The following is a 72089-nucleotide window of genomic DNA, read 5'->3' as shown; positions in this document are numbered from 1 at the left end:
TATCGTCAAAAAAATATCAAAGATAAATGTGATCATCTTGAACTTCAAAATGCAATAAATTGCGCATTTGTGGAAAAATGTATTAATCTTAGAGCAGCAAATGAGCAGAGCCGTTCGTGAACAAAACTCGGGATCGGCTCGTTTAAAAGAACTCGGCTCGACTCGTTTTCTTAAATGAGCCATTCGCGAACAAAAAACAAGCTCGGATAATTAAACGATTCGAGTTTTTGGTATGTTCGGCTCGGACTCGGCTCGTTTAGCTCGAACTCGGCTCGAACTCGGTAACTCGGCTCGGCTCGGATAAATTTTTTATATACAACATATAATAAATATTTAATAATCACTTGTATAAAGATTTTAAATTTTTTAATTAAAATTTATTACCAATTTTAAAGTAAAATGATTAAATTAATAAAATTTTAATACATATTTTAACAATAAATAATTTAATTAATTTCATACATAACACTAGAGTTTGATTACTTTTCTTTAACAAACAATTTCTAATTAAAATTAAGCCTAAATTTTAGGTCACACTTTTATTAGAGGAGTTTAAGATAAAATCGACCAAAATTACAAATTCGAATAAATAAAAATAGTGAGTTTTTAAAATAAATTATAACATTGTAATATTAAAAAAACATAAAATATTTTTTAATAAAATATTTTTCAACCACTTAAAGGGGCTTGTTTCCTTTATTTTATAGTTCTTTTCTAATCTAAACCAATTTAACTGAAATATCAAAAATTACTAAATTTTTGACAATCGACATCAACAATTTAAAAGTAATGTACAATTAATAAAGTTATCAATGTTTCAATAATTTAAAATAAAAATAATTTTGTTCTTAAAACTCGACTTGTGAAATAAATTGATAAAATTATATGAATTAAGAAACAAGTGTAGAATGTGAATGTGCGTACAGTAGAACCTCGATAAATGAATGTTCGATAAATGAATAACCTCGTCTAATAAATAAATTTCTTCGATCCCAACTTGGTCCAATGGGCTTAACGAATAATTTCGCTTAATGCATTAACGAATAAATACAAATGAAGTCTTTATATACCCTATGTAAATATAAATGAATAATCATTATATTTCAAATAATATATTTTTATTTATATAATATATCATGAATACATTTCATTCAATGACTAATTTTCAAACACATTAATAAGTCATATTTTTTCGAAAAATGCCTCCAAAGTTGATTGTTTCTTTCCTCCCCCAAAATGTATCTGATCCTTGATTTTGTGTAAAGCATGCACCACTTCTGGAATATTTTGATCATGTTGCAGCAGGTAGTTTTTTATAGTGACAATAGCTTGAAAAACTTCTCTTGAGGATACTTGTGGTATAGTGATGCTATCATCGGGTTCGGGATCATTTGCCTCATCATTTAGTACAACTTCAATGATTTCTTCGTCCGTAGGAGAATCCATAACCGCATTATTCTCTTTAGGATAGTTCAGAATATGTTCAACATTCATCACATTTCTATAGTTAAATTCAGAAAGGAGTTTAGTTAAATCTTGGATCTCTTGTTCTAGCTGACCATCTTCTACTTCAGGATAAAAGAATGTCTATAGAAGATGTCTGGTACCATCTTCTAGAATTCTAAAAATATGAATGTAATTAAAGTTTGCATAAAAGTTATAACTACCAGGTACATTTGAACTTAATATATACAAAATGATATAATTACAAAAAAAAAGTCTAAAAATATCATCTAAATGAATTATTATTCATTTATCGATAAATAAATATTATATTCATTAATCGATAAATAAATAATCTCGCCAAATGAATATTTTTTTTTCATCCCAAAGGTATTCATTTATCGACGTTCTACTGTATATAATTGTAAGATGAAATTAACATTTGATCTCCATATAATTTATAAAATTATAAATGATATCTTACACTTAGTCGATTAAAAAATATACGTGGACTATTAGTTGTCACAATATTGAATCAGATCACTGTATATTTATATTGTTAGTCCCTTAACAATGACACAAGAATTACAGAAGGGGGGGTTGAATGGAATTCTTGAACCTTTTTCTTGAATAAAAATGTTCTACTCGAATATATATATATATATATATATATATATATATATATATATATATATATATATATATATATATAAGTGTGTTTTGACTAGCACAATGCGGAATAAATACTTGAGTGAATCAAAAACACGAGTAATTAAAAACAAAAGCTTTTAAAAACTTTCTGGTGTATTGAATGTTTCCACCAGAGATATATATATATATATAATATATCGAAAGAACTCTGTGTGCTTAGAAGCTCACAGCTGCTTACAAATGTATGAACAACTAAGAAAACAGAGAAATGTTAGAATGCAGCTTACAAAGATTTCTCTCTCAGTTTCTTTTCTTAGTTTGCTTCTCTTTCTCTTAGTTGTTTCTATTTGGTACTTCTTGATTTATATAACATCAAGATTACACAGTAATGAGACAAAATGAAGTAAAACAAGACGAAGTAAGACAACATTCATTAAGTCTGTTACAGTGCTGCTTCATTGCTCTGTTCCAGTGTAAGTCAACGTCTTCACTTTAATACCGGAAATGGCAATGGGCTCCCACATCTCTGTTGCATACATTTGGCGCATATGACTGTAATGTCACTGTCGACTGATATTTGAATCCTTTATCCGTTGAGTACAGGATTACCCGTCGACAGCTTTTTGATTATCCATTGACAGCTACGTTGGTCATATGTTGATAGCTCTTCAGTCCTCCGTCGAAGCTCTGTTAATCATCCGTTGATAGCTTATTTGGCACTAAACTTTATTTAACTTATGCGGAATTATAAGACATCATTTATGTACAATTAATCAACCTATTCTGCATATCTAGTTAAAGTCAACATGACTTGTAAGCTACTATAGAATCTAAACAGAGTTGTATGCAGAAATGTGTTACAAGACTTATAATTACATAAGCTACTCACTCGATGGATAATTAAAAACATTATCTGTCGGGACTATATGAAGTTATCCGTCGGGACTAGTTTCCATATCCGTCGAGTGCTACATTATTTACTAAACAAAATTAATTAAGGTGTTTTGTTGAACAAATCATCAAGTCCACAACATATCCACAACATATATCATGTTCATCATACTACTATGGTTTTAGATGTTATTCCATTTAGTAGACCATAAATGCGTACAGTACAATTAACCATACACCAAGTGACCAACCAATGCAATTTTTCAAGATGTTGGTAACAGGTCATATCGAATAAATCAAGTATACGGTACATTAAAATCTGATTAAAAATTTTACTTTCTTTATTACATTGATAATTTTTTAAAAATTAGAACGAGAAAAAATATTTACAATACTTTACATTGATTATTTTTTATTTATTCAATCAGAAGTTGACATAATCTGGTCAAATTTGAATATCTCACATCTGACTACAACTCTTAAGTACAGATTTAAATTAAATATCTTTTTTTTCGAAACTATTGGAGTTAGGAGCAACTATAATTATAGTTAATAGCTAAATTGATCAAATGTCTTCCAAAAAAAAGTAAATTACCTACAATTATAAAATTATTACAATATATGATAAATGGCATGAACCATTATAGTTATACAGTATCTGCCATCAAGATTATGTGAGATTGAAGATGAAGGCAGGAATGTAGACCAGGGAATCTGCCATCAAGATTAAGATTATGTGAGATTGAAGATTGTTGACGGAGGAATTTGGGAACAACAAAACTTGAGGTTAGTGGTCGGAAACAAGATCTGTGATGACAGTTCTTCGTCGGAAACGTGAACAGTAACCGGTGGATCCGATGAACAGTATTCGTCGGAAAAGATGAACAGTATTTGGTGATGGTGATTATTGGGGGCTGAGATTGCTTAGGGTTAGTGGTGGCTTCTTTGCGCCCTCGTTTCTGACCCCTTACAATTTGCCTACGTACCCCTATTTATAGGGGATCAAGCCAACTTAGTTCTTGGGGAACAAGAAACCTAACGGGCTTAGATTTCTTGTCCTGAGGCCCAATTGGAAACCCACTGGAAACCGTATTCTACTAGCTTTAGGAATGTCTGCCGATGAGGCCCAACCACAAAGGCCCAAGGCTCGTCCGCGGCTTCGAGACTTCACGGATAAGGCATCTCCCTGGCCAAGGATAACCCTCCACTACCAGCTGTTTCTCTAGTCCACGGATGCAGGTATAACCGTGGTTCACCCCAAATGTTGGACGTATTCTTGTCCCCCGATAAGGAGCCCCTACCAGATTACAGAACAAGTGATCCCAAGCTTTTGGGTGTAAAGTGCAGGATACTCCGAAGTCTCCCAACGAGGACACCCGTTGACTACAGAGACAGAGCTCCCAAAGCACACACCAGATTTTACCCCACATCCCCAATGAGGACACCCATTGACTACAGGAGGAGGCCTTCAGTCCAGGCATACCCCTGGAGGTCTTTGACCACGGACACCACCTTCCCTGTAGATGTGCTACAGGGAGGAGTTCTTCAATAGAGTACCTGCATCAAATAGGTTAGTAATAACATTCTCCATCTTCCTTGAATCTTCCAAAGAGTTCGTCCAAGTAGCATATCAAAGATGCATTTCTGTGCCAAGTGGAAGTTAAGGCGCGCCCAAACATTCCCGCATGTTGGCGCCGCCCTATGTCATTAACCTTTAATCTCTTCCTTTGTCATTCTACATCATAGGGCGCGCCTTAAGTTATGCACCGTTAGGGCTTGCCCTAACTTTATCCAAGTAAAGCCAAGGTATGAGTCTGTCAAAGTAATCATGTCTGAGTAATCCGTCCAAAAGGTCTTTTTTACTTAGGGCGTGCCCTAAGGCTCACTATGGGACAGAACTCAATCAAGGAATTCCTCAACCCCTCTTCAGTAGTTGGGCGTGCCTCCTCACTATGTTTGAGGGTGCGCCTTTTAGGCACGGTAATCACAACTGTCAATCAATCATCTATTCAATCAATGGGGCGCGTTCTTAGGGCGCGCCTTCATTTTTTATGGAAAGTCAATCTCATCTTTTCCTAGATTTTAGGCGTTTCTCCTTCGATTTTGCCTATTTTATCAATCTTAATCTGAATATTGTTTATACCAATTTTTGGGCATAACAACTACCCCCCAAATTCCATATGTCATTGAAAATGGGATTGGAATTTCTATTTATCTCTAACAAAATCTGTATAAACAATTTTCTAGTACTACTTACTGGGGCGCGCCCTAAATAGGGCTTGATCTGTTTCTACTTTCGCGCATCCCAAATTTCAAAATGCTGTCAAACTTATGAGGCGCGCCTTCAAGAGGGCGTGTCCTAATATTTAAAATGATTCAAAACGGTTTTCCTTATTCTTCGGGAATCGTGATTGACATGACAGATTTGACAGCTGTCCTCTTTACCTATAAATACAAGTCACCGTCAGTCATTTTCATTTTTACTTTTACTCTTCCCTTTCTTTTTATTTTCTCTTTCCTCACCAAAAACTTCAACTCCAGCGGCGAACCTTTGCTCAGAGCCAGCCTTCTCTGTTACCACTCTCCCGATCTTTTCCAGTCAACTTCTTATCCATTCGAAAAGGTATGTAAAACTTCTTTCTTTTCTGAATTTCATCACATAAATCACATTGCATGCCACTTTGTCTCTTCAACTTCCTTAACTGCTCTTGATGATATACATAAAATGGTGTATGTATCTGTGTATATATATGTGTAATTTCGAATTTTTACTGTTTTAGATCCAAAATCGTTGGGTTTAACTTTTAAATTTGTGTTTTTGAGAATTTTAATCGCTAGTGCCCTTATGCCTTAAAAACCATTACTTACGATCTGCACATGACCATCTGTGCCTTTAAAATCCGCCAACAATTTAGGACGCACCTTATCTTTAGCCTCATAATCTGTACATGACCATAATAGGGCGCGCTTGTTTGTAGTAAAACACATCCTTATGAATAGACTAGGATTTTCCTTATGGCACGCCTTCTCATGAGAAGGCTTGTCTTAGAAGGAAGTTGACATAGATCATAAGAAATATTCTTCTCTTAAACCTCGCCCTATCTTTCCTATTTTCTCTATACTTTCGTATCTTGTTCTTTCATATCGGGCGCGCCCTCAAAATTTCTTTTGGTTTTCTTGACAGCTGGAAGACGAGGGCGCATCCTTTCCTTTTCACCCTTTCAAGATTTTCCTTACAAATTTGGGAATCTATTCGCCTCCAAACACTTACTTCGATCCTCAGCCCCCCAAACTCTCACCATACTCCTGAATTTCTGAACCGGGTGGCGCGCATTCTTCAAGATTCCAAAAAGGGTATCTTGATGGTAGACTCCTCAGACAGTTCTTCTTCGGACAACATTCCTTTATCTCATAGACATGGGAAGCAGAACTGGTCTAAAAGGATAGATCCCCAGCTCCAGTTAGGACAGAACTGGATGATGATGACTGGTTCGAAAGTTTGAATGCTGATAGGTATAGGGGTGTTGAGAGAGGTGTCAACGTGGCTGCTGGACCTTCTAAAGTATCCTACAGGGTTATTTCCCCAAGCCCATCTCCTCAACAAACACAGGGCGCGCCTACTTCTCCTATTTCTGAGGGCGCGCCTGAAGTAAATGTATCGCCTCGTGATGAAGCAAATTTCTTTGATGGGAATTCTTTCCAGTTCTCCACCTCTCCTGAGCCCTCTCCAATCCCCTTCCAACACTGGGAAGTTTCTGATAGCGAATTAGACTTTGATTGGGATGAATTCGAGCCATGCAATGAAGGGTGAAGAAACGTTTCAGAAAGGAGCATGGGAAGCTTTTCTGCGTGGGCCTGTCCTTATCTTGTTCAGATGAGCAACTGGGATGGCTCATGGAATTTTATGATATGGAGGGCATATGGGTGCGCCCCTTAAGCATGATGCGGCCCCATATATTCAACTATGGGAGGAACTTCAAAATCCCTAGAATGGTGACCAGCCCCAAGCTGGTATCTTTGGGTATAGGCGCGCCCTTACATCCCTACCTTAGGGAAGTGATAAAACTCTATGACGTGGCTCCACTCCAACTTTCTCCCAACAGTTACAAGTTTATTTTGGCTCTGTTCATTCTTTATACGGACTTGGGTTTCCCCCAGCCTTTAATGGCTGAAGTCACTCATTTTTTCAGCTTAAGAAAGTCTGACCATGGGTACTACTACTTGGTCGTAGACAAGCAGCACAACAAGAAGGGTTTTTCCTCTGGAAAGCTTAGCCATGAAAAAGGCTGGAAGGAAAACTTCTTTTACTTGTATGACGTTCCCAGATTAAGGATAAGATTCAACAAGTCCCCAAGTAAGGGCGCGCCCTTTTCTTTCTTTCCTTGCATTATTTCTATGTTGTTTCCTCCTTTTCACATCTTTATACTTTTTCAGACAGACCAGTGGCCAAACCACTTAAGGGCGAGCCCAAAAAACGATCCGAAGCCCTTCTTAGGGTGGCTGCTGACAGGTGGAATTTAAAAACCTTAGTCACCCGGACCAACTTGATGCGAGTAGGAATCCTTTCTGACCAAGTAGGAACGAAGTGTAAATATGTAAAATTTAGGAAAGGTGTTCCCGTTTCTCGCGTCGTTGACCCAAATAGCGAAGAAGAGCTTGAAGAAGAAGAAGAAGAAGAAGAAACAGAAGACATCTCCTTTCAACAAGATCCTCCAGGTTCAACAATTACAGACTCTAGAGGCGCGCCCTTCTATAATTGGTGCGTCCTAGTAGTTTTTTTTTGAGCTTTTGTACTTGCATACTAGATATGAATCCTCGTTAATGTAGTCAATCTTTCTGCCCCTTAGGGCGTGCCCTTTCACTCTAGGCGTAACACGTTATGCATGTTTATCAATGGTATCTTTATCAATTGACTTCATCTATTATTCTGTTCAGCATATTTAATTGTCACGTTCAATTAACATGTTCTATATTTTATGCAGAAATGGCTCCTCCAAGAATTCCCAAATCTTTTGGGGGGCGCCCTGGTGACAAATCCAAGCCTAAGCCGAAGAAAGATGCTCCTGCAGCACAGGCATCCGTTCCTACTCCAACTCCTATTCCTCAAACAACTCCTGTCTTAAGAATGCTCGTGACCGATCTTACGGATAAACAAGGCGCGCCTAAGAGGCATAGGACAGAGGGCGCGCCATCTAGTTCATCTGCTGCCTTGAACGCTCTTGGCCACATGGGTTTTCTTCACATTTCAGATGAAGAAGTCGAATAGTGGCAAGCCATGGACTTGGGAGATGTTGCTCGTGCCTCTATAAAGGCATCTTGCCAGTTGTTCATCCATTCCACCCGAGTGGTGGACAAGCTTCTCGAAGAGGGGGAGCACCTAGAGAGGTTGCAGGGTGATAACAACATTCTGAGGAACACCCTCAAGGACAAGGACTTTTTGCATGCTAAGGATATCAAGGCCAGGGACTCTGAAATCTCTTTTCTAAAGGATGATGTGGCCAATCTTACTTCTCAGCTAGAGATTGCCAACAAAAAGGCTACCTCTCTCCATACTGAGCTTGGTGCAACCAACTTGAGGATTGAGTATCTGGAGGAGCAGCAAAAAATGGGTTGGCCTGATGAGAAGAGGGAAATGACTGATGAAGCATTTGACAATGGTTTCCACTTCTACAGGGTTGGTTTTGTGGCCAATGACCCTGATTATACTTTTGAGAAGTTTGGGGAAGAGACCGTTGCTGAGATGGTGGAATTTAAGAAGGAGCATGCTGCTGAAATCAAGGCAAGGAGGATAGAGCTTGGGTTGGATGAGGAGGAAGGTGAGGGCGCGCCACAAGAGGAAATCCCCAAGGATGTGCCTGAAGTTGATCCCACTATTCCTCTTCAAACCATTCCTCCAATAGATCAGTCTTAAGACGCGCCTTGATTTATGTCTTTCCTTTATTTGTACTTCAGTTTCAAATACTTCTGAGGAGCCAGCCCTCTTTTGATGTTGTGCAAAGTTGTACGACTTAGTTTTCTGCTACTTTTTTACTTTGCATCATGACATTTCGTATGACTCAATATGATTTTATCTTTCTCAGCATACATAAAAATTCGTTAAGGCACTCTGACCTTCTCTTGGTTACTTATGAGACTCATACTTTTATGATGGCGCGCCCTCATATCACTATAAATTTTGTCAGTTCATTATGACTTATGTTGCTACAGGGCGCGCCCTTTGATATCGGAACTTATTTATTTTAGCACATTTGTGGGTGTTTTTATTTTTACGTGATCTCGAAGTTGTTACCGTATCATTAAGATCTAACGTCCCTTTTATCGTAGCGTTTAGATATGAGGGTGCGCCTTATTTCTCGAAGTTGCAAATAACACGTACTTTTTTCTTATCAGTAATGCCTTTGCGATATTTTACTTAAGTATCAGTCCAAGGGCGCGCCTTAATTTGGGGAGCTTTTGCCTTAGCTTTTTTTGTTGGCCATGTTATTCCTTTCATTCTTGTATACTATGTTTATCTTAATTATGAAGCAGAAGTTATTAGATAGGGCGCGCTTCAACATAGGGCGCGCCTCTGATGTTTTTCAAATGAAAAATTTCATGTCAAGCAAATAAAGCAATTTGAAGTAACTTTTCCCTTTTATTGATAATGCGCTCTAGTGTATAAATTACACCAGTCCCATGGCTACTATGCTCTATGGGGAAATTATTTGAAAATTTTTCTTCCTTCTGCTAGTTCCAAGGTTCGCAGTTACATGTACTACCCCCCTAGGCTAGGAGGAATTTATTTGCTACTAGCCTATTACATAAGAATCAAATAAGAAAATCAGGGGGACACAACCACACCCTACTGATAATACTTCCGTAAATGTTCCGCATTCCACGCTCGAGGAATAAGTTTACCATCCAGATCTTCTAAGCGATAGGTTCCCTTCCAGAGTATAGCTTTAACCTTGTACGGTCCTTCCCAATTAGCTCCAAGCACCCCGTGCTGAGCTATCTTAGTGTTAGGCATAACCTTTCGCAACACAAGATCTCCAACCTTGAATGGTACGGATTTTACCTTTTTATTGAAATACCTTGTGATTCTCTGCTGATATGCAACAAGCTTTAATTGAGAGTTTGTTCGGGCTTCGTCTAACAGATCCAAGTGAAGCCTCTGGTTAACTTTTGTATCTTCCTCAACAAATACGTCTCTCCGGAGGGATCCAACTCCTACCTCCACCGGAACCATGGCCTCATACCCATAAGTCAGCAGAAAGGGAGTTTCTCCTGTGGTCGATCTAGGGGTCTTATTGTAAGACCAAAGGACCATGGGCATCTCCTCTGGCCAATCTCCTTTTTTCTCTTCTAACTTTGCCTTCAAGGTATGTTTTATGATTTTGTTTATGGCTTCCGTCTGACCATTACTCTGCGGATGATAAACCGCGGCGAAGTCCTTTTTAATTTTTAAGTCCTCACAAAGCTTCCTTAACTCTTTACTATCAAACTGCTTCTCATTATCTGAGATGAGTTTGTAGGGGATACCGAACCTACATACTATGGAATTGAACATAAAATCTCTTATCTTCTTTATCGTGATCGTGGCTAATGGCATAGCCTCTGCCCATTTGGAAAAGTAGTCCACAGCCACCACAACATATTTCACACCCCCTTTTACTTTGGGCAGCTCTCCAATGAGATCAATTCCCCACATGGCAAAAGGCCAGGGGCTCGCCAATGAGGTAATGGTGGATGCCGGGGCGTTGGAATAGTTGGCGAATCGCTGGCAATGATCACAAACCCGGACAAAATTGAAAGCATCTTCTTTCATAATCGGCCAGTAGTATCCTTGTCTGAGTACTTTTAATGCCAACGAACCACCCCCGAGTGATTGCCACAAAATTCCTCCGTGTACCTCTCTGAGAATATAGTTTCCTTCTTCCATATCCACACAACGTAACAGTGGCTGATTAAATCCTCTCTTGTATAATATCCTGTCATATTCCACATACTTTGTAGCCTGGTACCGAAGGCATCGAGCCTGTAATTTGTCTTCTGGTATAGCTCTTGTCTGAATATAGTTATGAATGGGGGTCATCCAGCTTTCTCGTGGGACTTCTTGCATCTGAAACACCTCCACCTCCTGAATACTTGGGATTTCCTGGATTCCCAAAGGGATTTGCCCAAGTTGGACGCTGTCCATCTGTGATCCTATCTTAGCCAAAGCGTCCGCATTACTATTTTCTTCTCGCGGAACACATTCTAGCTTGGCACTTCCAAATTTTTTCAATAGGCGTTGCGCACATCTCATGTATAACTCTATCCTCGGTCCCCGGGCCTGAAAACCTCCATTGACCTGGTTCACCACTAACTCAGAATCACTCCGCACTATTAAATTCACAACCCCCACCTCCAGAGCTACTTTCAGACCGTTGATCAGAGCTTCATACTCAGTGTCATTGTTAGTGACATAAAATTTAAAATGGATGGCACTCATCAAACGGTGCCCCTCTGGAGTGACCAAGACAATCCCGGCACTTGATCCACTATTGTTTACGACCCCATCGACATGTAATATCCACCAAGGGTGTGGGAGTTCCTCTCTTTTATTACCAGGAGAATGTCCTTGCGAGGATGGTTCTGCGAACACTATGGCCTTGTCATCTACTTCAGAATCAAATTCAAGTATGAAATCAGCCAACGCATGTCCCTTAATTGCCATTCGAGGACAATATTCCAAATCGAATTATCCTGGCTCTATCGCCCATTTTAACATTCTTCCTGACGATTCAGGTTTGTGCAGAATATGCCGGAGTGGGTAAGCGGTGCGAACTTCTATTCGGTGAGCCTGAAAATATGGTCTTAGCTTTCATGCCGCAAGAATAAGAGCGTACACCAGTTTTTCCATGTTGGTATATCTGGTTTCTGCATCCAACAACCTTTTGCTCACATAGTACACGGGCCACTGGTGGCTTGCTTCCTCCTTCACCAGCACCACGCGACAGAGTATTCAGACAATGCCAAGTAAAGAACCAAAGTTTCTCCGTCTTCCGGTTTGGCCAATATTGGAGGATTTCCCAATTGCTCTTTGATTTTCAGAAAAGCCTCCTCACATTCTTGGGTCCACATAAAATTCTTCCCCATTCCTTTGATTGCCTTGAAAAATACTTTGCACCTATCCGATGATTTTGAGACAAATTGATTGAGGGCTGCAATCCTTCCTGTCAGGCTTTGCACTTGCTTGACGCTGGTGGGAGATTTCATGTCCAACAGAGCCCTGATTTTTGTCAGGTTGGCCTCAATTCCTCGGTGGTTAACCATAAATTCAAAAAATTTCCCCGACTCGACACCGAATACACACTTCTGAGGGTTCAACTTCATTCTATATTTTCTCAGAATATGGAACACCTCTGCTAAGTCTGCGATGTGATCTGCTGCCCTCTTAGATTTTACAAGCATGTCATCTACGTATATTTCCATTGTCTTTGCAATCTGCCTCTTGAACATTCTGTTTACCAATCTTTGATAAGTAGCTCCTGCGTTTATCAAGCCAAATGGCATTCCAATATAGCAATACAGTCCTCTATCGGTGATAAATGAGGTGTGCTCTTGGTCAGGCCCATACATGGGAATTTGATTATACCTGGAGTATGCGTCCATGAAGCTGAGCAGGGCATGTCCTGCCGTGGCATCGACCAACTGATCAATCCTTGGCAAGCGAAAGCTATCATTTGGGCATGCTTTATTCAGATCGGTGAAATCCACGCACGTTCTCCATTTACCGTTGGGCTTTTTTACCAGCACCGGGTTTGCTAGCCATTCTGGGTAGAGGGATTCCCGAATTAGTCCGACGTCCAGGAGCCTCTCTACTTCCTCCGCCAGGGCTATAGCCCTCTTTCCGCTTACGGCCCTTCGTTTTTGTCGAACCCCTTTATGCTTGGGGTCGATATTCAATCGGTGGCACATTATCTCTGGATCAATTCCTACCATATCAGAATGGCTCCATGCAAATACATCAAGGTTCTCCAAGAGAAATATTGAAAGACCATCCTTCAACTTTGGTGCCAACTGGGATCCGATTCTCAAAACCTTACTCAGATCTTTTTAATCGACAGGGATTTCAATCGTATCTTCAGCTGGCCCCATCTTTTCCATCGGCATCGGTATCCGGGGATCCAGGTCAGGCGAATCATGGATTTCATTATCTTGTAGAGAAGGCACATCCCCTTTAGGAGGAGCGTCGACTTCTTTAGGAGGCGCACCCTGCATAGCAGGGGCATCAACTTCCTTGATATGTTTTGCAGGTAAGGGCGCTCCTTCAGGGGGAAGGATATCTACCTCACACTCGTCATGTTCGAGGCTTTGCAAGACATCGAATCTTCCTTCTAACCCTTCCCCATTGAAATCTGTTTGGACTATGGTGTCCATTGCCTCCTCTTCTTCCAACGTCTCAATTCTGATTGTGTCTTCCAAGTACAACATTGTTGGGGGCAATCCGGAGGGATGCTCATCTTCTTGCTCAACATAATAGTGGGCCTGGATTTCCGCGATTGGTTGCTCAATGCTCTTTTCTTGATCTACATCTGAAGTATCTTCGGTGTGGGAGTCTTTTCAAAAACCTCTCATGGCTTCCCTGTAGCACTCCCGAGAGTCATACTGAGAACCCTTTATACTTCCCACCCCATTTGGCATTGGAAATTTGATGGTTAGGTAGTGGATTGAAGTGATAACTCTCATCTCCCGCAGAAAAGGTCATCCCAATAACACGTTGTGGGATGATTCCTGATTCAGGACCTTAAATTCAAGCATCTTTGTTACCGACAATGGGCTTTCCCCCAAAGTACATGGCAGCCGAATCGATCCCATGACTTTAACTCCTGCGCCTGAAAAGCCATAGACCCACGAGTCTTCCCCCGACATATCCTGATCAGGTAGTCCCATCTTCTTGAAGGTACTGTAGTAGAGGATATTTGCTGAGCTTACATTATCCACGAAGGCTCTATGGACATTTTTGGTTCCGATTTGGATGGAAATAACCAGCGCATCATTGTGGGGATGATGTACCCATCGGGCATCTGCTTCTCTGAAGGTGATATCCATGGACTCGCCCTTAAATACTTTGGGCGGTTGAGTTTCCACCCTATGAATATCTGTGAGAGGCCTGAACCGGGCCTCTCTAGCGTATCTTTCCAAGGCTCGGTTACTACACTCCATCCCGGGATTCCCCCCATAGATTGTTCGGATACTGCCATCCCTGACAAATTTATTTTCCTCCAGGGTATCATTGTTCGACCCGCGCGGGGCTCGCCTTTCTTCTTCTATTGCTCTGTCATCCTTGTGCTTCCTTACTTACTTGACTACCCATTCACCAAGGTATCCTTCCTTGATAAGCGCTTCGATTTCATCTTTTAAATGTCGGCACTCATGCGTGTTATGTCCAGATGATTCATGGTATTCGCAATACTTTTTCTTGTCTTTGTTTTTCCATGAAGATAAAGCTTCAGGTTTTCTAAATAGCCCTTTGTTTTTGTTTACTTCGAAGATATGCTCGATAGATGCGACCAAGGGTGTTTACCGGCTTGTTCAGTAGTCATAATTTGAGGGAGGACTCCATCCCCTCCTCGTGCTCGCGGTATTTACCCGATCTGGGCTTCGACTACTTCTTCTGTACCTTGGGCTTGGAGACCTATCCCTCTTCCTTCCTTTGCTTCTCTGGCTTGACTGTGAAGTCGGTTGCACTTCTGCCAGAGATTGTTCTATAGCTTTAAAGGACTCTTCCAAGGCAAAGACATATGCTAGAGTAGCCGGGTCTTTCCCTTACAAGTGCTTCCAAAAGTCCGAGCCAACCCTTAGTCCTGCTATCAAGAAGCTTTTCAGGGCTTCGTCTGATGCTCCCCTCATGCTTGTAAACTTAGCGTTGAACCTCTTGAAGTACGATGTCAAGCTTTCATTTTCTCTTTGCCTAACGTTGGCAAGAGTTGTGACAGAGGGCGCGTATCTCACCGCGGCTTGGAACTTGGTTAAGAACAGAGTTTTCATATGATCCCATGACGTGATCACTCCTGGCCCGAGCTTTTGAAACCACTGCTGGGTACTTTCTCTAAAGGTTGCTGCCAAGAGACGGCATCGAGCCCAGTCCGGGACTTGGTACACATCCATCTCTATATTAAAACGACCCAGGAATTCTACCGGATCTGAGTTTCCGTGGAAACGGAGATCGCTAGTGGTGTTGTGATACCCGGCCGGCAACTGTGCCTCTCTTACTACCACCGAGAATGGGGAAGGGATTTCAGCTGTGGTCATCACTCTGCCTTCCAGGTGGTTAAGTAGCCTTTTTAGGTCTCCCATATTGAAAGTTCCCATGCCTGGAATGGTCTGCATTTGAGGCTGCGGACCTTGGGGTTGTAATGGAGGTACCTCCACTTGATCCCCCCGGGAGGGGCTTGCTGCTGGTTCGTGTTCTGGGCGTCTTCGTGTATCACAATTACTTCCGGATTCCGTCCTTGATTTCTCCCTTGATTTTCTTCTTGACCCTGGTTACGGCCTCGAGACGTACCGCGATCATAGTTTTCTACGTTTCTATGATCATCATGTTCTGCATAGTCATAGCTATCTGCTCGGTTATTCCAACGGGAATCAAGGTGACCGCGGTAATTGTCGCGACGGTATCCTTCTAAGTATCTACCTCGGCCTCCGCCTCTTCCTCTCCATTGAGGCCTTCTCCAACGATCGTTTCCATACCCATGCCCATATCGATCTAGCGATCTGCGGGGATGAGCTCTCTTATGATCGCGGTGCCGCTCCTGATTTTCCTGGAAAATCAAGGGCACACGCGTTGGATCGCGGTGTCGCTCCCGATTTTCCTAGGGATTCAGGGGCACACACGTTGTATCATGGGGCGTCACATATCCACGATCAGCTTCTTTCTGCCATTCAAGTAACACCATTCTTAAATCATCATCGCCCAAGCGGATCCCCAAGCGATCTTTCAAAGCTGCGAAACCCCGTTGCTGGTTCTCCGGCATCGACTCCGCCTGTCGGTGTTCTTCGAGACTACGTCCAGATCGGTGCGGATGGGTGGCTCCCTGGTTATCCGCCCGTAGAATTTCCCGACCATCAGCATCTTCTTCCACTAGCTCGATGATTGGGGACGTGTCATTGGAATAGTGTAGGCGCCGCGGGGTTATCGACACACGCCCTCCTTCGGTGCGGCCATGGTCAGCTGAGGCATCCCCATCAGTCATGGGTGCTTTTCCCGGTGCGTGAGTTGCACGGCCACGGCGAAGACCCCTCCTGGCCTTGCGTCGCTCCACGGTGCTCAACCTTGAATCGAAACCATTCAACGCATCGCCCATGCGATATAGTTGTTCCAACAAGTCGGCGTTACTGATGAGCACAGGCGGCTGTCCCCCAACGTCCGGCGTAGGACGATCAGTCATTGGCGGAACGAAGGGTTCATATTCATAGCCGTGATCAGAATCTTCTTCAGAACTTCCATCATAAAAACTTCCATCACGATATTGAGACATATTTCCTCCTAGATGCAGATCTTAATTAGCCCCTCCTTCTAGCGCCAATTTATTGACGGAGGAATTTGGGAACAACAAAACTTGAGGTTAGTGGCCGGAAACATGATCTGTGATGGCAGTTCTTCGTCGGAAACGTGAACAGTAACCGGTGGATCTGATGAACAGTATTCGTCGGAAAAGATGAACAGTGTTTGGTGATGGTGATTATTGGGAGCTGAGATTGCTTAGGGTTAGTGGTGGCTCCTTTGCGCCCTCACTTCTGACCCCTTACAATTTGCCTACATACCCCTATTTATAGGGGATCAAGCCAACGTAGTTCTTGGGGAACAAGAAACCTAACGGGCTTAGATTTCTTGTCCTGAGGCCCATGAGAAACCCACTGGAAACCGTCTTCTACTAGATTTAGGAATGTCCGCCGATGAGGCCCAACCACAAAGGCCCAAGGCTCATCCGCGGCTTCGAGACTTCACGGATAAGGCATCTCCCTGCCCAAGGATAACCCTCCGCTACCAGCTGTTTCTCTAGTCCGCGGACGCAGGTATAGCCGTGGTTCACCCCAAATATTGGACGCATTCTTGTCCCATGATAAGGAGCCCCTACCAGATTACAAAACAAGTGATCCCAAGCTTTTGGGTGCAAAGTGCAGGATACTCCGAAGTCTCCCAACGAGGACACCCGTTGACTACAGAGACAGAGCTCCCAAAGCACACACCAGATTTTACCCCACATCCCCAATGAGGACACCCATTGACTACAGGAGGAGGCCTTCAGTCCAGGCATACCCCTGGAGGTCTCTGACCTCGGACACCGCCTTCCCTGTAGATGTGCTACAGGGAGGAGTTCTTCAATAGAGTACCTGCATCAAATAGGTTAGTAATAACATTCTCCATCTTCCTTGAATCTTCCAAAGAGTTCGTCCAAGTAGCATATCAAAGATGTATTTGTGTGCCAAGAGGAAGTTAGGGTGCGCCCAAACAATCCCGCATGTTGGCGCCGCCCTATGTCATCAACCTTTAATCTCTTCCTTTGTCATTCTACATCATAGGGCGCGCCGTAAGTTATGCACCGTTAGGGCTTGCCCTAACTTTATCCAAGTAAAGCCAAGGTATGAGTCTGTCAAAGTAATCATGTCTGAGTAATCCGTCCAAAAGGTCTTTCTTACTTAGGGTGCGCCCTAAGGCTCACTATGGGACAAAACTTAATCAAGGAATTCCTCAACCCCTCTTCATTAGTTGGGCGCGCCTCCTCACTATGTTTGAGGGCGCGCCTTTTAGGCACGGTAACCACAACTGTCAATCAATCAATCATCTATTCAATCAATGGGGCACGTTCTTATGGCGCGCCTTCGTTTTTTATGGAAAGTCAATCTCATCTTTTCCTATATTTTAGGCGTTTCTCCTTCGATTTTGCCTATTTTATCAATCTTAATCTGAATATTGTTTATACCAATTTTTGGGCATAACAAAGACGAAGGCAGGAACGTAGACCAGGGAATCTACCTATCAACTAATATTTATATACCTACAAGCATTGCTTAAAATTTTAACACATCAACATCAACTTCGTACCAGTGCAAACATCAAATGAAACGTCATAGAACACTGTCACTATCAAAGGATTACTCCGGTGTAGAGATGCACAAAAGGCCCACCGGGCCAAGTTTTGATCGGACCTTAAAAAGTCTGGACTTTGACCGGGCCAGACTTTTCGTGCTTTGACTTTGACCGGGCCGATCCGGGTCGGACTTTCCGGAAATGTCAGAGCCCGTTTGGGCCCTCAAGGCGGACCTAAACGGGCTTTTTTCGGGCCGGACTGGATCGGGCCGGAGATCGAGCCGGGCTTAAACTAATTTAAATCGGATCGAGTTTTATTAGAGATTCTGAAGACTACATATGTTAGCAACTTGATCATCATAAAAATGTATTAGTTTACATGGAATATTTTATAAAAACATTACTTCATTGAAAACAATTAAATTCGGTAACAAATAAACATGTTTATAGAATAATATGTTTTATCATTGTTATCCAAATATATATAGTGTATTTACTATATCTTCTTTCATTATTTATGCAATGAAGTATATAAATAATATCATTAATCACAAATATGTATATATATATAAAGTATTATTTATATTTATAGTAAATGTGAATTCATAAATATATAAGAAAATATGTTAAAATAATCAGATTTTAACCGGGTTTTTTCTGGTTTTTAATCGGGTCGGGCTGGGTTTTGCCTAAAAATATAGGGTCTGTCAAGGCCCTAAGCCCGGGTTTGACCGGGCCGGCTTTGACCGAATTTTGACCGGATCGGACCGGACCAGATTTTCGGTTTCGGGTTTTTTGTGCATCTCTACTCCGGTGTTTATAATACTACCTTCTTATTCATGGAAATATACGTAATTGTTGGGTTGTACGGTTCCTTTATTTTATTTATTTTTTCAATGATTATAATGAAATAATTAAAATTTTGGAATATTAATATTTCATAGAAATTGTAAGAATACAAATTACGTAGAATTGTAGGTAAAACTTTTTATGGGTTTCGTTGATTTATTTTGACTCTATGTTAAATTCAACTAATGAAATTTTAACAATTTTACAACTCACACGAAAATGACGAAAAATATTTTATTAAGAAGAAATTTAGATGAGTTGGTAATTGAATTTTGATGTCATCGATTTTTGGAAAATATTTCCCAATTTTTGTGTGTCGTTTATTCTCCTTAAAAACTCTATTCGAGCAATATTTTATATATAACCAATAACCATCATAAATTTTCTTTATATTGGAATGACTATAAACTATTGTTCACAAAATTTAATTTATTTTTTCGACAGAATTAATTTATTTGTCACTTCCAGTTTTCAATCCTCAATTAATTAAATCTTTTATAATTTTATTCCAATTTGTAGTGACACATTTTTAAAAATATACATCATTGTTAAGAATGAGGGATTTTTTTGTTAATTTTTATTAGTTTTTCATTAACTTTATATATAAAATATATGATTTCAAAGTTCAATCCAAGTAAAATGAAAATTTTCTAAATTGTCTAAACATTTGTTCTTCAATTTATAATTTTATTGCACGTGCTTTGATATTTGTTCCATAAGGAAGGCCTGGCCCTTTACATCATAACCCTTTATTTCTACTACCCAAACCTATCTTCATTTTTCATGAACAACTCCACAAACATGTCTTTCAACAAATTTACTCCTTTAACACAACTCAGTCCTGCAAGAGTGAAATATTACGGTTCGCACACAAGCCTGTCTGGAAAGGAATCACGCGGGAAACCAAAGAATTCTGAGGAATGAATATGATTTTAGTCGATGACCGTGTAAGTTCAATAAGATAAAAGTAAGGGTTTGCCTAGTGCGCTTTGGTAATGTTTTTAGCACTAAGTGTAGTCAAACCAATACACGCGGTTTATTTCGTTTAATTGCTATTAACCGCTGCCAAACCATTTAAAATAGTTTTCCGGTTTCGGTCAACCGTTTATCGGTTTCGATTTTTTTATACGATTTTTTGTTGATAATGTGTTGGATAAAAAAATAACATTAAGTTAAATGATAATATTACATTAATCACCAAAGACTTGTAACTTTAGAATTCGTTAAATAAAATTGATATATTTTATAAAGTTATTTTTCGAATATATAATTCATATTATTTTAAATAATAGATACGAAATATGATAAAAATAAATGTTCACAACAATGAAAAAAAAGTATATATCAAAACATATGATGAAATTGATTATATACATATTAAAAAATTATGATTTAAGAGTATTTACATATTAATCTTAATTAAGTTATGATAATATATACATGTATATATATAATATTATATATATATATAATATCAATGCGGTTAATTTCGGTCGGTTTTGATTGAAAACTAAAACCGAAACCGCACCGCTAATTCGGTTTTTGTCGGTTCGGTTTTCTTCGATTTTTTTAGCGGTTTGGTTTTTTCGATTTGGTTTATCAATTTTTTCGGTTATTTTTTCGATTTCAGTTTTTTCTGCTCACCCCTAAATAACAATATATATATGCTTCAAATTTTATACTTATAGCTAAAAGGCAGCCGATTTTTGATTGACGGCTTTTAGCCTTTTTTTCGTGAATGTGACGTTTTATTTAACAGAAATTTCGCATCCATGCTTTCATTACAAAGCTTGCAAAGTGTACCCTAGGGGTGAGCAAACAAAAACCGGAAAACCGAAACCGGACTGAAAAACTGAAAAATCGCACCGAAAAAAATCGAAACCGACAAAAACCGAAAAAAAACCGTAACCGAACCGAACCGACCGGACGGTTTTGTAACGGTTACGGTTTTATCCTTAAAACCGAACCAAAAAACCGAACCGCTAATATTATTTTAAAATATTTAATATATATTTATTTACTTATCTATTTTATACAAATATAAGTATATGATACTTGCCAAATTTATATAAGAATTTTAAAAACCTTTTGTTGTTGGGCCTGTACATGGATCATGATAGTCATTTACATGCACTTGCCCTTGATAGTCATTCATATAATAACTCTATTAATTCATCAATACGAATCCCTCATTTAATGATGCTATTTATTTGTTACATTATACTAAATAATTAATTTTCTTAGATTTATATTAAATAACGTCTATAAATATTCTTAGTATTATATTAAATAATTATTTTTTTAAAAAAATAAAAACCCAAAAAAACCGAAACCGATAAACGGTTAACCGAACCGAAAATAACCGTTCCGAACGGTTCGGTTACGGTTAATAGCTAGAAACCGAACCGACATACACGGTTCGATAACGGTTTTCGATAAAAACCGAACCGAACCGTAGTGTACCCAGCATATGAGCATGCAAATGCAACTGTATGTATTTGGATATGAATAAAGTATCGGAAATGTGATTTTGGCTTCCAGTAGCTACAAATTACAAATCATTTTAGAACAATTATAACTAATTCTTTGTGGTCAATCTAGTTAAGCAATTGGTTATTTGCAAACTCGGCCAATTACTCTTTTTAAAAACTTATTAAGGGAAAGCATGGATGCCATAATTTGTCATCATGCATCATTTCATTGAGATGCTTCCACTACCACTTGTATTGTATTCCCTTGTCGAGTTGATTTATATATATTTATTGTTTGCTTGTATTTCGAGATTTCTATAATATATAGTTTCATAATATATTTTTTTAATATATTTTTTGAATAAAATTTTAAACATAATTTTTTTTGTCCAGAAAAAGAAGTTTGAAAAAAATAATAAAATTATATTTTAGAAGAGTATTAAAAGACGTACTAAAAAATACTCTCTCTGTTTTTTTTAATTGTCGCTTTGACTTTTGCACGTATTTCAATGTGGTTTGACCAGTTAGTTAGAAATATGATTTTAAACATTTTCTTTTTATGAATTAAAATATAAGTTGTCTACTTTTATTTAAAAAAAAAATTTATAAATGATAATTTTAACTAGCCGATCAAAGAATATTGAAATATGTGCAAAAGTTAAAGCGACAAATAAAAAAGGGATAAATGTATAGAATTCTGGTTTCTCATTTCTCCCGCCTGCAGCATCTTCTCCTATCATGCGCCACCACTATCGTTTCAACTATTTTATTAAAATCGTTCTCCTTTTTTTTTTGTAACTGAAGCATTCCCTGCAAATAATTTTTAATCTTCAAAGTCTAGATCATATAAATTATGATATTCTACTAGTATATCATAATTTCATAAATGTTGACTATGCGCCATTATACTCGAATAATGGCTCTACTTTCTATAATCAATGCATCGATAAACTACTCAATACTCTCTCCATGAATAATTGACATTTGAATTTTTGATACAGAAACGTTTTTCATAAATAGTTACAACTATTTTTTTAAAAAAAATTCAGGAAAAAACAAAGTTCAAACTTGTATTGTATAATTTCAAATTTATTTTTCATAGCTTAAGAATTAGTCGAATTCAATATTTGAAATGAATTCGAAAAGCAATGAAAGACAACGAGGCAGAAGTGGAAATAATTGAGAGAGAATTTAAATGAATTCGAAGTTTGATTTGGTTGAGTTCGTTAGATTCTGCACGATAGGGGTGCAGGATAAAGACTTGCCAGGACAAACCCACGCACACATTCGTATATATTACAGAAGTACAAAGATAGGAGTCTACACCGTTTTTTATATCAATTTTTTAGTGCGTGTCCCAGAATATATGCAAAAAATTGTGCTTGATAAATCGTTAAAATTTTATTGATAAATTTTTTAATATATATAAAGGCTTCATTATTATTAATAATAATAAGTTTATCATTAATAAATTTTTAATAACTTATTAAATACGGATTCTTCCCATGTGTCCGAGAAAATTCATTTTTTTATATATAGAGGGTCTGTTTGAAAAATCAATTAAGTCAGCTTATTGACTTATAAGCCCGTAACAACTTATTAACGAGTGTTTGTCGACCCAACTTATAAGTTGAATGTTAGTAATGACGTATTTTTTCTCAACTTATTTTTGATTTTTCGTCTTTTATCAATTTTAATTCTTAAAATATACTTTTTTAATGTTAAACTAACTTAAAATATAAGAATTAAGATAATTATATTTAAAAATTATTTATTTTAATTTATTTAAATAAAAAAATTTCTGACTTATAAATATAACTTATAAGCATTTATTCGATTTAAGTAATAAGTTACTTATTTTAAAAAGATTTACCAGAAACCGTCACATAGTCTAGAGTATAGGACACACATGACAATTGACACACTAACTCTTCTTCCTCTTGTTCACATTTGATATTGACTTTTTTTACTAAATATTGTGATGCCATCAGCATCTCAATCTATCACTTATGACTTTTGTACATCCCCTGCCCTTTAAGTAGTAGTACTGTCTGTGTAAGAAGGAATGCTCGAACTTTAATGGAGAATTTGCCTTGTGGCTACCGTCCAAACGTCGGTGTTTGTCTTATCAACTCTGATAATCAGGTATCTTATCAATTTTTATTATCTGATAGTTTGTCTTGTTAAATCCATAGATTCATCTTGTACCTTGTTAATCCACTTTACTTTTTATTTACAGTCTAGGAACTTTTATGTGTTCAACTGTTGATGTGTTCTGCCTATACTGTAATCATTGTTTGCATGCACAGGCGGAACTAGGGGGTATCATGGTTTATTTTAAGTACTTTTATCACTACTAATTTATTTTAAGTCCCTCCAAAAATTATTGATTATTATTTCTAGCCTCGACTTTTTCGGTATCATGATTTCACCAGCATGTACACTCGATATATTGGAGGGACTAGTGTGTGTTTTGGAAGTGATGAATCAGATAATTAGTTAGTAGAATTCTATTGATATGAAAGGATTGTGAAAATGTATTAATTGCAGCCTGCTATTTGGGGATGGTTTGTCTCATGGTTAATGTGTCGGATTAGCGGGAATATGAACGTTAAACCCAAGTGATAGTGTTTGGATTAACAATTTAGTGGTGTGAAATGTGAACCTTATTCCCTCGAGGTGGATAAATCAATCTCATCATATCCCTCGGGTTTTTGTTTCATTCTCATTTCCTGTTCTCATTACCATGATGCATCAAAACACCTCATCACTATTTCTTTTATTAAGAATAACATGAATTACTAACAATATTCTGACAGTTATTGGGTTAATTTATGTGCATGTATTGAGTACATATAATATATCCTACTCAAGTGAAATGAAACTAAATTTTATCTTTTCAGAGTTTCAATTTTAATTAACATTATTGCAGGAATAATTTGGTTACAATATGTTAGTATATGTTATAATTATAAACTTATAATCATCCAGACCATTCACCAGAGGAATGATTAAGATGCATGAGTAGATTTGGATATTTGCACTTGTTTTGAACATGTAAAGCACCATTTGTCTTAGAACTTCCAAATTTAGCAGTAGTAATGAATTTACATGTGATGTTCTGCTGGTCACATAGGTGGTTGACTGTTGACGGAGTACATCAGACAAATATGTTTCTTCCCTCTGCATCTAAAAAGTAAAAAGTGTGATGGATCTGTTTTTTTTTCAGTTTATGTCCTGATTTAGGTCTAGCATCATGGCCTGCTGTATATATATTTCGATGGCAAATTGAAAAGATGTAGCTATTTCAGTTATATGCAATTGCAAAGAGTTGATATATCCTTAATCTTGTAGGTATTTGTTGCTTCTAGATTGAATGTTCCAGGAGCATGGCAAATGCCCCAGGTATGGTTGTATGAATATGTTACACATTATAACCAAATTTATGTAATTTTGCAGTGGATTTGGGAAATTTATTGATTGTTAGTAGATCTAGAGATTAAGTAAATAATAACAGAATTGCCGGTTTACGTAAGTTACATAACAAATTTTCGGACCAAATTGAAATACGATGGCTCGATAGATAAAATAATATTCTAATTGTCAAGGCAAATGGGACAGTCTCTTATGCAAATGAGACAGTCCCTTTACAAATGAGACAGAGTATGAGACAGTCTCAATTACACTGCAGAAAATAAATAACAGAAATAAAATGCAGAATGCTGAAAACTGAAAAGTAAAAACACCAGAAGTTTTCACTTGGTTCGGCCCCTACACCTAGTCTATGGCCTACATCCAAGTCCCCATGCCAACTAGCATAGAGAATGTATTATATCAACTTTAATAAAAGAACTTACAATCTTTTCCTTGATTACAAATATAGCACCTGAAAGAAACCCTTTCCCAAGCTACCTTGCTACCTAGCCCACTGCTATTTCTTAGCCTTCTAGCTACCTTGCTATACTTTGAAATCAAGCTTGCCACAACCCGGCACAAAGTTGATATGAATACAAGTACAAGAATAAACAAATTGATTACAACTCAAACTAGGTTTCTTGTTTTTCTGGATATGAATATCTCGGGTATGAAACAAGAAAATGATTTCAGATGATGAAAGATTCTCGTGAAAAGTGTTAGCAACAAATCTGAAATGAAGAGTTGTATTTATAAGCAAAGTTCTAACAGAATTATTTTCAAACACAAGATAAGGTTGGAAGATAAGTTTGTTTGAAATTATTTTGAATGAATCTTTGAAAACTAATCTGTTAGTACGTTTGAAAGAGATAAATCAAGTAAAGATAAGGCTTGAGAGATTTTAAACTTGATTTATAAGATAGGGTTTGTTTGAGATAAGGTTTATCCAGATAAACAAGATTTACACAAAACCCTAACAAACTTAAACCTGAGAAATAGTCTCCTGGAAAATCTGAGCAAACTGCAATGCTTGAATCTCGGTAACTTGCATTCTTTTTATCTGCATTCTGGATATCATCATAAACCTGAACATCTAACAGTCTCCCCCTTTTATGATGATGACAAAGAAAGCATAAATGCTCCCCCTATCAAAAATACTAAAGGCCTGTAAAACAAGGTTAGATATAACATAATATATTGCAATTTATAATATGTGCAACTATTATGAGAATGAGACAACTAAAGAATGAATGAGACACTAGATCAATATGAATAAAAGAGACAGTCTCAAACACTAAATACTTAACACATAACAACCCATCCATAAACCAGGATGTCCAGTTGCAATAGTTATATAATCACATAAAGCACAAACTTCAAACAATCCAATAATCCAGAATATGTCAAATAACCACAGACTAAAGCATCCATCAACACACCAACCAAAAACATAGTCTTAAACACCCAAAAGAACCCAAAAGAAACATCGTCTTAAAACACATAACATCATAAAAATTTCTCCCCCTTCATCATAAAAGGGTCCTCAATCGGAATCGTCATCGACGTGAACTGGAGCTTTGCCTTTGCCGGAACCAGAAGCCTTCTTCTGGGATGAAGGAAACACCGGAGCTGAGCCGTACTCTGAAAATAGCTTGTCAAAAGCTTCCTGAGCTGGTGCCTTTCCGTCCATTTCACGAATCCAGTCAAAAAATTTTGCCTTGTATTCTTCTCTGGTCATACCAAAAACTGAAGGTGGAGGAATGGCAGGAAGTGGCAGAGGAGCAGTAATTTCTTCTAGAGTACAATCTCCAATCCAGTCTCGTTTCTTGTGCCAATACATCTTGCTCTTGTCTTGCATGGCTGACAACTGCTGAGATAAAAACTTAGTCTCTGACCCAAGCTTAAAAAACAACTTAACAAATTCCTTTTCCCATGCCTTAGCAGAGGAAACCATCCCTTCTTGCAGAGTCCCAAACTCAAAATCTATGATCTTAGACAACTTGACATCAGAAGTATGCAATACAGAGAGTTTAGCATTGATATCATCCAAAGACGAACAAACATACTTCCTAAACAACTCAAAAGAAGCATTTAGAATACTAACTTCAGAAGTTAGTGATCCAAGAGTTTTGACAGAAGCAAAATGCTGATTAAGATTAGCCAAAGCAACAGAATTTTCATTTAATTTGATCAACAGAGAATTAAGAAGAGTATTGGTAGGCTGATCAAAGGGGTCTGAGGCATAATTAGGAGACTTAGGAATACCACCAACATTCCTAGAAGCATCATCAAAGAACAAATCATTTCAGAAACTACGAGACCATTCGCAGTTAACATAGACAAGTCAAAAACAACATTCAATTTTTCTGATTTAGCAGACTCAAAAGGAACTCGAAAATACTGAAAAATCTTTGTTAACAAAGCAGGGTATGGAAGATGCATGGATTCATGTTTAGCACAATGATTCATGTTGGAAATAATCAATGAAGCCAAATTACAAGGGGTGTTCTTAACAAACACAGACAGAAGAATAGAATCTTGAAATGTGACTCTATCACGACCAGATTTACGAGGCAAAACATTCGAGTGAAACAATTTAAACAATAATAAGCACATAGGAGTTAAATCAGTTACCAATGGTTTTACGGACACAGAAACAAAGTTGTCACCGAGAATAGCTTTGAGTTGTTCCTCATATTGCAATCCAGGAATCTCGTCAAACGCCTGATGAGTGGTAAACGGGCAGGGACCTTGATCGGATACGCCTGTGAGCCTGGCCAGCAAATCCGCCTTAAAGCAAACTGGACTTCCTTTCACCGAAGAGAACACAATATTATCGGCCAAAATCGAAAAATTCGCATAGAACTCCTTCACCAAATCTGGATAGATCACATCTGACGGCGATAACAACCCAACACACCCAACAGCTTCAAACAACGATGATACGCCAATCCTGGAGAGAAGATCAGTATCACACAACCTTTCTTTCGGAATGGACTTGTGCCACGCCTTAGTAGTGCTTTCCTTTGCATATCGTTCGGAAGAATTAGGAGATGCTTCACTAGATGCTTCGGAAACAACTGCGGCCATACGACGACGCTTCGAACCAGACGGACCAGGGGTCGGGGTTTGGTTAGCAGTGGATCTTGAACGGCGAGCCATGGAAGAAAGAAGATTTTAGGGTTAAGAGAGAAAAGATAGAATTTTGAGAGAGTGAGAGAGTAGAATGAGAAAAGAAAATGAAAAGATTAAGAAAGAGAGTTTAAAAAGAAGTAGAAACTGAAGAGTTAGAGATGGAAGAGGAGATGAAGAGGTGCAAAAACAGAAGTGATGTATTGAATGAATGATACATGCACGAGTTTCAAGGATATGAAAAGTCTAATCAAAAGATTTACAAAATCTAATGCTATATACACGCATAAACATACGGACAAATAAAATAAAAACCACAAATTTATAAACAGGAACCTAGTAACTCAAATAATAAATACACAACATATATTTAAGTATTATGACATAATTCATATTTAAACACATAAAATACATAAAATCACGTAATAAATTACAGAGAACACATACCTAATTCACGACGCATTTTACAAAATCTATCTTCAGCTAAAGGCTTAGTGAAGATATCTGCACGCTGTTTCTCAGTAGAAATATAAATAAGCTCAATATTACCTTTAGAAACATTATCTCGTAGAAAATGATGACGAACATCAATATGCTTAGTACGAGAATGCATAACAGGATTTTTAGAGATATTAATTGCAGAGGTATTATCACAATAAATAGGAATATTTGAGTAAGAAATACCAAAATCCTGCAATGTTTGTTGCATCCACAAAATTTGAGCACAGCAACTTCCAGCTGCAATGTACTCTCCTTCAGCGGTAGAAAGAGCTACTGAAGTTTGCTTTTTACTATGCCATGCAACTAAACAATCTCCTAAAAATTCACAAGCACCACTTGTGCTTTTTCTATCAACCTGTGACCCTGCATAGTCAGCATCTGAAAAACCGATTAAGTCAAAGGAAGAGGAGCTTGGATAAAATAATCCCAAGTCACTCGTACCTTTCAAATATTTAAAAATACGTTTAACGGCATTCAAATGAGATTCTTTAGGTTGAGATTGAAAACGAGCACACAAGCATACACTATACATAATGTCAGGTCGTGAGGCAGTTAAATATAACAATGAACCAATCATACCTCGAAATTTAGTGACATCTACAGGTGTACCTTGTTCATCCTTTGTAAGCTTAACTGAAGTGCTCATCGGAGTTGATTTAGGTGTGACATGATCAAGTGTAAATCTTTTGAGTAAATCCTTTATGTACTTGCCTTGATGAATAAATATTCCTGCAGTAGACTGATTAATTTGCAAGCCTAGAAAGTACTGCAATTCACCCATCAAACTCATATCGAATTCCTTATGCATGCAATCAGAAAACCACTTACACAATGATTCGTTAGAAGATCCAAATACTATATCATCAACATAAACTTGTACTAAAAGAAAGTTATCACGTTTATGAAAAATAAAGAGAGTTGGATCGAGTGTACCGCGAATGAAACCATTGTTCACAAGAAATTGACTGAGACGCTCGTACCAACAACGAGGGGACTGTCTCAATCCATAGACAGATTTCTTGAGCTTGTAAACATAGTTAGGGTACTTCTCGTGAATAAAACCTGGAGGCTGCTTCACGTAGACTTCTTCCTTAAGATAGCCATTTAAAAATGCGCTCTTGACGTCCATCTGATAGAGCTTGAACTTCTTGTGAGCTGCAAAGGCCATTAAGATTCGAATAGCTTCTAAACGAGCTACTGGAGCATATGTCTCGTCATAATCGATTCCTTCCTGCTGATTGTATCCCGGAGCAACCAAACGAGCTTTATTTCGAATGATATTTCCATCTTCATACTTCTTATTCTTGAAAACCCAACGAGTACCAATGATCTTGGCATCCTGAGGAGGTGGGACGAGTTCCCAAACTTCACAACGCTCGAACTGGTTCAATTCTTCCTGCATTGCAACAGACCAATGTTCGTCTGCAACTGCTTCTTGAGCATTCTTTGGTTCAAATTCAGCAACAAAAGCACAGAATGCACATAGATTATGAAGACTGCTTCGAGTAGAAATCCCTTGATCTAAATCAGTGAGAAGATTATCTGGTGGATGATTCTTCACAGTCCTAGAAGATTTAGGAAGTTGAATATTACTCATCTCTTCCTCATTAGAATTGTCTGCCTGGAAATGAATGGGAGTTGTCTTATTCAAAAGAGACTGCCTCATTTCCGCTTGTAAAGATTTATCCGGAGGAGTAACAGAATTCACATTTGAAACACTATCGGGAGTCTTTGGAGAGCCAGAAGATTCATCTGAAGCTTGAGTAGATCCTGAAGAATTATCAGAAGACTGAGATGGACCTGGAGAGTCTTGACTGTTTGATTTGTCAGAATGAGACTGACTCTTTTCAGAATGAGACTGTCTCATTTGGGAATGAGACGATAGATCCGCAGTGTCTTCATCAATTTGAGATATATTCCTTGAGGATTCATTGAATGTAATATTGATGGATTCTTCTACTTTGTTCTTGACAGAATTATAAACACGATAAGCTTTGCTTGTTGTAGAATATCCCAAGAAGATTCCTTCCGTAGATTTCGCATCGAACTTGCCTCGATTATTTTGAGTATCTAAAATAAAACACTTGGAACCAAATACTCGAAAATAACTAATGTTAGGAGTCCTTTTCTTAAGCAATTCATACGGAGTTTTAAGCAAAATAGGACGAATAAGTACTCTATTTAAAACATAACAGGAAGTGTGTACCGCTTCAGCCCAAAATTTTCTTGGAAGCTTACTCTCATGCAGTAGAGTTCTGGCAGTTTCCTGTAGAGTCCTGTTCTTGCGTTCTACTACTCCGTTCTGCTGAGGAGTTCGAGTAGCTGAGAATTCATGAGTGATTCCTCTTGATTTACAGAAGGTTATGAAATCCTTCTCGAATTCACCTCCATGATCACTACGAATAGTCTTGAGTTTAAATGAATACTTAGTCTCAAGGTTAGTAATAAGATCCTTAAACTCAACAAAAGCTTCATCCTTAGTTCGTAAAAATAATACCCAAGTGAAACGAGAATAATCATCAACTATAACAAAAGCATAATTCTTACCTCCTAAGCTTACATACCTTTCTGGACCAAAAAGATCTAGATGAAGGAGCTGCAAAGGAACAGAAGTTGATACTTTATTCTTAGCAGTAAAGGAAGTTTTCACCTGTTTTCCAAGCTGGCAAGCTGAACAAGGTTCTATTTTCTTGTACTTCAGCTTTGGTAGACCTCGAACCAGATCATGAGAAGATATCTTCCGAAGAAGATCCATGTGAACATGTCCTAGACGTCGATGCCAAAGATACTGTTGATCTTGAACAGTAGCAAGACAAATTTCCTCCTGCTGTTCATCAAAATCTAATACGAAAATATTTCCTTTTCTTTTGGCAACTAAAGCAAACTCGTTAGTATGAGTACCAATATAGCATACATCTTTATCGAACTTAACCTTATGACCAGCATCAGTAAGTTGACTTACACTAATAAGATTATATTTAAGACCATCAACTAAACGAACATTGTTAATAGCAAACCTGTCATTACCAATGGTGCCTTTTCCAATAATTCTGACGGTGTTTGAATCTCCAAGAGTAACTAAGCCACCTTCCATGGCAACTAGAGATAGAAACTTGGATTTATCACCTGTCATGTGACGTGAACAGCCACTGTCGATGATCCATTTATTTCGCGGAACATGGACCTTCAAACAAACCTGCAAGAATTGCTTTATCCCTTAGGTACCCACTTAACCTTGGGTCCTGGTTGGTTAGTATCACAAATCTCATATAAATGTCTATCTGATTTCTTAATCCACATCTGAACAATATTAACAGAAGTATTAGCAGATTTATATCTAGTAGACGATTTATAAGATGAGTTAGAGAAGTGGTCCTTGATACCACATAATCTAGATTCAGCTGTAGGGTGGCTAGCTTTGCCACAATCTCGACATTTCTCATAAGGCATCTTATATTTCATAGGAACTCGCTTATAACCGCCTTGAAATGCACGTTTCTTGATTGACTCACATCCTAAACCTCCTTTATCAAGAGAAGATTTTTGTTCACCAAGAAGAGCATTTAAAGTTCCTTCTCCATGAAAATATTTAGCTAGATCCTTTTCAAGCTGTTCGACTTTCTGCTTTAATTCAGGAACTAAGGGATCAGGAGCACTGTATTCTTTAACGGTTTCTGAATCAACAGATATTGACTCTTTCTTCAAGGCTTCAAGGCATACATCCTTCATCTCAATCTCATTTTTGAGATATTGATTTTCTTCAGTAAGTTTTGAAACCCTTTCAAGCAATGATTTGTTCTCAGCAACTAGGGCTTCTTCCTTCATGGGGTCATCCATTTCACTAAGAACTTCACTTAAAGCTTGCTTTAAATAAATATTCTTTTCTTTCAACTTCTTGACCTGGACCTGCAAATTTAAAATAGACGAAGATATATTTGAATTATACTTAATATTCTGTACCTCATCATTATCACTGGAGTCGTCCTCTAGTCCAGCAAAGCAAAGTTGAGCAACTTCATCGTCTGAATCGATCTCCACATCAGATTCATCATCACTCCAAGTAATTAATGCCTTCTTTTTGTTCTTCAGCTTGTAACAGTCCTTTTTGAAGTGCCCTTTCTTTCCACACTCAAAACAAGTATCCTTACTTTGATTCACTTTAACCTCCTTGCTCGGATTAGATTTGAAGTCCTTCTTCAGAAACTGTGACTTCATAGGTCGTTTGGAGGCATTCCGTTTGGCAAGAAATTTATGAAACTTCTTTGTTAGAAGAGCAATATCTTCATCAGAATCGTCAGGAGACTCATCTGCATCTGCATTAAGTGCAAGAGTTTTCTTACTAGGAGCTTCATTTTCTTCATCATATCTACGAAGCTGATTTTCGAATTCTTCCAATTCACTGAACAGTGTTAGAGTATCCATAGTTGAAAGCAGTGTTGAATCCTGCAGAATGGTAACCTTTGGAGCAAACTTCTTTGGCATTGCTCTGAGGATTTTCCTATTAATCTCAGATTGAGGAATGATCCTTTCCAGACGTGAAATGGAGTTCATCAATGTCAGAAACCTCCCTTGAGCATCTCGCACGCTTTCATCTCTTTCCAACCTGAAACCTTCATAGTCACTCATTAGCATACTTAATTTTACTTCACGTACCTTAGACGTGCCTTCGTGGCTGACTTTGATCGTATCCCAAATCTGCTTGGCAGTAGTACATGCTGAAACTTTTCTTAATTCTGTAGCTACCATGCCATTGAGAAGTGAGTTCATAGCTTTAGCATTGGAATTCATTGCGTTCACTTCTTCGGGAGAGAGATCCTTGAGAGATTTCGGCTTCCCTTCTTTCATAGGAATTGTGAAACCATTTTCTACAGCATCCCATTCAAATGCATCACGCTGGAGAAAGATTTTCATCCGAAACTTCCAGTCATTGTAGTTTTCAGCACCATGAAGCAGTGGTGGATAATTGTTTGAATACCTATCTGGTTGAGCCATGGATCGCTAGCAAAATAAACACTAAAAAGAGAATTAAATGCACCCGCTCTGATACCAAATGAAATACGATGGCTCGATAGATAAAATAATATTCTAACTGTCAAGGCAAATGGGACAGTCTCTTATGCAAATGGGACAGTCCCTTTACAAATGAGACAGGGTATGAGACAGTCTCAATTACACTGCAGAAAATAAATAACAGAAATAAAATGCAGAATGCTGAAAACTGAAAAGTAAAAACACCAGAAGTTTTCACTTGGTTCGGCCCCTACACCTAGTCTATGGCCTACATCCAAGTCCCCATGCCAACTAGCATAGAGAATGTATTATATCAACTTTAATAAAAGAACTTACAATCTTTTCCTTGATTACAAATATAGCACCTGAAAGAAACCCTTTCCCAAGCTACCTTGCTACCTAGCCCACTGCTATTTCTTAGCCTTCTAGCTACCTTGCTATACTTTGAAATCAAGCTTGCCACACCCCGGCACAAAGTTGATATGAATACAAGTACAAGAATAAACAAATTGATTACAACTCAAACTAGGTTTCTTGTTTTTCTGGATATGAATATCTCGGGTATGAAACAAGAAAATGATTTCAGATGATGAAAGATTCTCGTGAAAAGTGTTAGCAACAAATCTGAAATGAAGAGTTGTATTTATAAGCAAAGTTCTAACAGAATTATTTTCAAACACAAGATAAGGTTGGAAGATAAGTTTGTTTGAAATTATTTTGAATGAATCTTTGAAAACTAATCTGTTAGTACGTTTGAAAGAGATAAATCAAGTAAAGATAAGGCTCGAGAGATTTTAAACTTGATTTATAAGATAGGGTTTGTTTGAGATAAGGTTTATCCAGATAAACAAGATTTATACAAAACCCTAACAAACTTAAACCTGAGAAATAGTCTCCTGGAAAATCTGAGCAAACTGCAATGCTTGAACCTCGGTAACTTGCATTCTTTTTATCTGCATTCTGGATATCATCATAAACCTGAACATCTAACACAGATATGCTTAGTAAAATACTTGGATCATATGTCGAATGACCTCTTCATCGTATACCAGCAACTTCCCAATACAGAGGATTTCCGATGCGGTTAAATTGGGTATTTAATGCACGTGACAGAAAAACATAACTAAATGAAGAAACTTCTTGCTCCAAACCTTTTTCATGCATATGAAAGAATATTTGCCTGTATTACGCAGCCCAAAACGTAAGTGGTTTCTTCACAACCCAGACCTATCTTGCTGAAATTCTTTGAAATTTCATTATTCTCAAGTAGATATCACCCCTCTTTTGTCTCTTTCAAGTTATTTCCTGCCACTATTAACTTTGTTATCTGATGACCTTAGGTTTGTTGGTTCAACTTTCCATACTTCACCCATATTAAAAACTGAAACAAGTATACATCAGTCAGTTTGGGTATACCCATACACCTAAATCTTAAATATCAGATAGCTCTATGCATTCATAGGTGATGATTGAATGATACCTTGACTGATTCTTGTAAATAATTAGATGCCTCCTCTACTAAAAACTGGAAAGTTAGTTACTCAAACACGTTGCATAACTTATGTCAAAATTAAATTGTAGTTGCTCGCTCCATTTCATTTTTAGGGTGGAATTGAAGATGGAGAGGAGCCAGTCTCTGCTGCAATTAGGGAATTGCGTGAAGAAACTGGTATAGTATCAGCTGAAGTTATTGCGGAGGTCAGTTCGTCATTTCTCATTTTTCGCTGTTTTACTTGCTCCTGTGCATATATGCATTGCCTAAAGTATGGTTTACTCTCATACTCACTTTTCAACACTTCTGTAATCACTTTCCATCACTATTGAAACTGAAATTTTTAGTTGTATTTCTTTTATTCTAAGATCATGGCTATTTGAGAAGGAAAATGCTTAAATTTGATCTGTCATTGATCTGGGTAGATCTATGTTGATCTAAAAATGTAAGGGCGTCCTTGAAGTTGTAAGAAAATAAGAAGTATTATGTAGTCTAGTTGCTTGTGGGTCATAGTTGAAAATGTAAGGAAATATTTGTTAGAATTCATTATTTTTCATGAGGATCCCAGTTTTTATAACTACGACACGAGCTATTGGTAAACATAAGACGATACATTAGATGCGTTTTTATAACTATGACACGAGCTATTGGTAAACATAAGACAATACATTAGATGCCAAAGAAAATAAAATAGCATTCTTTCAGTTTACTTTACATGCTTTGTGATCTTGCTGATTGGCAGGTGCCGAATTGGCTTACTTATGACTTCCCGCCTGCCGTTAAAGCCAAAGTAAATAGGCTATGGGGAGGAGGTGAATGGCATGGACAGGCACAGAAGTGGTAAGTTCCAATACCTAAAGGCTTTGGTATGCTATTTTTATTCACCGTATATATGGTGTAACCAAGTTTTAGTTTAGGATTACATGTTGAATTTCCCACCAAGTACCGATGATTCTGTTAATCTGGACAAATGTGTAATTGTTGATAAGGATTTTTTTTTTGGTCTATCTGTATACCTAGTGCCCACTATGTTCCTATGTACAAAAAATTCAGACCTGTCGCGAACAAATTTATTTTGGATATTAAAGGAAGTCAGGGGAATGTATAAATTCAGTCTCTCCTTTTAAATGTTCGACTTTCAGCTTCCATCTCAAGTGCAACAAGCTCTATTTATTCATTCCATTTGACAGCAATAAAATAAGCTATATGATGTGCAATTTAGCAAACTTATCAACTTATTTAGAGTTTATACTATGTTATTATGTTTCTATGGGTTCAACGGGTTAAAAGAGAAGTGGCCTTGGCTCCAAAATGATCAAAGATTATGAATTTGCAGCGATTTACCTATGAACAAATTTAAGATATTTAAATTTACAGGTTTCTTATGAGATTCACAAAAGATGAAAGCGAAATCAACTTGGCCAATGGTGAAGTAGATCCAGAATTTGCAGAGTGGAAATGGGCAAACCCTGAAGATGTAATCGAGCAGGCAGTGGATTACAAGAGGCCAACATACCAGGAAGTGATGAGAACCTTTAGGTCTTACATCAGTGTAAATGGAACACCTGCTAAATGCCAATCAACAAAGTGGTAAATAGTCATTTCAGGATATGAATTTGTCACATGATTTCAATGAGGATATTTAGGTTCAAATTTTTTGTTTGTTGTTTGTAAATGAATATCATTTTAAGATTTAGGCTTAATTATTATGTCAAATATTTTATCAAACATGGTACTCCTAAAAAAATAATAGGGTCCCAAAAAGCGTTTCAAAAAAAAATATTGATATGGATATTAAAATTGTTCTAAAATACTTGGTTATTGGTTATTGAGTTTGAGTATACTAGTTATTCACTCCTTTCTATCAATACATAAATAAAATTAGGTCCCATGTATCAATTTTGGAAGAGTTTGCATTCTATAGCAAAGCACTCATATTAATATCAATTAAATTGTTATTTGCTGTATTTCTCACTGAAAAGGGAGCAGTGATTTATGTAATATTATTGAAAATAAATTGCTAAACTTTTTGTTTTTTATTTTTTAATGTGTAACACAAAACAATTGATTTGTGATGGTGGATATACAAGGCAAATGATGATATATAATCGAACAAAGAGATATTGATTTGGTGCTAGCAATATTTTTTTTAAACAAAATATCACTTAAAATTAAAATAGGACAAATTAATTGATTTAGATAACACAATAGTTTTTTTATTATATTAAACATGTATATTTTAATTCAAATATATTTTATTAATATATTGATGAAAATGATATTTTTGTTAAGAATAATGAAGTCTCATAACCTCATCATTTTGTAAGTTCTAACAACATTTTCTTTTTGACATGGTTATAACCACATTTCTTAATATAAACATCATATTTTTCTTGTCCATCTAAATGTTTCAGAAAATTGCAATGTTTCGCAAAATTAGTACAAAAAGTAATTGTGTGAGATTGAACATTGAAATTACGTGGAGATCAGAGGATGCAAATGCCACACACGTGGATGAATAACATAGCACCCACCAATCACTGTGAGACAACATAAAGTCCAAACTAAAGTAAGGTAAAAAAGAAAGACATAAGTAAAGGCAACTTTACCAAATCTAAGCAAAATGGACCCTAAACCCCAGCCGGAGGAAACACCTCAAAACCGGTCACCGTTGCCGGAAAATCAAGAAAATGAATATGAACAACATGCATCGGTGGATCAGAAGAGTATCGAAAGCACCCATTGTGATGATGAAGAAACAAAGGAGTCAAAAACCTTGGAAATTTTCAGAGCAAAAGTGTTGGAATTTGCACGAGAATCAAGAATGTCGCGGGCACATATCTTACTTATTGAACAAAGCTTCCCGGATTTCTTCCCTGAGCTGCATGTTCCTGATCATCCTCCATATGCAACTGTAACCTTTCTTTCATGTTTTAATCATTTGAGCAAATGTGTTTTCTACACTATTGTATGTAATTTTTTGTTTTTAAAGTATAGCATATACTAATATTGTTTTACCTTTGGAACATAATAAAAAGGGTGTATATTTTTTATAATCTCTTAAAATGAATGAAATGCTCCTATTAATTGCTAGATGTTTAAATGAATGTATTCTTATAATGTATTCTTTCACGCATAGGCATATGTCTCACATCACTTGAATATGTAAGATTTGAAGATGGGAATATCAGCCTCACTCTTGTGCTCTAGTATATTATTATTTACATAATAGTCGGTGTCCGGTGATCTTATAGTTTATTATATTATGTCATGCAACATTAGAAATTATGAACTATGTAGTGCATGTTTTTATTGTCTGTGTGTTTTTGATGGCCACATCACATAATTTGCACATAAAATGCAGACCTGTAACTTGGTTTAAGGTCGATATTTTGGTAAAGTGTTGACAATACCATAAAGTTATACGGTTAATTTTTAAAGAAATTTGTGCCAATATAAATAATCATTCAAAGAATAGTAAGATTCCTTTTGGGAACAAAAACTAGTCTTAGATTGAACTCATTCTTTAACATGGTTTATTTTCATATTGTCAGTTTTAATTATTTGTTTCAAAGAATGTATATTTCATTTGTCTTTGTTTGAAGCATGTGTAATGTAGATGGCTTCATAAAAATAATTGTTAGGCCATAGCTCTCAGGCCTCAGCTTGTACTTTGCATGCAGATGATTTACAAGGCAATTAAGGAACTTGATGAAGCAGGAGGTTCTACTGAGGAAGCTATATCACTTTTTATTAAAAAGGAGCAGAATGATTTGCCATGGGCTCATTCTACATTACTGGCACATCATCTTCAAAAACTTTGTGAAAATGGTGATGTTGTTGTGACGGGTGAGAAATGCTATATGCTTAATACCTCTTGCGTAACCTATAATCATAATCAGATTGAAGCCTTTGGTCCTAATCAGATTGTAGCCTTTGATCCTAATCAGATTAGTGCATCCCCTATTCCCAGTCCTTATTCTAGTCCTAGCAGTAGTTCCAGTAGCCATTCTGACTACACCCCTAATGCCAAGAGAAGGAAGCAAGAGCGGACAGGACGCAAGGGTGGAAAGAAATGTCGCACTGATAGAAGGATGCCAGAGTCTGAAGAAGAATTTGAAAATAATGAAGAAGAACATTCTGAAGAGACAGAAGAGGAAGAAGAATCTGAAGACACATCTGAAGAATTTTATGACACGGAAGAGGAAGTGGAGGTGACTGAAGTAGAAAATCGATTAATAAAATATAAAGGGAAGCTTACACATAAGACTGAAGGTGCCAAAAAGAATAAGATCAAAAAAACTTCTGAATTAAGAGATAAGCACATGAGAGTGTTTCCAGTCAAAAATCAAGTGAATGGAACGTTTAACAGTGGTACAAAATTAGTAAGGGGACGCGGCCGACCACCTAAATATCCTAAACCTAAGACATTTATTGACCCTAAAGAAGCACAGGTGGAACGGATTGAAACACACAATCAAGTAGTAGAAGTTGCTAAGAGGCTTAAACAAAAGAGGGGACGCGGCCGACCATCTAAGAATATTGGATTTGAAACCAAAACTAGACCCGAAGAAACACAAGAGCAATTGTTGGAAACACATAATCAACTGAAAAAACAGAGCAGAGAAAGAAGCAGCCCACCTAACGGAATTAAGACTGATGCAGATATGGCACCCAAAGAAGTAGACAAGGAGGTGATGAAAGCATTTGATCAAGCTACAGAAGATTCTAAGAGGCCAAGAGATAAGAGGGGACGTGGCAGGCCTCCTAAAAATTTGGGGAATGAGACAAATATTGAACGGAAAGAAGCACAACGGAAAGTGATTGATGGACATGATCAAATGGAAAGCATGGAGAAGCCGAAACAGAAAAGAAGACCCGGTAGGCCACCTAAGAATTCTGGAGGACAGATTGTGGTGTTTGAGGAACAAAATCAAACAACCGAGGATGGGATGAAGGTGAAACAGGTACATAATCAATCAACCGAGGATGGGATAAAGGTTAAACAGGGGAAACGACGGTTCAGGCGCAAACATGAGATAAAAGAAGTTAATAAATATCTTGACCAACTTGAGTTGACTGTATTACAAGAGATGTTTGGGAGAATGAAAATCCGATCATATGTTGATGGAGAGAATGTTTATGATGCAGTTTCTTCAAGTCCCCCTTGCAAGTCTTGTGAACCGGCGATGGAAGATAAAATAAAGAAAGAAAAGGAGCAGCAAATACAGAGCTCAGTAAGAGAGGTAGAGTTATTTGACAAGCATGATTGGACAAAGATACCTGAGAGGTCCCAAATTCTAGACGATATGGAAAAATTATCAGGGACACCAATTCAGCTGCCTCAAGAAGATACAGAGGATGAGGCATATCCTTGTCAGTTACAGTTACAAGCTTGTAAATCTGAAACAGATGAATTTACAACAATGAAGGAAATAGCACCTTCACAGGTTGTGCATGAAGAGCAGCAACCGGGGTGCATTGGTCAGGGGGAGCCACCTGGATTTGAAAACGTGACAAATATGGTACCACTCACAGTGTCAAATTATCAGCATGAAGATGCACGACAAGAACAGATACTTGCAGGAAAAAAGCGATTACTTGAAACTGAAGAAGAGGCATCTACATTCCTGGAATTGCTGCAGTCTGAATATCAAAATATTAATGATGAACAGTTGGATCAACCAAAGAACCAAAGCTGTGAGGTGTCTGGTAAGCCAACAGATTGCACGGGAGAAGATGATAAAAATTCAGGCGGTGATAATTGAACAGGTATGGTGTTTGTGCAGGCTTACCTACGAAATTTGATGTTTCTGTATTCATTTTAGATGTTTTGCCTACTTTTTTTATGTGAAAATGATGCTATAGATATTCTCTCTGTTGAGGTAGACTCACTAAAAAAAACTGAAGTAAAACATCAAATTAAATTTCTTAATGCTAATATCCAGGAAGAAAGTGTTCAAATGGCCAGCTCAGTGCCGCAGGCTTGGTGGTGCTTGGTTCATGGCACTGCAAATAATTTGGTTGAAAGATGTTTCTCTAGGCCTGCTTTTTCATGCTCCTGCAACAGAATGCTCTACCGGATGGATGGTGTTTTTTAGTGTTTTTTTCTTGCCTATGCTGTTTAGTTTTCAATTTTCATCTACCAACTTATTGAACCTTGATGAATATGACTTTGTTGGAATATCTATTTAACATCTATATTTTCAATATTTTCAATTTTGTGCTTAATCAATCAACATATGATCACTGTTATTGGAGCAAATAAAAAGAACTGTTTGGAAATGAATTTTGCAAGTCGTAATCTACAGGGTTTAATATATACTAAAATACTATGGCTGATGCAAGCGTCACACTTTTTTTGCTGAATAAAAATGAAAGTGTACATATTTTGTGCCTTTTTTTTACCACTAGCATTATTCATATATAACTTAGGATTTACTCAATGCATGTGGTTATGTTTGTTTCGGATAATAATTCCATTATTATAATTTTTTGAATTATCGTGTTTTGAGGTGAAATAGTTACGCAATATTTATTCATTGAATCACTATCAAAAATTAAGAATTTACTATGTGGAACAGCTGTAGAAGGAGGTGATATCTCTTATCAGCTCCGTTACACTTACATCGGTGATTCTTTCATGTAATATTTATTTGTTACATTTTTCTGGAGATAGGTGATTCTTGTTGTTCCGTCCCAATTTATTTTTACACGTAATTTAAATGTATTGATCACATATTTACGTTAGTTATTTTTCAAATTTTATTTTGTGAATACAAAATTAAGAATTATATTTTTGTTTGTAAAAAAAAATGGAAAATAATTAATGTAGCCATCTGATCAATGCATATTATGTTATGTGACGTGCAAAAGTTAAACTGACCAAGTAAATTAAGACGGAATAATTAATATTTATAACATTAATGTTTATAAAATCAGTCGCAAAAATATTTAATTTATTTGTCAATGTTTTTTTATTAATTAAATCTAAGAATACTCGTTAGTTTATGTTCAGCATAATTTATTCATCAGTTTTAACTATTAAACGCTCGATTTCAAATTCCATACCCCTTTTTCAACCCGCAATATCTTTCTCAATTATTTTTTATACAAAAAGGATGAAAATATAAGAACAAATCCTAATCAAATATTCCCATACCATCTCTCATATATAATTTTGCGATACTTTTTTTATGTTTTCATAAATAATATTATCTCGCATACAATCTTTAGATATTCAAAAAAGAAAAGAAATTAAATCTCGAAGACACAAGAAGCAAAAACATTCCGAAACAGCCAAACAATCCCATAAGTTTCTCTCCGAGACCGATTCCAACAACATTAGTTTAGTTTGTGTTTCAATCCATAATGAACTCCAAATTCTCTTACAAAACACAACCTTAGCCCCCTAAAACCCTAATCATCAAACCCACAAAACCATGGAGAGATTCAAAGATGTTGTAATGAAACTCACTGAAAATGCAGCCCCTGATTTGAAAATCTTGATTCAAGAACATCTCACCAAGTTCACTTCTGGCTTTCACACTCCTGATCATCCTCCTTATGCTGCTGTAAGTAATGTATATATACACACAAAATTTATATTTGGGTGTTTGTTTTTTTATTTAAAATTTTGTTTTCTTGATTCTTGATAAGCTAGTGCAATGTTAATTTCTTGATTAGAGTAAAGGTACAAGCTTTATGTGTGTTACAGCTTACAGGGGAATGCTAATGAATTCATGATTTAGGAAGATAAAGACTGTTCCCGTGAAGACCCCGAATCGTTAATTTTGTAAAAAATTTATCAGTCAATTTATTGGACTTGTTGGCCTCATTGAGAAATTGAGAAAGATGCAGTTTTTGCATGTAGATTTTAGTTATGTGTTTAAATCTGTGAAAGGTATTGTATGCCATGTTTACGTAGAGCGTTGCGTCTTTTGTGCAAGATAAGTAGTTGTGGCAAAATACCCCCCAATGCACAATTGGAAAATATACGTCAGGGGTTTTATAAGAGTGATGGTTACCGACGATAAATTTTGTCTTTTACCTTTTTTTTCAGATTAGTATATTTTGCATGTTCCAATTTTATCTTTTTTCGTTTGATTTTAATTCAAACGTTTGTTGCTTAATGATGTAGATGATACATGGGGCAATTGTGGAGTTAAATGAGAAAAGAGGTTCCAGTGAAGAGTCAATATCCGAGTATATAAAAAAACAGCATACTGACTTACCTCTGGCTCACAATTCATTACTGAAACATCACTTGGGTAAGTTGTGTGAGTCAGGTGAGATTGTGGTGACTGGTAAACATTTATATATACTTCCTGGCTGCAACCCTGCATTGGAGTCTCGTGTTAGGAGTGATAAAGAGAGGGTAACCAGAAAGAGGAAGGGAAAGAAGGGTCGTGGCAGGCCATGTAAAAAATTACAAACTGAAACTGTTAAGCACGTGGAAACACATGGTGAGATACATGGAGAAACTGATAGGTGTAATGAAGTGAATGATGGAGATAATAATGAGATGAAAGTAGACAACAAAGTCCACAGGGTTGGAAAACTTGATCAGGTAGGAAAACAAACTGAGGAGGAAAATAGAATGCTTGATGAACAAAGTCAGCTACACCAACAGCTATCACATGCAAAATGTGCACCTGTTGTTGACTCAAACCAGCCAGAACTCTCAAGTCCTGACAGGCCTCCTGGATTTGAGTTAAAAAAAATTCAGTCTAAGCAAATAGATTTAGTTGCAAGAGAAGAACCAGAAACAATTTTCAATTCTGTAAGGCTTTCAGAGGCTGAAGCACTGCTGCAGGTAGATCAGGAGCAATGGTGTCGGGGACAACCAAACTGCAAATATCAACTTCTCTCCGAGGGTAAGGCCTCTTTGCTGAATTTTGGAGTCTTGTTTCATGATAAGTGATAATTTCATATTAATAACTCTTAACTCGCTTGGTTAGCTCTCAAAATTAGGCTGCTATTGCCTCCACTTATTATCATTTCATTTATTTAGTTAAGGTTGCGCATGGTATATATATCTTTATTATCAGGGACTGGTTGTCAAACGATTGGAGGTTAGATGTTACTAAAACTTTTACAAATTAAGGGGCATTGTGATGCTCCAGCTATGGTCTACAGACTCTTAAAGTTTTGAAAGGAAACAAAACAATCTTCTTTGCCTCTACGATAAAGAATTCACTTTTACAAAATGTGACTTTTAGGTCTCTAAGACAGTACCTAATAATTAGATTGATCTGAGACATTGCTGATGATAGTTTAAAGTTTTAATATTGAGGTCTTAACTCCCTAGGACTTTGATTTTTTTTAAATTTTGTATGAAGATCTTAAAGTTCATAGCTACTTGTTTGTAAATTCTTTGTGAAAAATCAGGTTTACCAGCGGAAAGTCAATTATAAACTTAAAAGCAGTGTTAAAAGGGATATTTAGATACGCCAAAATTTAAACCTTTAGTTTGAGTAATTCAATTGCAAATTATGTAATATTAATGTAGAACATTTTTAAACAGGCTCCAAATCAGGGTCATCAGATGTTTCAACGGAGTTGTTACCCTTTCAAAATCAGCAGCAACGAACGGATCCATCAAATCCAGATGGTTTACAAGGTGAAAAATCTAAAGATGTAAAACTTGTGGAACCACATCCACCGAAAATTAAGCAGTATGGAAGGCGGAAGAAGCTGAAATCTATGGCAAAGGAAAAGGAAATCCAAGATGTGACTGCTGAACTTGAACAGAAGACAAAAAAAGTGGAATTTTCAGATCTAATTAAATCGTCCCAACCATTTTCTGCCGAAAGTCAGCAATTGGAATTTTGCGAGGAGAAACAAATACCTGAATCTAAACCGCAGGTAACATCGACATGTGATGATGTAGATGGGGATACAAAGCAGCAGGATGTAGTTGAAAGGCATGACAAATCAGTTCCAAATTATCCTATTGAGCAACAAGGGACCAAAAAGGTAGGACAAGTGGTACGTCGTAGTCAAAGGCTTGCTAACTCTACACAAACATGTGCCTTGTTACTGGACTTGTTGCCAGGCTCACAGTCACACTATAATCATCTTGGGCAACCGGAGCTGGAAAATGATCTGTCATCCTTACAAGTCAAAGAAGTTCCCCAAGTGGCGATGGAGGTAGATTATGTTAATTTGGCCCAGAAACTGCAACAATTGCAACTTCCTACTGTTGACGGTGTTCAGAAAACAAAGCAAACAGAGACGGAGTGCTCAGAATCATCTCCGGCTCAGGTGCAGATGGTTGAGACAACTAAAGTATCGCAACAACGTTCAAAACTTCGTAGTTATCATAAGTGGTGTACATCCCAGGAAAATGTACAGACTGCTTCCCCCGTCTCTTCAATGGCTCTGGTGCAGACAGAGCAAGTGCAACAAAAACCCCTGTGTTTAGAGTACTATCAACAACCGGTAGCTTTGAATGAACTGTCAATGCAGCAGCAAGCACACACAAAGCTGCCTGGTAAAATTGAGTTGGAAGCAGATACAAGTACATTGGACATGCCACCTTCACATCAAAGTCGGCCGCAAGTGCATCGGGGCCGAGGGAGAGGCCGTGGTAGGCCTCCGAAAATGAAATTGGGACAGAGGTCGATGCAAAATCCTTGAATCAACATATTGAATTCCAATATAAGTGTTATTACTTTAGTTAGTTAAACTTGTCTTTTTGCTAAATTTAGTTGGTTAAACCTGATATTGCCATACAGAAAGTCTGTGAATAACATTGAAGATAGGTTAACATTGGCATCTAAATTTGAAATTTGAATTTTGCATTTTTAACCACTCTTTTGTTATATTTGTTTTCCGATGGTGAAGATCGAGCTTATTATCCCATTTCGGGACAAGTTAATAGGATTCAATTTTTTGAAGTTAGGTGGAATTTTTTTTGCCTTTTTCATATTTAGAGGCTTAAACTACTTTTACTAAAATTCATTTGGTATTACTTAAAAACTGATACGAAATTTAATGTTAAATTAAATTTTAGAGAATATGTTTATTTCAACATTACCCACCCCGTAAGCCAAAACAAAGTTATTTCATTTATATCCTACAAATTTTAATAATTTTATTCTTTAACAATAAAATAATATATAGAATCATAATTTGTAAATTTTACACCATTTTAATGTAGAAATCATAAAAAAAAACCTGATACATATATCGGATTCGGAGGTGCCGTTGGAGCATTGCTGCATCAGCAAACTTAAGATTTGTTGAAGGTCACTTTATCTGGAATCCAGTCTGATGATCTATTTCTTGAGCAAAAATACCCTCTGTCTTATAAAACAAAAAATGAAAAATTTACATGTTAGTAATTCATAAACAAATATCTATTTTTTCATACTTTAAGAAGTAAAAAAAACTGTCAAAAAAAACTAATTGATAGTAGATACATAATACTGAAACTGATATCTCAAGGTTAAATTCAGAAGTTGAAATTATATCCTTTTTTTTTATCAGAAAAAAACTGAAATAATTTAATATTTAAGTCTAAAAATTCTAAATGAAGCAAAGAGAGGAATGTCAAGTCTCCCCCATTCACATAAAAATCTCTCCCGCCTATATTAATTAATTAATATCTCATTTTACAAGCCCTAGCCTCTTCGAATTTACATGGTAAATATCTCATCCCTCATTTTCCTCTTAATTCAGTTATTACAATTTCTCGATTTGCTCCTATAGTTTTTTGCTTACACCGTAACACTGTGTGCTAACTAGTAGTTTATTCGTTTTTGCTTATTGTGTGATTGCGTTACCAGTAGGAGCTTTACTTGATTATAATTCTGTATTTTGCGATTTATCGAAACTCCGTAAACTTATTTAGCTTTTTTGTAATGATATGATTATGTACACTATCAATTTAGATACTCTTTCAAAATTTAGAGCTAATTGTTGATAAATTTGTTATATGTCTGATTGCTGTGTGGTTTTTCGATGAATAACTGCGCGTAAGCCCTTAATCGAAGACTAGTTTTGAATATTATTAGTTTATGTGCTTATGTTTAGTCTACGGTATTGATTAGTGTAAATTGAATATATCGGACATGGTTAAGATATAGGTAGCTCCTTATTAAGGCAAACTTTTATAATTCGGTGAAATATACAAAATGACGTTTGATGTGCACACTTTAGATCTCGGTGTTTTTTTAAGTCCATAAGTTGCTAAGCCTTTAGTTTTGAGTGGAATTTGGAACTGTTGTTGAACATTCCAACTATCCTCTTTCCAAAATATTAGATAACCACACTGCTTATTGCAGATATGATTCAAATTTTTTGAGACTTTTCCTGGTCATTATCTATGATATCATTGATTTTTGTTAAATTTAAATGTAATGGTGTTGTTAAAGTATAACGAGTGTAAAGTGTTTTTCTTATAGGTTGGTTGTGTTATTTCAACAAGCATCTACGCGCAGGAGATCTGTAGTGGATGGCACTGACTGTCTCTGTTGTGCAATCTTGTAGTGTGGTATCCTATTACCTTTAATATATTTTGAATGTTTTTCAGTAGTTTCTGCATTTTGTGGCCAGAAATATAGCTATGAAGGAATAATGTAGTTTTTGGAGAAAAGAAAGGTGAAAAAGGTTTTCCTGAATATACTTGATTGACATATTTAAAAAAGGATGAGCTGACAGTAGTTTTAGTTAGGAAACAGTTGAGGCAGGGCGGGAATAAGGTGCGGGACTAAAGAAGTACTAAAGGTAATTTGTAACTGACAATGATTTGACTTTGTTTTTAGCAAGGACACAGTTGATGCATGACAAGAATGGGAAACACGAATAAAACACAACTAGGGTGATTAATCACGGACCAATCACTACCACTGAGGTTTCCAAACCATAGAAAGAATAAAAGATGATGGATCGCAAGTTCGTAATCCCTAGATGAAGAGATTAACTCTTTACTCTTACTCTTTAGTAGTTCAATTCTTTAAGTTATGTGGGATATTACGTGACTTGTATAGGATTGGAAACCTAAAAATAAAGAAATCCTAATTTAGTAAAGCCACATACATCTGGACTTATTACAAATAAACATATAAACATGATGATAAATATTTAGATAGCTGGGCCCTGGATATCAGCTAAAGACATTTTCAATTTTCTCTATGTTTTAAATATCTAATATATTATTTTATAAATATAGAAAGTTAATTTTTATCATCACTTGTGTCTCCCATCAACAATCATCTTTAGGCTTGTAGTAGCCTGTACTTCAAATGTCCATATGTGTTTAATCAGATAAAAAACTATATTGATAATTCATCTGTATTTAGTAGAGAAACATTTTGCATAGGAGACTGGAAAGTATAAAAATAAGAACGTCCTGTTAAAAGTTTCAATTTTTACCCATATTACTTAAAAAAAATAACTTCGATTGAAATTGGTCGTATGCCTATTTAAATGGGAATCAGACAGAAAAAGAAACCATGATTTGATTGTAGAGAGTATTTAGCTAATCAGCTGTCTAATATATTTGAGATGCACTGTACACCTTCCAGAGAAAGGGAGCGATCCTTATCTTTGTGTCCCTTTGGTCTTTAGACACGAGTGTGTTGTGAACAAGAAATCTCACTCAAAAACTACTTGAAATTTAATAAATGTCTTGTAATTCCATCTCCAATCTGTTACGCTCCTTAGCCTATCAAAGCTTTTGAATCTAAAATTGACTCAGCATATAAGTTTCTTGTATTAACAAATTATGTTTCATGAGAGAATCAATAAGTGCCTAAGCATTTGCAAAGGTGATCCAAAGAGGTCTACAGTTTGATCCTCATCTCCCCTCCCTATACCTAAAAGTATATCAACTGGCAACCACAAATAAGAAGTAAATATGGTCAAGGTCACTGGACATGAATAATAGTGCTTTGACTCCCGCCAAATAAAATAAAATAATAGTGTTATTGAGTCTTTGACTGTAACATGAAGTGTATGGGGAGACCTTATTCTTAATCTTCCACCTTACATAGGTTATATCTAAAATAATCAAGTTTGTCGATTTCTTGTATTTGCAGTCTTTCAGTGAGAAATGTCTGAGAAGTGCTATAATATTTGAAGCTGAGAGAGGCTATACAAATGTGTTGGGAAGGAAAATGAGGTGTGTTTTGTTTTTTATCTATGAGCCAAGAATGATATTTAGTAACTTACGTTTTTATGGCTTAAGCTCCATAATCCATACTCAATAGTTGATTATATTAAATTGTTTTGTGCATTATTTCAGGTTTAATAATTTCCTTTTCTCTAAGGTTTCGAAATTGTGCTCTCGATCAAAGCATAAGTTTGCAGAAAGCTTGTTGAAGGAGGTGGGCAGTTATGAGCGGGCAAGCATTACAGATCGATCCAAGCTGCTAAATAAGGTGTGCAGTTCAAGTTTATGAATTTGCACTTTATCGTAGCATCTTTTCTGGGATGCAACAGCTCACGTAGATTTGGGTGGTCTGTTGCTTCACCATATGCCAAATTGAGATGTTTATGCACCCTTTTTTAACGGTGTCACATATATCTACTATTCTACTGCAATCATGCTGTTATAATTAGTTGTGCCTTGTTAAGCTAATTCTATTTGTATGAACAATTTTTTGGCTGTTCTTCCTTCTCTGCTTGTCCTAAGTTTATGTAACTTTCACATCTAGCTTTTGTCCTTTGTAGATACAACTTTCAGTATCAATAACAACTTTATGATTAATAGGTTTCCATCCTGATGGGCTACGGTGATCTAAATGATTTATTTGAGAATGAAAGCGCCTCGACAATATCTGGCATGAACAAGAAAGATGCAGCGGGTGATTTTAATTTTGCACGTAAACGATTTCCTTCAATCATTTTGGGTCAATCTCCAAAGGTGAAGTTGTATGATGAGAACACCTATATTCCTGAAAGGATTGATCTTTTAGCAGGTCAAATTTGTAAGGATTTTTCCCCAACCGCTGTCAGTACAATGTGGGCTAATCCTGATAGTTTCTACGAGGCATGGCCTTCTATGGCCAGCACTCATAATTTAGAATCTCCCTCATCGAATAACGAAGACAATTATAAGTTATCTGCATCTTTGGACTCTCAGACTGTGGAGACCAATTCAGTTTCCGGCAGTAGTGTTACTGGTGAAATATGGCTTTCTCAAGCTGCCAGCCTCCGTGTCGCAAAATCTTCTTCTTCAAGGGACATAACATCTTATACTTCTCCTTTGCAATCCAACTCCCAAACTTTAAAGGTTGAACCTAAATTAGATCCAGAGCCCTTCATTGATGATGCTGGCAGTGGAACTACACTTGAAAACCAGCAAACTACTTCATCAGTTGACTTATTTCTTGACAAACCTATAAGTTTTATTCCAAAATTGAGTAAAAAACAGAGCAGTCAGCTGGAAAATTGTGGTTTACACACGGTGAGGTGATTAGATTTGCAACAATATAGTTTTAGTTTGGGTTTTTTTATTCTAATGAGCGGCTGAAATTTGAAATTTAAATTCAATAATGTAGCTGCGGAAACTGCTTCACCATTTCCCTCGGACCTATGCCGATCTACACGATGCACAGATTGGAATTGAGGATGGGCAGTACTTCAGTTTTGTTGGAAAAGTTTTATCCTCAAGGTGATCAACATCTTCTACATCAAGAAAGGAGATAATATTAACAAATAATAAATATACAATTTTTTTTTTGCTAAACAATAGCTATACAATTTTAATATTAAATACCAAAGAATGGGCTTTTCACATTGTATAACTCTAGTTCATGCTGCTCTAGTTATATATTCTTCTGTTATATAAATGTCATCTTGCATTACAAAAAAATAATTTTTTGAAGAACTAGAATAAATTTTTGATTTTGAATAATGCAGGGGAGTGAGGGCTAGTTTTACCTTGTCTTTTCTTGAGGTCGTGGTAGGCTGTGAGATTACGGAGATTGATTCAACTTCTGAGCAGTACACTGATGAAATCGAGTACAAAAGAAAGAAAACTGTTTACCTACATTTAATGAAATTTTTCCGTGGGACTCGTTTCACATTTCAGCCATTTCTCAAAAGTCTTCAGGCTAAGCATAAGGAGGGAGAAATTGTCTGTGTCAGTGGTAAGGTCAGTAGTTATATGTTACCTTTTCAGGAAAATAGAATGTAATGATGAGGATAAAAAAATGGCAATTAGGTTATAGTCTCCTTCCAACCCCATACTTTTTTTTGTGAAATCCTTCCAACCCTATGCTAAGTACAGAATGTTGGTACTTTTGTCTTTCATATATGCTTTCTGTTGAATTTATTGCATTAATTTGTTATTAAACATGCTAAGACAAGAGCTTTAAAAGGGCAAATACACATGAATTTTATAATAGATCGGTGTTACCTAAAAAATTCTATAAAAAAATCCATATCCATTACATATCATTACCATGTTATCTATCCTCAAAATTCCATCCTTGTTTACCTGCCTATCAATTCATATGCTTCAAGATCAAAAAAGTTGGATTGGTGTTAGTCTATAGATATATAATCTTCATACAAACTTCTGCATTTGGTTTTGTAGTATTATAAATCTATACTTTCTCAGTCCTCCCTCCATTTGTTTTTGTGTTCAATTAGTTTACTTCATGTTTTATTTATCTGGGGGTAATATTTGGTGTGACCACTTTCCTGAATGATGAATTTTTGATCTAGGTGAGGTCTATGCATGCCAAAGACCACTACGAGATGAGGGAATATAATATGGATGTGATTCCAGATGGGAATGCCTCGTGTGCTTCTGGAACAGAAAGACCATATCCGATCTACCCTTCTAAGGGTGGCATAAACCCGAATATTCTTAAAAATATAATCTCAAGGTTTGTTTATCGAACTTTTAGTAAATCAATTACTTAAATTAGTTCATGCACAGCGTTGTGTGGACTTCATTCTTTCCTATGATAGGATTCTTCTCTAGCTGTCTTGAAATCAAAGTTGTTTCTTGATTATTTTCTTGCTTTCAAGAGTCATTTACTGAGATTCAGATGTAAAATTGGCTGGGTGAATTGTTCTTTTGGGGTAAATACTGATTGTTACAGGATGCCCCCGCATAACTTCCCGCAGTATTTCCGATACAATCGGTTTTTTTTCCGAACTTTACTCTTAGCGACTCCTATATTCGAAGCAATATGTTGTCTAATTAGACTACGAATTACAAATTTCTGGAAAAGCTCTATTGCTATTTCACGGGGCAATCCGCATTGATGTAATGAAAGTGAGGGGCCCACGACAGTGACAGAACACCCTGAATAATCAACCCGTTTTCCAAGCAAAGTCTCGCAAAATCTTCCCTCTTTGCCTTCAATTACATGTATCATCAATATCAATAAAAGATGGCACTTGTTTTATTATGTGGTGTGATATGATATAATATTGTAATCATATAAGAGAATGACACAGTTCACTCGAAAGTGCAGAATTCCATCTTCTCATAATTTCCAACTTCTCTCTGTTGTTTTTGTTTCTTATTTAATAAGAGACTGATGAAGACTCAAACATACTAGTAAAATATAAAGTTGGTTGCAACTGAACTTTAAAATTTTTACTGATTACAATGTTAGATATGTGCCATTTCGTGAATTACCGATGTCAGTAATAAGTTATGCATTTCATGCAACATATAGCTGCCATTAGGGACTGACTTGAGATTTTTTTGTTCTTAAAATAAATAATGTGGCGTATATTGTTACAAATTATTCTTCTCTTTTAATGTTCTTAAAACTCAGTCATCTCAATTGTGCATATGCAGAGTGCTACCTGTCTTGCCTGGAAATATTGATCCTATTCCAAGGAATATTACTGAGGAATTTGGACTTGTACCCCTCCGGGATGTAAGTGTAAACTTTGTAGAAGATGAAACTACGTAGCAGTTTGTTGTTATTTTTTAATTTTTAGTTGTTATGTTGATAAGCGTGGTTATTTGATTTAAACAAGACAGCAGAAGCCCAAGAGGTATCCGCCTAAGAGGCAAACAATTTTGAGTCCTGCTACACCCTAAATATTTCTCTTTATATATACTAATCAAATGCAAGATGCTCGTTGAAATATAAGAAACTTATTTTCACTTCTATAATTAAATTAAAATCAAATATGTGATAACAAGTCAACAAGCAGAGCAACAGATAATTTATTTTTTTTAATTTGGTAATTTGTATGTTAGTGGCAATTTATTTTTATGTTTTATATCCAAGGAGTTTGACTAATTTCATAGATTGATAAAAAAAATCTGAATATGAAATGACTTTGGTATTTTGTGTTGCTAATCTTAAATTGTAATTGGCTACTATGTGGATTTTTAAAAGACTAAAGTCTCTATGACAATGGAGTAATACTTAGTTGAATGTTGACAATCTAATAATTGCTAGGCACTTTTTGTATGATATGTTGATACCGCGAACCTATTAAAAGAAATCGACGTAGTTCTTACAATAATATTGGTGTGAAGTACTTTATGTCAGTTCTATTTGTGATTAGCATATAAAAAATGTGCATGGAGGGTTTCCTGTCTACCTAAGTGGTTAAAATTTAGCATCATACGTTATACTTCAAGGCTTTTACATATTGGTAAAAGCAATCAAGTGAAGAATATAATAACTGCGTTAGTGTATGATATGTAACAAATGGCCTGCTGAAATTTATAATATATGTGTAGTGTTATATCACTTTTTCAACATCCATCCAGCATTAGAAGATGGACTTTATGTGATCTTCATGTCTTATTATTTCCAATGCAGGCTTATCTTGGTATACACCAGCCAGAGAACATAGACATGGCCGATTCAGCTCGCAGAAGGCTTATCTTTGACGACTTCTTTTATCTTCAGGTGATTGAATTATTAATGTTGAAATGGGGAAAATTCACTTTTATAGTTTTGATACCATCTTCAAGTCAATCTGCACAATTATTATGTATCATAATTCATACATGTGCATGCAATTTAATATATGGATTTATTTTATTTTATTTTATTTTTGTGATTTATAATGACGATCTAAGCAAGCTATGATCGCCCAGATTGTTTGTGCTTTATCTGTTCCTGTAGATTGGCATGTAGCATCAGGTTCATGCATCAACTTGTTGCTGCTAATTATAATTTCTTGAACTCTGTTGCAAGCTTACATCATTTAGACTTTTGATGTTCGCATCTAAATCTCTACAATATTATTGTCACTAATATCTTAACCACCTTTTCCAACCATTAAGTCGAAATGCTTACGACTATACTATCAATATTTAACAGTTAGGACGTCTTTTCCAAATGCTTGAAGGACTTGGTACACAAATAGAAAAGGACAAATTACTTGACAAGTACAGGAAGCCTGAAGTGAATGCGGTTTTTGCTGAGGACTGGTGCAATCTTACCAAGCATTTTTTGAGGGCTCTTCCGTATTCACTTACACGTAGTCAACTGAATGCCGCTTCAGAAATTATCTGGGACCTCAAGCGGCAAATTCCTATGTATCGACTTTTGCAGGTCTTGATTTATTTTTTTACTCGTGTTTTTAATCATTCTCATCTTTCATTTTAGTATAAAATTTTTTGATGGGCATGTCATATGTGGGTGTGTATATATGTTCTTGTTGTTAGAAGTTCAGGGTAATAGCCTCTCGTGTTTGAATGATCTATATATAGTAATGGAGATTGTTCCATGATTAGCTGTCAGTCTGTCACATGTCAAATTTGTTTGATCTTTGTCCCGCCTTTTACATCAAAATGCTAATAAAAGAGCACAGCTGCATACTAAATGATGTGGTAAAAGGTGTCGGTTGGTTGGTCGAGTTTGAGCATATCTATATAGTTTGAGAGATGATTGATATTTCAGATTTTGTCATTGATATATTGTAATTGGTTGACCACATACTGGTCTACATTGTAAAGTAAAATAATACTTGTTTAGCTGTACGCATATGTGCTCTTCCTAAGTTGTAGAACTCATTGTATGTTCTCAGGGTGATGTGGGATGTGGGAAAACTGTGGTGGCTTTCTTGGCATGCATGGAAGTCATTGCCTCAGGTTTTCAGGTTTATCGTCTTCAACCTTGATATCTATTGTCTCTACTGTCAAGGATTGTACTTCATATGAGTTCATCGTCATTTTTTCTTCTTGTTATCACTTGCAATGTATGGAATCGTATATAGACTGTTTTGCAAAAAAATATTTAATGCATAATATCCCTTCCTTCCATCCGTTTCACCATCTTCTACTAAGGCTGTGTTGAGTTTGAAGGAACATAAAGAATGAAAGCAATAACATGTGGATAAAACTAGAGGTGGAAGTGAGAGTGAAAGAGGTGATAGTGAAAAATATTATATATGATAAGGGTTTTATTGAGTGTAAGAATTTAATTGTATTATTAATTTATTCACTTTAAATATAGATGAGTGAAGGCTAGTTTAAATTGATAGATCTGGATGAAAAGGAGTGTATATGATGCATAAATGTACATAAAAATAATTTTGAATTATCATTCTGTACCAACCTACGTAGCTCGTATAATAAGTTCATTCCTTCCAGTTTTTAAGTAGGATTGGTTCTTTTGTCCCACTCAAACTTTTTCACAATCTTGATCATAATTTATAACACTCCATTTAGGATCTTGTCCATTCTCCTCTCCATCAACCCCTATTACACCTCTTACTTATTTTCATAAATTTTCATTCTATGCCCACCCTTTGTAATTTCTCAAGTGAACACAAGCTTTGGATTTTAATGTGTATGGTATATAATTGATATAAAGCTCTTATTTAAATTAGACTTCTATATTTTCCGATTTGTAGGCTGCTTTCATGGTTCCCACTGAGTTGCTTGCGGTCCAGCACTATGAGCACCTTCTTAGTTTGCTAGAGGATATGGGGGATGAGCATGACAAACCTTCTGTTGCTCTGCTGACAGGGTCCACCCCATCAAAACAGTCACGGCTAATTCGTGAGGCATGTCCCCAGTATCTCATTAGTCTGCTGTTACAGTTATGATTAATATGTCATCTTTGATTAACAGGGTCTGCGAGCTGGTGACATCTCGTTGGTCATTGGAACTCACAGTTTGATTGCAGAAAAAGTAGAGTTCTCAGCTTTGCGCATTGCTGTGGTGGACGAACAACACCGTTTTGGTGTGATTCAGAGAGGGAGGTTCAATAGCAAGGTGCGTTTGTTTCTATTGCCTCGAGGAATATCTAAGCCTTTAAAAACCCCTCGACTTCCATTTCCCTATCCCCAGCACAGATAAAAATAAAAAGGAAAATGAGGGTGAAGATTTTTTAGCTTGGAAGTAATATATAATGGAAGCAAGAGAAATGCAAGTTTTTGCATAATATATTTGATTTGGAGAAATATTTGTTTATCCTTGTGGCATGCATTAATCATGGGTGATGATTTAAAGATTCTGATGGTGTTTTGTGGAAGTAAAAAATGAGCTTTTTTTTAAATCTTGCTTCAGTTTAACGTTTCAGATTTTTTTTATGTCCAGAAGATATAAATAATGTTGCCTTCTAGAGAGAACACTCTTTTATAAAGAACACTAGGGAACACGATCATCACCCTTTGTTTTTTATAGAAAAATGAATGCTTAAAGATTAAAATGAAAGAATTTAAAAACAATTTCACTTAACATATTGAATTTAATGTATTATCTCTTAAAGAAATTTAAAATCAAAATGTTATAGAATCTAACATTTGATATACGTTTTTGTCATAATAAGATGTTACATTATTAGGTAAAGCCTAGTTTTTGTTAATTATATACAAGATGAAATGTATCTTGGGGTGGGTTGAGTGACACCCTAAACTGTGTGCCTGCTAGTATTTTTTTTTTTGTGGTTAATAATATAACAAGGCTGTGAATAATTTTCTGCCCCAAATGTTAAAATATTTTCCTTTTTAACTTTCTGAAGAGCTCTCATTTGCTGTAGTTTCTGGTCACCATGAACAATATCCCTGCTAGAAGCACCTACTATAGAAGCCTTTTGAGAAGCCAAACTTATCTTAATATTGGAGCCAATTAATTTGTTAGGGAAAATCATACTGTCAGTTTCTTAATTCTTTAGAGAATTGCTGATAAAAACACCTATTTACAGTGTTTCCAGTCTTTCCTTCTGCTGTAATTGACCTAAAAAGCAAATGTTTCTGAGAACTATGCCAGGCCCACACTTTTGTAAAATCTTGTAGAGTCATGTTATAAGTCCATAATTGGGTTGTTTAAGGACAGTGCTTAATATCCTACACATCTTTGACACAATTGGAACTTCATGCGACCACAAACTTGTTACATCCCAGATTGGAAAATAAGCTTATATAGATGCCTATGAAAGCTTTGTCCAGGTGTATTTAAGTAGGTACCCTTTTGGATTGAGTTGTGGTTTATTGTTGTATAGGCGTTAATGCGTAGGGGTTTAAGAATTTTGAGTTTCGGCGTTATTGATGATATTAAAGCCCGCCAGGCCTAAGTCCTGTGAATTGGAGCTTGAGGTGTTAGAAATGTGTTTGTTATTTTGGAACAAACAGAAAATATAAATCTTCAATTTGTCAACCTATCAACTGTAAATAGATTATGTACTTGTGTTTTGTGAAGTATGATAGTGTTGGAGACTACTTCCAGTAGAATGCAATAAAGTTGTAGTTCCAAAGTATTTTAATTAATTCTTATCACCCAAGACCAGATCTTGATAGTTAGTTGCTCAAAGACCCCAAAATTATTTCTGACTATTTAACCATGAGGGGTGCTTGATAATATATTTTGAAGGGTGCCAATCACGAGGGGTGCTCAATAATATACTTTGAAGGATGTTTAACTTTTTTGCCAGAAGTAGTTGATGAGAGTTATTGTAGTATTAGTATCCTTGTGTGACATATGAATATATGTTTTACTATATTATTAACTTACTTACTCACACATTAATATTTTGCAGTTATATTTTAACTCTTTGAGTTCGACACTAGCAGGGAATGATTCAAGTGCCTCTCCCAAGGCCGAGTATATGGCTCCTCATATTCTTGCTATGTCGGCCACCCCAATTCCAAGGACACTTGCTCTGGCCTTGTATGGCGATATGTCCTTGACCCAAGTATGTATAACTTGTTATAATGTATAAATCTCAAAGATACATGTATGCTGTTGAAGCATGCTGGCTCAAATTGTTTGCATGGTGTTATTGTTGGTCTTAAAGATATTGATCTGTGTAGCAAAACATGTACTATGAAACGTTGCTGTTACTAGAAACTTGATTAACTTAACCAATATGTTTATTGATTTAATTGTTTTTTTGTATATATATTTTATTCTTAAGTGTTGACTGACAATTTCTTGAAATCACAGATCACTGACTTGCCTCCTGGAAGGATACCTATCGAGACATGTATTATTGAAGGGAATGAATCTGGCTTTTCGAAGGTCTACCAGGTCAGTTTATGCCTTCTGCGATGAGAAACACTAATATCAACTTCTTTAAAAGCATTGTACCGATATATACTTGTATTAAATTAATAGTTAATTAGTCAAGCTCAAACCACTACTTTTTGAAGCAAAATCAGGCCAGTGCATTGACCTGTACAAAATGGCTTGAGTCATGGAACAATGGTTTAGCCATTAACTGGTGTCCTTTATTGACTGTATCGGTTGTTTGATCAACCAGGTATAGAGGTAGATTTAGTCTTGAACTCCCCCCTCCAGTCAGCTTTTTTTTTACTTGCATTTTCCCAAAGTTTTTTTTTGCTAAATTATTTTCCTAAAGATTTAGTGCTGAAAATCCCATGCACGTAGTGACGACTGATGACTCCAATAATTTCTCAAAAACTAAGAAGTTAATTGATCCTTGTATAGTTATCCATGTTTCTGTTCTTCACTTATTGACTAATGCTTGCCGGTTCCGTGAAAATTAGTCTATACAGTTATCAGCAGTAGTTGTTTCGTACTTGCAAATGTAATTACCTTTTTTGTCTTTTGTTCAAGTATGATCAACTGGGTCACTGGCTAACTAATAATGGAAATGCATGATACTGAGATTTACTGCTTTATGCAACATTGAAATTTGAACATAAAGCAACACAAACTTATATACCTATATTTAATGTGCTAAATTCTAGAGGATATATTTTTATATTGGTGAAGCAGCTTCTTTGTATAAAAGTCTTTTTAAACTCCATTAATTTTGTTCTTATCTGACGCAAGGATCTTTAATACGACAGATTATGTTAGATGAACTAAAAGCAGGAGGAAAAATATATTTGGTGTATCCGGTAATTGAGCTCTCTGAGCAGCTGCCTCAACTTCGTGCTGCTTCAGCTGATTTTGAAACTATATCTAGTAAGTTTACAGATTATAACTGTGGGCTTCTGCACGGGAAAATGAAAAGTGACGAGAAAGATGAAGCATTGAGACGTTTTAGATCTGGTGAAACTCATATACTGCTAGCTACACAAGTTATTGAGATTGGTGTGGATGTTCCAGATGCATCTATGATGGTCGTTATGAATGCTGAAAGATTTGGAATGGCCCAGTTGCACCAACTTAGAGGACGAGTAGGTCGTGGAGTGAGGAAATCAAAATGTATATTAGTAGCATCTACCATCAGTAGCTTAAGTCGGTTAAAGGTGCTTGAAAGCTCGCAAGATGGTTTTCACCTAGCAAACATGGATCTTGTTCTTCGCGGACCTGGTGACTTGCTTGGTAAGAAACAATCAGGACACCTTCCAGATTTTCCTATTGCCAGACTGGAGATAGATGGGAATATTCTACAAGATGCACATGTTGCCGCCTTGGTAACTTTCCCCTTTTTTTCTCTGTAAACTTATTAGTAACCAGTTCAAAACCCTTCATCTATTATTAATGTTTTGAGTAATAAATGCGACTGATAGTTCTTGAAGCCAAATGCTTTCTTGATTGCATTACCAACTTATTTCACACTTTATATCACATTTTATGGAAATGATGCATTTTCATTTAAGTGTTTTGTTCAATTTTTTTTCCCATATGTGCAGAGAACTTTAGGCATGTCCCATGATTTGGAGAAATTCCCTGAGCTTAAAGCGGAGCTAAGCATGAGACAACCACTTTGCATTCTTGGTGATTAAGAATTTAGGATAAGATGTGACTTTTTGCCTCTCCGTCTGAAGAGGGTCTCTATGTCGGATTAAGGTACATTTGTGTTTTTGAATATAAAAAGGAAGAAGGAAAGAAGACTGAAAACAACTTTACACTTGAAGTTAAAGTCTTGCAGTTCGTGAATATGTGTTGTGTTTTTTAATCTTTATTACTTATCCTGTATAGCTGATGCCCCTCCAGCAGTTCTTTTTTAAAATTTTATATAAATTTGTAAATTATCAGAAGCTTTGGTCTTTGCAAAAACAAGTAAAAATGTTCTGTTTGGGTTTATAAAATAAATTAGTCAAAAATGTTGATATGCAAAGAGACGATAATGGAACCATTTAGATAATTTATTTTGTTTCTGGATTTCCCTAATCGTGGACATGCGACAGTATTAGCCTCTACTCCCATTAAGATTAGTGTCCGGTTAGAGATTCGCTCTTACTCCCTGATAACATATTTTAGTTCTATTTAAACAGCGATACTAGGCGAGTTTTCAAAATGTGGAAGAATGATGTATAATTTTTCTATATGCATGTTCTTAACAGTACTCTGGGTTTGAACGGCAGTTGGTTTAATAATGGGATGTAATCTCAGACAAAAACTCGTTGACATGTTTTTTAGGCTCAGTGTCTTGAGAGAGTGGTTACATGGAATGTTTAATTTTCCTGCCAGGACATTGTTTTCCCTGTTGCACACTGCCATTTTCTTAGGTAAGTTCACCAATAAACAATGTTAGCAGACAATGTTTGGATAACCTATATAAATGTCAATAATGAGTAGGAAGTTTAAGGCAAAATCAAAGACAATCCAATTCATTCATTGCTATTCTAGTTGAAACTTCACTATCTTGCATATAGTCAAATTAGTTTGTCATATACCTATGCATAAAAAAGAAGCTGGTTACAGGAAACCTCATTAGTATACCATGAACAGATGACACACTGTACATACAATGGGGCTTGCATGATCCTGGAGCTTTACCAAAAGGACAACATAATTTATTAGGGCTGTTACATGGAAAATGATTTAACTGTTTAAACGAAGCCTCCTTTGTATGGCACGAACATAAAACAATGGGGCTTACATGAGCTTTAAAGCTTTAGCACAAAGACAACATGATTAATTAGGGTTGTTGCATAAACTCCCTTACAACCAAACACTTGTATGAATTTCCCACCCGACTACAACTCAACAATATCACATGCTCCGTACATTTATCTGTGTTTAGTACAGTACAATTTGTCCAAATTTCCTGGCTTTAAACCTACCCCTCTATAATTGTATTTCTTATCCAAATTTGTGTTTGAAGCAGAAGCTCGACATGTTCCCCAAGTCCCATTAAATATGCACCCTATTGTCAATTGCATTACAATCACAACACACTCGTAGAGAAGAGTTTATATAGTTCTACTATGGAAAATTTCTATTATCACGCCTCACAGTTTTTTTGCTAATTAATTAAACATGTATATGTTATGAGTCGAACGCTTAACATGTCGTAAGGGGATAAGAGCTCAATCAATGCAGCAACGTTTTGTTGGTTACGCCTCATAGTTGGGCATGCTTAAATGAGATTAATGTAAATATTATAACATGGAGGCTAACAATTCAGCTCTTGTTTAAAGAGAAATTTATTGCTTCTCAAGGATATGAAAAAACGAACTTGTGATGCTAGTGTGGTGGTCTATTCACTTATGTTGACGACAACTATATTACTTGGGAAATCATATCATTTTTCAAAGATCATTTACATTGAATGTAGACTAAGTATAAATAGATATGCACATTGTACACACATTGTAGGAAAGTATCCAAGAAGATGTGATAATGGGCAGTATACAAAACTTAGCTGTGTTTTGGGACTATATGTATATGGGATGTGAATTCGAGGAAAAGAGAAGATGAGATATGGTCCAATCTGATGAGAGGAATGTTCTTTCTTCACATGGTGGGACTTTGGTTTAAGTTCTTTTTTATATATATGTCCATCAGAATCCCCCGCTAGCACGAAGTCTAAATCTCGTTAACCAATTGCTTGCAATTCCAACAAATTCCTGTGCGCATGGTTTTCTATATGGCCTCGAACTAGACTACTAGTTTTATAAAGTGTAAATGGGTAATCAAACTCAGATATATTGTGCCACATATTAGAAAGAGCAGAGGGTATAATAATGCTACTCACAAGATAGTTATCGTCAATAAATTACGGACCACCGTATTTAAAATTTGTAGTAGTGTTGAACTCGAGATCTAATTGTCAAGGAACTCGTTGCTCTAAAATCTCAAAGTATTAGAGAATGATCATTTTCAGGATCTTATTATTCTAACACTCCTCCTCACTCGAAAGCCCATTTATGGGTTGAAGAGTGGATCACGGGCGTCCATCTTTGAGGCATAAATTTGTCTTTCGTGTCCCTCATAAATTGTGAGAAATGTTAGGGGTGGCAGGGATCAAATCTGAGTCCTCTGTCATCCTGAAATCTGATACCATGTCAGTTATTGAGTAATTCCCCTTGACCTCCTTGTATTATATTTCAGAACTATATATATACACCAAGGAAATCTTGGTTGTAATTACAGAAGATATCCTTGTTGTAATTACTAGAGATTTGTATAACTGTCCTAGATTATTGCTTAGATGCCCTTTTGTAATTACAAAGATTACAATAATATCACTGAACATCAATCAAGCAATGATTTACATAATTATATTTACTATCACACCCTCTCAGTCGAAGCAGAGGAGGGACGAACAGTGAGACTGGAACAAAATTCTGTGAACAAGGAGGAAGGTACACCTTTGGTGATCATATCAGCATATTGAGATGAGGAAGGAACATGCAGAACACGAACCTCGACCAACAGAAACCTTTTCACGTACAAAATGGATGTCCATCTCAACGTGTTTAGTACGTTGGTGCTGCACATGATTGCATGACAAATAAATTGCACTGACATTATCACAGTAAACCAAAGTTGCTTTTTGGATGTGTTGGTGTAGCTCGAGTAGTAAATTCCTGATTCAGGAGGTCTCTGCAACAGTGTTGGCAACACCTAGATATTCTGCCTCGGCAGAGGAGCGGGACAACGTTGGTTGTCGTTTAGAGGACCAGGAGATCAAATTGTTACCCAATAACACACAGTACCCAGGTGGAATGACGAGTGCTAGGGCACCCGCCCCAATCAACGTCAGAGTATGCTATCAAGTCAGGGGAGGATGAACCTGAAAGATGGAGGCTGTACTCAAGAGTTCCCTTAATATATCCGAGAATACGTTTCATGGCAGCAAGGTGGGGCTCTCGCGGGGCGTGCATGAATAAGCAAATTTGTTGAACAGCGTAACTAAGGTCAGGTCGATTGAATGTCAAATACTGAAGGGCACCGGCAAGGCTCCGATAAGAAGATGGTTCAGATACTGGGTCCCCTAAATCAGCACTTAGCTTGTTCTTGGTATCAACAGGTGTCTGAATTGGTTAACAATTATCCATCTTAGCCATGCGAAGAATATCCTCAGCGTACTTCTGCTGAGAAAGAAACATTTAATCATCCGTTCTATGAACTGAAATACCCAAAAAGTAACTTAGTGGCCCCAAATCAGTCATAGAGAACTCTAAACTCAAAGTGGAGATGATATTTTGAATGAATGCTGGAGAAAAGCCAGTGACGATAACATCATCTACATACACAAGAAGATATGCAGTATCACCCCCATGCTTGTAGATGAACAAAAAATTGTCACATTTACTGCTTACAAAACCCATCTTTATAATAAATGTGAAAAATCGTTGATACCAACAACGTGGAGCCAGTTTTAGACCATATAAAGGCTTCCAGAGTAGACATACATGTGACGGGAATAAAGGGTCAACAAATCCCGGAGGTTAATGCATGTAGACAGTTTCTTTCAAATCCTCGTGTAGAAAGGAATTTTTGACGTCAAGTTGACGAATTTGCCAAGATTGAGAGAGGGCAAGACTAAGTACAGTTCGAACAGTGGCTGGTTTCACAACTGGACTAAAATTCTCATCACAGTAAACCCCAACCTCTTGAGATCGACCATTAACCACCAAACGAGCCTTATAGCATTGCAAGTTGCCATTAGAATCAAACTTATGCTTAAACAACCACATACACCGAATAATATTAGAATTAGTAGGCAGGGGGACCAAATCCTAAGTACCATTTTTAATCAATGCATTATATTCCTCTTGTATGACGGCATTCCAATTAGGGTCTTCAGGGGCACTAAGATGGGAGCGAGGCAAGGGAGAGAGAGAGAGAGAACTGGTGCGTAGATTATATTGGTTTGTTGTTTGGGATCGGGCAATCATTCGATGTTGGCGAGTAGGAGGTGGTTGGGGTTGTCTGTTTGAAGGCTGTTTAGGAGCACGACTGTAAACCAATAGAGGTTGAGATGGTAGTGGAGGGTCTTGATTTTGTTGGTGGGCAGGTTTATTGGTCAATGTAGGTGTAGGTGGGGAGTTAGAACCTGGGATGGTCATGAAATACTCTAATAAATATGGAGAAGGTGTATCGTCAGCTAAAAACTTATATGACGAGGAGGGAACATTGTCTATCTTTGAAAAAGGAAAAACATTATCGTCAAAAGTGATATGACGGGAGATATAAAGTTTATGAGTGGACAAGTCTAGACAATAGTAACCATGATAAGAAATGGGATAACCAAGGAAAACACAAGAAGTAAAATGAGGGGACAACTTGTGAGGGGCCGTAGCACTCAAGTTGGGGAAAATAAAAACATTCAAAGATTTTGAGATGAGAGTAAAAGGTGAACGAAGGTACAAAGCATGAGTAGGGTGTTAAAATTTAAAAGCCTGGTAGGTAAAATGTTATGAAGATAAACTGCCATATGAAGGGAGGCAACCCAAAAATTAGGTGGAAGGGATGAATGTGTTAATAGAGTTTGGACTACGACATTGAGAGTCCGAATCATTCTTTATGCTTTCCCATTTTGAGGAGAAGTTTGAGGACATGAAAAGCGAAAGATCATCCCATAATTTTGACAAAATGATTTAAAAGAAGAGTTATCAAATTCGTGACCCATGTCACATTGAAAACATTTTATGTCACACTCAAATTGAGTCTCCACGAATGCACTAAAGTGAAGAAATCTACTGTAAACTTCAGATTTTTGTTTAAGAGGGTAAACCCAAACAAAATTAGTGAAATCATCAAGCAAAACAAGGTAATAGCGGTGACCATTTTTACTTAACACGGGAGAAGTCCAAATATCACTATGAACAATATCAAAAGGTGCATAAGTAGGAGTGAAAGAAGGAGAGAAATGTGACGACTGAGAATTTTGCAACGTAATTAAGTGAATAAAGTGTGATTTATGTGTTGTGATTATAAATTATGTGAGTAAGTGATGATTAATTGTCTTTATTGTATATTAGTATCTGGGAGCGTAGATAGAAGTGTTCAAATTTAAAGAGTCATCTTAGGAGTAAAGCTGTGTTGTCGGGTCGTCAGGTAGAACGGAACCCGTCCTAAAAAGCAAATATGTGTTATTATGTGAAATGAAATGTTTAAGTAAGGTATTGCGTTCTAGTAATGTGTCGGTTGGTAAATGTATTTGAGAAGCATAATTGAAACACTAAGCGTCGGGCCGTCAGGCAGAACGTGACCCGGTACGCGTAAAGATGAATAATAATAAAAAGAGAAAAATTTCATGATCGAACCTGAGTTGTGATGTGTGAGTATATGTGCTTGCTTGTCTGTATGCATGATTACGTGATCTGTTAATATTTTTATGGATTTAGGGGAATTATTTGATTTTAAATAAGGTTTATTTAACCTTTACATATTTTTATAAAATTATATGAGTAAGGTAAAGGCATGAAATTTATTTTGTTATCTTCGAAATAGTCCTAGAGACTTTCTAAAAATGATAGACGGATTTATTTTATGATCGTTGCATTTTAAAATGATTTTTATGTGTTAAAATGCTATTTTCAGCATAAACTTGTGAAAATCATATAAAATCAACCGTACGCTCAAAAGTTTATTATGAGTAATGGTTAGAAAGCTAATTTCGAGATCTACGTCTTAAAATTGTCATTTGCAATAATTTTCAACTTTCTGAGAGAAATATATTTAATATTCAATCATTATTCTATGGAAGTAAAAAAAGAATGGAAATTAAGCAAAAAGGAGGATTAGTAATTTCCTAAGATACCCCTGCCCTCTATTATATATAACTCATTTATTTCCCCCCTTTCCTTCTTTTTTCTCCCGTGATACTCTTCTCTCCCTCTCTTTCTTTCTCACTCTCTCTCTCTCGAAGGATAACAAACCTCAGATTCAAGAATGCAAGGTTTATGGAAAGAAGCACTCGGGAAGATGTAATAAGTTGGACGTGACCTGTTTCAAGTGTAACCAGATAGAGCAGTACTCATCAGAGTGTCCAAATGGAGCAAAGAAGCCTGATTTGGCTTGTTTCAAATGTGGAAAGGTGGGCCATATGGCCAGAAATTGCAAGGAGCCTGTTTAGAAGGCCAATGTTCTCAGGATTGCTGGACCGCCATCTCTCCCAACACCATCAGCTCAACCTAGAGCTAGGACCTTTAATATGACAATGAAAGATGTGGTGCAAGATGTGGACGTGGTGGCATGTATGCTTGTTATTAACTCAGTAGAAGTAAAAGTATTGATGGATTCTGGAGCTACTAGATCTTTTATCTCTGAAAGTATTCTTGATAAACTAAATTATGTTGCGCACCCTCTAGAACCTAATTTGATTGTAGAGGTAGTAAATCAAGAGAAAGTCATTGTTAATAAAGTTTGTCCTCATTGTGATGTGGCTATAGAAGGTCGGCACTTTCTGCTGACTTAATTCCTTTTAAGTTAGGAGAATTCGAGGTTATATCAGGAATGGATTGGTTGTCAAACCATGAGGTGCAAATAGAGTGTAAAAGTAAGAAGGTGAGGTTAAGATCAAAGGATGGTGAGGAAGTAATATTCAAAGGGAAAAGACAAGAAAAGAAATTTCTAATGGCTATCGAGACACGGAGATTATTACGTCAAGGATGCGAAGTTTATTTGGCTCATATTAAGGACGTGGAAAAAGAATTCGTGAGGATTGAAGATATTCCAATAGTAAGAGATTTTCCTGATGTGTTTCCTGACGAATTGCCTGGACTACCTCCATATAGAGAGATCGAGTTTACGATTGATTTGGCTCCTAGAACGGAACCAGTATCGAAAGCTCCCTATTATATGGCACCAGTCGAGATGAAGGAATTGGCAGCACAGTTGTAAGAATTGTTGGATAAAGGAGTAATTCGCCCGAGTGTATCCCCATGGGGCGCACCGGTATTGTTTGTAAAGAAAAAGGATGGAAGTATGAGGTTGTGCACTGATTATCGCGAATTGAATAAGTTGACGATTAAGAATAAGTACACTCTACCACGAATCAATGACTTGTTTGATCAGTTAAAAGGATCTTCGTGTTTCTTCAAGATTGATTTAAGATCTGGGTATCATCAATTAAATATTAAAGTGGAGGATATACCCAAGACATCGTTTCGAACAAGATATGGACATTACGAGTTTTTGGTAATGGCGTTTGGTTTGACGAACGCGCCAGCCGCATTTAAGGATCTTATGAACAGAGTGTTCAAGCAATATTTGGATAAGTTCGTCATAGTGTTTATCGATGATATATTGATATATTCCAAGATGGAAGAAGATCATAAGGACCATTTGAGGATTTCCTTGGAAATTCTGAGAAAAGAAAGGTTGTACGCTAAGTTTTCGAAGTCTGAATTTTGGCTAAAGGAAGTGCAATTTCTTGGGCATGTAATTAATAAAGAGGGAATCAAAGTAGACCCAGCCAATATAGAAGCTGTGATGAATTGGGAAAGACCCAAGACTCCTACGGAAGTCAGAAGTTTTCTGGGATTAGCCGGATACTATAGAAGATTTGTGCAAGATTTTTCTAAGATTGTTGTTCCATTAACGAAGTTGACAAGGAAGAACGAGAAGTTTGTGTGGACGGAAAAGTGCGAAGAAAGCTTCCAGGAGTTAAAGAAGAGGTTGGTAACCATCCCAGCGTTGGTGTTACCTGATGAAAAGGGAGAATTTGTAATATTCAGCGATGCTTCGTATAAAGAACTTGGATGTGTGTAATGCAACACGGGAAGGTAATAGCATATGCGTCAAGGAAACTCAAGCCACATGAACAAAAGTATCCCACACATGACTTGGAATTGGCAGCAATTGTGTTTGCCCTTAAGATTTGGAGACATTATTTATACGGGAAAAAGTGCAAGATCTACATAGATCATAAGAGTTTAAAGTATATTTTCACTCAGAAGGAGTTGAATATGAGACAAAGAAGATGGTTAGAATTGATCAAAGATTATGATTGTGCGATAAACTATCATCCTGGAAAGGCAAATGTGGTAGCAGACGCTCTAAGTCGCAAGGAAAGATTGAATATGTTAACTTCATCAGAAGAATTGATCAAGGATTTTGAAAAGATGGAAATAGAAGTGCAGACTCCAGAATTTGGAGGTGAAGCAATATATGCGATGTCATTTCAATCTGAAATTTTTGAAAAGATCCAATGTTGTCAAGAGCAAGTGATGAAACGTGAAAAAGATAAGTTGTCAGGAGAAGAAATCAAAGCTCAAAAGGATGAAAGAGGAATATATCGTGTTAACTCATGTATTTGGATATCTAATATTGTGGAGCTAAAGCACGAGATTTTGCATGAACCGCATAACTCGAGATTCTCAATTCACACTGGAAGTACGAAAATGTACAAGAATTTAAAAGAGAGTTATTGGTGGCCTAATATGAAAAAGGAAATTGCAGAATGGGTAAGTAAGTGTTATACGTGACAAAGAGTAAAGGCAAAACATCAGAGACCAAGTGGATTGCTTTAATTACTGGATATACCAGAATGGAAATTGGAGCATATCGCGATGGATTTCGTGGTAGGATTACCTAAAACCAAGTCTAATCATGATGCGATTTGGGTAGTAATCGATCGATTGACGAAATCAGCACATTTCTTGCCAATAAATGAAAGGTTTTCGATAGAAAAATTGGTCAAATTGTATTTGGATGGGATTGTGATGCGTCACGGAGTTCCTGTATCTATCGTGTCTAATAGAGACCCAAGGTTTAACTCGAGATTTTGGCGACAATTTCATGATCATTTGGGAACTAAGCTGAAAATGAGTACGGCATATCATCCGCATACTAACGGACAAAGTGAAAGGATAATACAGACGATTGAGGATATGTTGCGAACTTGTGCAATAGATTTTAAAGGAAATTGGGACGATCATTTGCCATTGATTGTGTTTTCCTACAACAATAGTTATCACGCAAGCATTGGCATGCCGTCTTATGAAGCGTTATATGGAAAAAAGTGTAGATCCCCTACATATTGGGACGAAGTAGGTGAGCGCAAATTAATTGGCCCAGAGCTAGTGCAACCAACGAAAGAAAAGGTGGAAATGATTCGAAAAAGATTAATTGGTGCTCAAGATCGACAAACAAAGTACGCAAATCGAGAACGAAAAGATGTGCAATTCGAACCTGGAGACAAAGTCTTGTTAAAAATATCTCCTTGGAAAGGTTTACCAAGATTCGGAAAGAAAGGGAAGTTGAGTCCTAGGTATATTAGACCATTCGAAATACTGCGACGAGTTGGGAATGTGGCATATGAATTAGCGCTACCTCCGCAAATGCAATATCTTCATAATGTATTTCATGTATCTCTTCTAAAGAAGTATAATGCTGATGCGAGCCATGTGATCAAATTGGAAGCAGTGGAAATTCAACCAGATTTGTCTTATGTGGAACAACCAGTTCGAATCTTAGACCGAAAGGAGAGGACACTTAGAAATAAAGTTGTACCTCTAGTTAGAGTATTGTGGAGAAATCCAATAGTGGAAGAATCAACTTGGGAATTAGAAAGTGAAATGCAAGAAAAGTATCCCCATCTATTTGCTTAGACTAGATTCTGGGGACAGAATCCTTTTAAGGAGGGTAGATTGTGATGACTGAGAATTTTATGACGTAATTAAGTGAATAAAGTGTGATTTATGTGTTGTGATTATAAATTATATGATTAAGTGATGATTAATTGTTTTTATTGTATATTAGTATCTGGGAGCGTAGATAAAGAGTCAGCTTAGGAGTAAAACTGTGTTGTCGGGCCGTCAGGTAGAACGGAACACGTCCTAAAAAGGGATTAAAGTATTTAAAATATGAAATATGTGTTATTATGTGAAATAAAATGTGTAAGTAAGGTATTGTGTTCTAGTAATGTGTCGGTTGGTAAAGGTATTTGACAAGCGTAATTGAAACGCTAAACGCCGGGCCGTCAGGCAGAACGTGACCCGGTACGCGTAAAGAGGAATAATAATAAAAAGGGAAAAATTTCATGATCGAACATGAGTTGTGATGTGTGAGTATATGTGCTTGCTTGTATGTATGCATGATTACGTGATCTGTTAATATTTTTATGGATTTAAGGGAATTATTTGATTTTAAATAAGGTTTATTAAACCTTTACACATTTTTATAAAATTATCTGAGTAAGGTAAAGGCATGGAATTTTTTTTTATCTTCGAAATAGTCCTAGAGACTTTCTAAAAATGATAGACGTATTTATTTTATGATTGTTGCATTTTAAAATGATTTTTATGTGTTAAAATGCTATTTTCAACATAAACTTGTGAAAATCATATAAAATCAACCGTACGCTCAAAAGTTTATTATGAATAATGGTTGGAAAGATAATTTCGAGATCTACGTCTTAAAATTATCATTCGCAATAATTTTCAACTTTCTGAGAGAGATATATTTAATATTCAATCATTATTTTATGGGAGTAAAAAGAAAATAGAAATTAAGCAAAAAGGGGGATTAGTAAGTTACTAAGATACCCATGCCCTCTATTATATATAACTCATTTCTTTCCCCCTTTCTTTCTTTTCTCTCCCGTGATACTCTTCTCTCCCTCTCTTTCTTTCTCACTCTCTCTTTCTCGGTTTTCTTCTCTCTCTCGGTATATCTCTCTTCCCCTTGCTAAATTTCACCAATCCTTCATAAATCCTCTGGATAATCATACATATATAGGAAGAAGAGTGTGCATGTGTGTATATACACTTGCATGTAGGTGTATGTGTGTTGTGTGTGCTCGTTGTGTGTGTTCACCGAGAACCTCTCGGTTCTTGTTGTTCTTGTTGTTGTTATCTTGTTTAAGCATGATTCCTTGCAAATGAATGATATCTAAGATATGCATGTTAGTTATTTTGAGGAATTGATGGAAAATCGGGAGTTTTATGGTTGGATACCCTCGAATGAGGGCACCACCATGAAGCCACCGCCACCGGTGATGAACTCCGGTGAACCGGTGGTGAGTGATGATGTTATTACCGAGCTCTAATACACATAAAACTTGATATTGGTACTTGCATGTGGTGATTGTCTAAAAACCGAATGGGTTTTCGATCTTTGAATTTATTAAGTTGATTTTTGTTGAATAAAGTGATTATGGATTATTGTTTTAGAATAATAGTGAGAAATTAGATTGGTTAGTGGTTTAAAAGAAGTAAATTTGATGTTGCATGTTAAGGTTTGGTTCAGTTTTGTATAAATAAAAGGAAATTGGATTTTGTGACTTGATTTTGGTATAAACTAAGTTTAGTTAGTAAGAAATGAGATTGCATGTTGATTTGAAAAATGAATTAGTGATGCACGTAAGTTTAATTGGAAAATTTGATTAGGGTTTGAGTCACTAAGTGATGTTTTGTTGAGAAATTTGAAATTATGATTTAGGGTGAGTTAAAGAGAATAAAAGTTGGATTGATCCCAAGTTTTTACGCAATTTTGATATATGCATGTCATTGTTGATTCTTGGATTGTGATTTGTGGTTATAGACGAATGAAAAATGGGTATAAAAGGGTTTGGTTTGATGCTAAGTGAATGCATGTGTGATTTTTAGAAATTATGTGATTTATGTGTGAGTTTTGGTTCGAATTTTAATGTTAAAAGAAAGACAAATGATTCTTTTAAAAGGTTTTGAT

At 36.5% G+C, this 72089-nt stretch overlaps 4 protein-coding genes across 5 annotated transcripts; all 4 read left to right on the top strand.

The window, feature by feature from the left end:
* The first annotated feature begins 23329 nt into the window (after positions 1-23329).
* LOC141667341 (nudix hydrolase 25-like) lies at positions 23330-36690 on the top strand. The gene is made up of 5 exons (XM_074473780.1): positions 23330-23508; positions 24718-24768; positions 35026-35118; positions 35655-35752; positions 36290-36690. The coding sequence occupies exons 1-5, from the start codon at positions 23443-23445 to the stop codon at positions 36504-36506; spliced, it is 525 nt and encodes a 174-aa protein (XP_074329881.1). The 5' UTR covers positions 23330-23442; the 3' UTR covers positions 36507-36690.
* A 794-nt stretch (positions 36691-37484) lies between these two features.
* Positions 37485-41131, top strand: LOC141663784 (uncharacterized). Its single transcript, XM_074469604.1, has 3 exons — positions 37485-37826; positions 38596-40684; positions 40861-41131. Exons 1-2 carry the CDS (start codon positions 37536-37538, stop codon positions 40678-40680), a joined length of 2376 nt encoding a protein of 791 aa, XP_074325705.1. The 5' UTR covers positions 37485-37535; the 3' UTR covers positions 40681-40684; positions 40861-41131.
* A 1068-nt stretch (positions 41132-42199) lies between these two features.
* On the top strand, positions 42200-45685 carry LOC141667706 (uncharacterized). Its single transcript, XM_074474306.1, has 3 exons — positions 42200-42486; positions 43053-43788; positions 44439-45685. The coding sequence occupies exons 1-3, from the start codon at positions 42355-42357 to the stop codon at positions 45551-45553; spliced, it is 1983 nt and encodes a 660-aa protein (XP_074330407.1). The 5' UTR covers positions 42200-42354; the 3' UTR covers positions 45554-45685.
* Positions 45686-46459: 774 nt separating this feature from the next.
* LOC141666546 (ATP-dependent DNA helicase homolog RECG1, chloroplastic/mitochondrial) lies at positions 46460-60155 on the top strand. 2 transcript variants are annotated; one of them, XM_074472603.1, is made up of 18 exons: positions 46460-46561; positions 47323-47411; positions 48958-49040; positions 49164-49299; positions 49632-50327; positions 50422-50534; positions 50783-51017; positions 51593-51756; positions 52686-52767; positions 53671-53760; positions 54178-54411; positions 54887-54958; positions 55715-55867; positions 55935-56078; positions 57841-57996; positions 58248-58331; positions 59117-59689; positions 59909-60155. In XM_074472603.1, exons 2-18 carry the CDS (start codon positions 47373-47375, stop codon positions 59999-60001), a joined length of 3147 nt encoding a protein of 1048 aa, XP_074328704.1. In that variant the 5' UTR covers positions 46460-46561; positions 47323-47372; the 3' UTR covers positions 60002-60155. The 2 variants fall into 2 exon arrangements, with proteins under 2 accessions (XP_074328704.1, XP_074328705.1); XM_074472604.1 differs by lacking the exon at positions 46460-46561 and adding an exon at positions 47566-47644 and having other exon boundaries at positions 46616-47411.
* The last annotated feature ends 11934 nt before the right edge of the window (positions 60156-72089 follow it).

The sequence above is a fragment of the Apium graveolens genome, chromosome 6 (genome assembly GCF_009905375.1).
Source record: "Apium graveolens cultivar Ventura chromosome 6, ASM990537v1, whole genome shotgun sequence".
NCBI lineage: Eukaryota > Viridiplantae > Streptophyta > Magnoliopsida > Apiales > Apiaceae > Apium > Apium graveolens.
Note: the sequence above shows the minus strand (reverse complement) of the source record. Positions and strands in the feature narration are given on the sequence as shown.

Excerpts from the sequence above, each read along its gene's own strand:
- LOC141667341 (XM_074473780.1), top strand. The coding sequence starts at position 23,443 with ATGGAGAATTTGCCTTGTGGCTACCGTCCAAACGTCGGTGTTTGTCTT. Across the intron at positions 23,509-24,717 it reads TTATCAACTCTGATAATCAG|GTATTTGTTGCTTCTAGATT; the intron begins GTATCTTATCAA and ends TTAATCTTGTAG. Across the intron at positions 35,753-36,289 it reads CATGGACAGGCACAGAAGTG|GTTTCTTATGAGATTCACAA; the intron begins GTAAGTTCCAAT and ends TTAAATTTACAG.
- LOC141667706 (XM_074474306.1), top strand. The coding sequence starts at position 42,355 with ATGGAGAGATTCAAAGATGTTGTAATGAAACTCACTGAAAATGCAGCC. Across the intron at positions 42,487-43,052 it reads ATCATCCTCCTTATGCTGCT|ATGATACATGGGGCAATTGT; the intron begins GTAAGTAATGTA and ends TTAATGATGTAG. Across the intron at positions 43,789-44,438 it reads ATATCAACTTCTCTCCGAGG|GCTCCAAATCAGGGTCATCA; the intron begins GTAAGGCCTCTT and ends ATTTTTAAACAG.
- LOC141663784 (XM_074469604.1), top strand. The coding sequence starts at position 37,536 with ATGGACCCTAAACCCCAGCCGGAGGAAACACCTCAAAACCGGTCACCG. Across the intron at positions 37,827-38,595 it reads ATCATCCTCCATATGCAACT|ATGATTTACAAGGCAATTAA; the intron begins GTAACCTTTCTT and ends CTTTGCATGCAG.
- LOC141666546 (XM_074472603.1), top strand. The coding sequence starts at position 47,373 with ATGGCACTGACTGTCTCTGTTGTGCAATCTTGTAGTGTG. Across the intron at positions 50,535-50,782 it reads GGAAAAGTTTTATCCTCAAG|GGGAGTGAGGGCTAGTTTTA; the intron begins GTGATCAACATC and ends TGAATAATGCAG. Across the intron at positions 54,959-55,714 it reads TCATTGCCTCAGGTTTTCAG|GCTGCTTTCATGGTTCCCAC; the intron begins GTTTATCGTCTT and ends TCCGATTTGTAG.